We start from the raw sequence: 72,089 nt of genomic DNA, 5'->3' as shown, positions 1-72,089 counted from the left end.
CATTTTCTCATAGTGTTAGGAGTTGGGTGTAACAAGTGTTTTGCGCTGGCAGAGTAATACAATATACACATTGCAGGATGCGCATTGAGGAAAATATAATAAGGCAAAAGTAATACAAATATTCCTACAATTGTTGTACAACTTCATCTTACTTCTCACCATTATCACAGATCCACAAATGGGGAAAAATATAGTTACAGGAATATGACAAGTATACAGTAAAGCTAAACCTGTCACGCTCTGGACACTTAAAATCACTTTTTTACCTCTCCGGTGCCTGAACAGGTTAGTGCTGAGGTCTGCTCACACTGTGCATCACTCCCAGATAGCACATAGGTCCGCTCACACTGTGCATCACTCCCAGATAGCACATAGGTCCGCTCACACTGTGCATCACTCCCAGATAGCACATAGGTCCGCTCACACTGTGCATCACTCCCAGATAGCACATAGGTCCGCTCACACTGTGCATCACTCCCAGATAGCACATAGGTCCGCTCACACTGTGCATCACTCCCAGATAGCACATAGGTCCGCTCACACTGTGCATCACTCCCAGATAGCACATAGGTCCGCTCACACTGTGCATCACTCCCAGATAGCACATAGGTCCGCTCACGCTGTGCATCACTCCCAGATAGCACAGAGGTCCGCTCACACTGTGCATCACTCCCAGATAGCACATAGGTCCGCTCACGCTGTGCATCACTCCCAGATAGCATAGAGGTCCACTCAAGCTGTGCATCACTCCCAGATAGCACAGAGGTCCACTCACGCTGTGCATCACTCCCAGATAGCACATAGGTCCGCTCACACTGTGCATCACTCCCAGATAGCACATAGGTCCGCTCACGCTGTGCATCACTCCCAGATAGCACAGAGGTCCGCTCACACTGTGCATCACTCCCAGATAGCACATAGGTCCGCTCACGCTGTGCATCACTCCCAGATAGCATAGAGGTCCACTCAAGCTGTGCATCACTCCCAGATAGCACAGAGGTCCACTCACGCTGTGCATCACTCCCAGATAGCACATAGGTCCGCTCACGCTGTGCATCACTCCCAGATAGCACAGAGGTCTGCTCACGCTGTGCATCACTCCCAGATAGCACAGAGGTCCACTCACGCTGTGTATCACTCCCAGATAGCACAGAGGTCCGCTCACACCGTGCATCACTCCCAGATAGCACATAGGCCGCTCACGCTGTGCATCACTCCCAGATAGCATAGAGGTCCACTCACGCTGTGCATCACTCCCAGATAGCACAGAGGTCCACTCACGCTGTGCATCACTCCCAGATAGCATAGAGGTCCACTCACGCTGTGCATCACTCCCAGATAGCACAGAGGTCAGCTCACGCTGTGCATCACTCCCAGATAGCACATAGGTCCCCTCACGCTGTGCATCACTCCCAGATAGCACATAGGTCTGCTCACACTGTGCATCACTCCCAGATAGCATAGAGGTCCACTCACGCTGTGCATCACTCCCAGATAGCACAGAGGTCTGCTGACACTGTGCATCACTCCCAGATAGCACATAGGTCTGCTCACGCTGTGCATCACTCCCAGATAGCACATAGGTCCGCTCACGCTGTGCATCACTCCCAGATAGCACATAGGTCCGCTCACGCTGTGCATCACTCCCAGATAGCACAGAGGTCCGCTTACGCTGTGCATCACTCCCAGATAGCACAGAGGTCCGCTCACGCTGTGCATCACTCCCAGATAGCACAGAGGTCCGCTCACGCTGTGCATCACTCCCAGATAGCACAGAGGTCCGCTCACGCTGTGCATCACTCCCAAATAGCACAGAGGTCCACTCACACTGTGCATCACTCCCAGATAGCACAGAGGTCCGCTCACGCTGTGCATCACTCCCAGATAGCACAGAGGTCCGCTCACGCTGTGCATCACTCCCAGATAGCACAGAGGTCCGCTCACGCTGTGCATCACTCCCAGATAGCACAGAGGTCCGCTCACGCTGTGCATCACTCCCAGATAGCACAGAGGTCCGCTCACGCTGTGCATCACTCCCAGATAGCACAGAGGTCCGCTCACGCTGTGCATCACCCAGATAGCACAGAGGTCCGCTCATGCTGTGCATCACTCCCAGATAGCACAGAGGTCCACTCACGCTGTGCATCACTCCCAGATAGTACAGAGGTCTGCTCACACTGTGCATCACTCCCAGATAGCACAGAGGTCCCCTCACGCTGCCCATCGCTCCCAGCTGGTGCTGAGGCCTCTGTGCTGCTCCTGCCCCGTCACTCGGTGTCCTGTTACTGAACATGGAGATGGCTCTCCACAGTCCCTTACTCACAGCGTGTCTTCCTAGCATGATGGCACACAGGCTGCACGCCGGAGTTCACTCCAAGGCCACAGTATGGGCGCAGCCATGTTGGACTCTGTCACCTGACACTCTTCCTCCACTCAGAGCACTGCTCCCAGACCAGCTGATCACAGCACCCAATCCCTGGGGATCTTCCCCTATAAATTCCATTTCCTGACGGGCTCCTGTTGCCAGTACAATGTCATTTGTACTGAAGTTACAGCTGTGTGCTGAGCTCCCAGGTACTCTAGGAGAAGTGAAAAGTGAAGAGTGAAAAGTGATAAGGTGCCAGCCAATCAGCTCCCAATTGCCATCTCACAGGCTGTGTTTGAAAAGGACAGTTAGGAGCTGATTGGCTGGCACCTTATCACTTTTCACTCTTAACTTTTCATTTCTCCTAACACTGCTTAGTAAATAGACCCCCCCAGTTTGTTATATCCAGTTCCCAAGCCTGGTTTAACCACTGAGAGCCGTATTCAATTTGAGGCGAAAAGTCCGTCCCCGCAATACTTTTTCGCAGATGACGTCATTTTCGCCTGTTTTGCTTTTACTCCGTGTTCAATTTGAAAGTCTTTCTGCCTAGGCGGAAAGTCAATGCAATGTACTAGGTGAAAAAATTTCAGCAGGTGGAAAAAAGTGCAGAATTGGGATTTTGGGGTGCAACATTGTGTGAACCCCCTGCAGCCTTCAAACAGTCCCCCAAAGGTAAACTTTGTCCAAAAAAAACCTTAAGGACACCCCAAAAAATGACTTTGAAAACGGGGAGAAAAAAAAATGTTGGGGTACAAAGTTAAAAACTAGCGAACTTGACTATGGGGGGGTTCCCAAGTATGCCCCAAGTGTTTTTTTGATTGCAGGTGCTTGCTGCCGGTAGATTTTTCATGATTTTTTCAACTTCACTTTAGCAACATTTAAATATGCTGACCCCAATTTTCAAGTACCCCAAATTTGCTGGGATAAGTTATTTTCAGGAAAAAATACTCCTAAATACTATTCTGCACCACGTATTGAAAAACGCTATTTAGCTGCTATTGAGGCCGTTTAAAAACATCAAATACCTCCAGCAAGCCAAATCGGGGGGTACCATAGCTAACCCCCATGTCAGAGCATCTTTTGGGGGGTGTCAGACTGATTTCCCCAAATCTGACAGCACTTTCCGCCTGTTCAAGTTTCGCCGGGTCCCGTGTACTGTGCTGTAGTACAGTGTGTATTAGTGTGCGCTGTGGTGTAGTACAGTGTGTATTAGTGTGTACTGTGCTGTAGTACAGTGTGTATTAGTGTGAACTGTGCTGTAGTACAGTGTGCATTAGTGTGTACTGTGCTGTAGTACAGTGTGTATTAGTGTGTACTGTGGTGTAGTACAGTGTGTATTAGTGTGTACTGTGCTGTAGTACAGTGTGTATTAGTGTGTACTGTGCTGTAGTACAGTGTGTATTAGTGTGCACTGTGCTGTAGTACAGTGTGTATTAGTGTGTACTGTGCTGTAGTACAGTGTGTATTAGTGTGTACTGTGGTGTAGTACAGTGTGTAGTAGCGTGTACTGTGGTGTAGTACAGTGTGTATTAGTGTGTACTGTGGTGTAGTACAGTGTGTATTAGCGTGTACTGTGGTGTAGTACAGTGTGTATTAGTGTGTACTGTGGTGTAGTACAGTGTGTATTAGTGTGTACTGTGCTGTAGTACAGTGTGTATTAGTGTGTACTGTGCGGTAGTACAGTGTGTATTAGTGTGTACTGTGCTGTAGTACAGTGTGTATTAGTGTGTACTGTGCGGTAGTACAGTGTGTATTAGTGTGTACTGTGCGGTAGTACAGTGTGTATTAGTGTGTACTTCGGTGTAGTACAGTGTGTATTAGTGTGTACTGTGCTGTAGTACAGTGTGTATTAGTGTGTACTGTGTACTGTAGTACAGTGTGTATTAGTGTGCACTGTGCTGTAGTACAGTGTGTATTAGTGTGTACTGTGGTGTAGTACAGTGTGTATTAGTGTGTACTGTGCTGTAGTACAGTGTGTATTAGTGTGTACTGGGCTGTAGTACAGTGTGTATTAGTGTGTACTGTGGTGTAGTACAGTGTGTATTAGTGTGTACTGTGTACTGTAGTACAGTGTGTATTAGTGTGCACTGTGCTGTAGTACAGTGTGTATTAGTGTGTACTGTGGTGTAGTACAGTGTGTATTAGTGTGTACTGTGCTGTAGTACAGTGTGTATTAGTGTGTACTGTGCTGTAGTACAGTGTGTATTAGTGTGAACTGTGCTGTAGTACAGTGTGTATTAGTGTGTACTGTGCTGTAGTACAGTGTGTATTAGTGTGTACTGTGCTGTAGTACAGTGTGTATTAGTGTGTACTGTGGTGTAGTACAGTGTGTATTAGTGTGTGCTGTGCTGTAGTACAGTGTGTATTAGTGTGTACTGTGCTGTAGTACAGTGTGTATTAGTGTGTACTGTGGTGTAGTACAGTGTGTATTAGTGTGTGCTGTGGTGTAGTACAGTATGTATTAGCGTGTACTGTGCGGAAGTACAGTGTGTTTTAGCGTGTACTGTGCTGTAGTACAGTGTGTATTAGCGTGTACTGTGCTGTAGTACAGTGTGTTTTAGCGTGTACTGTGCTGTAGTACAGTCTGTATTAGTGTGTACTGTGCTGTAGTACAGTGTGTATTAGTGTGTACTGTGCTGTAGTACAGTGTGTATTAGTGTGTACTGTAGTACAGTGTGTATTAGTGTGTACTGTAGTACAGTGTGTATTAGTGTGTACTGTAGTACAGTGTGTATTAGTGTGTACTGTAGTACAGTCTGTATTAGTGTGTACTGTAGTACAGTGTGTATTAGTGTGTACTGTAGTACAGTGTGTATTAGTGTGTACTGTAGTACAGTGTGTATTAGTGTGTACTGTAGTACAGTCTGTATTAGTGTGTACTGTGCTGTAGTACAGTCTGTATTAGTGTGTACTGTGCTGTAGTACAGTGTGTATTAGTGTGTACTGTGGTGTAGTACAGTCTGTATTAGTGTGTACTGTGCTGTAGTACAGTGTGTATTAGCGTGTACTGTGCTGTAGTACAGTGTGTTTTAGCGTGTACTGTGCTGTAGTACAGTGTGTATTAGCGTGTACTGTGCTGTAGTACAGTCTGTATTAGTGTGTACTGTGCTGTAGTACAGTGTGTATTAGCGTGTTCTGTGCTGTAGTACAGTGTGTTTTAGCGTGTACTGTGCTGTAGTACAGTGTGTATTAGTGTGTACTGTAGTACAGTGTGTATTAGCGTGTACTGTGCTGTAGTACAGTCTGTATTAGCGTGTACTGTGCTGTAGTACAGTGTGTATTAGCGTGTACTGTGCTGTAGTACAGTGTGTATTAGTGTGTACTGTACTGTAGTACAGTGTGTATTAGTGTGTACTGTGGTGTAGTACAGTGTGTATTAGCGTGTACTGTGCTGTAGTACAGTGTGTATTAGCGTGTACTGTGCTGTAGTACAGTCTGTATTAGTGTGTACTGTGCTGTAGTACAGTGTGTATTAGTGTGTACTGTGGTGTAGTACAGTGTGTATTAGTGTGTACTGTGCTGTAGTACAGTCTGTATTAGTGTGTACTGTGCTGTAGTACAGTGTGTATTAGTGTGTACTGTGGTGTAGAACAGTGTGTATTAGTGTGTACTGTGGTGTAGAGCAGTCTGTATTAGTGTGTACTGTGGTGTAGTACAGTGTGTATTAGTGTGTACTGTGGTGTAGAACAGTGTGTATTAGTGTGTGCTGTGGTGTAGAACAGTGTGTATTAGTGTGTACAGTGTGTATTAGTGTGTACTGTGCTGTAGTACAGTGTGTATTAGTGTGTACTGTGGTGTAGTACAGTGTGTATTAGTGTGTACTGTGCTGTAGTACAGTGTGTATTAGAGTGTGCTGTGCTGTAGTACAGTGTGTATTAGTGTGTACTGTGGTCTAGTACAGTGTGTATTAGTGTGTACTGTGGTGTAGTACAGTGTGTATTAGTGTGTACTGTGGTGTAGTACAGTGTGTATTAGTGTGTACTGTGCTGTAGTACAGTGTGGATTAGAGTGTGCTGTGCTGTAGTACAGTGTGTATTAGTGTGTACTGTGGTGTAGTACAGTGTGTATTAGTGTGTACTGTGGTGTAGTACAGTGTGTATTAGCGTGTACTGTGGTGTAGTACAGTGTGTATTAACATGTACTGTGGTGTAGAACAGTCTGTATTAGTGTGTACTGTGGTGTAGTACAGTGTGTATTAGTGTGTACTGTGGTGTAGAACAGTGTGTATTAGTGTGTACTGTGGTGTAGAACAGTGTGTATTAGTGTGTACAGTGTGTATTAGTGTGTACTGTGGTGTAGTACAGTGTGTATTAGTGTGTACTGTGGTGTAGTACAGTGTGTATTAGTGTGTACTGTGCTGTAGTACAGTGTGTATTAGAGTGTGCTGTGCTGTAGTACAGTGTGTATTAGTGTGTATTGTGGTGTAGTACAGTGTGTATTAGTGTGTACTGTGGTGTAGTACAGTGTGTATTAGTGTGTACTGTGGTGTAGTACAGTGTGTATTAGTGTGTACTGTGCTGTAGTACAGTGTGTATTAAAGTGTGCTGTGCTGTAGTACAGTGTGTATTAGTGTGTACTGTGGTGTAGTACAGTGTGTATTAGTGTGTACTGTGGTGTAGTACAGTGTGTATTAGTGTGTACTGTGGTGTAGTACAGTGTGTATTAGTGTGTACTGTGCTGTAGTAAAGTGTGTATTAGAGTGTGCTGTGCTGTAGTACAGTGTGTATTAGCATGTGCTGTGGTGTAGTACAGTATGTATTAGTGAGTACTGTGCTGTGGTGTAGTAGTGTGTATTAGCGTGTACTGTGGTATAGTACAGTGTGTATTAGTGTGTGCTGTGCTGTAGTACAGTGTGTTTTAACGTGTACTGTGCTGTAGTACAGTGTGTATTAGCGTGTACTGTGCTGTAGTACAGTGTGTATTAGTGTGTACTGTGCTGTAGTACAGTGTGTGTGTATTAGCGTGTGCTGTGCTGTAGTACAGTGTGTATTAGTGTGTACTGTGCTGTAGTACAGTGTGTATTAGTGTGTGCTGTGCTGTACTACAGTGTGTATTAGTGTGTACTGTGCTGTAGTACAGTGTGTATTAGTGTGTACTGTGCTGTAGTACAGTGTGTATTAGTGTGTATTGTACTGTAGTACAGTGTGTATTAGTGTGTACTGTAGTACAGTGTGTATTAGCGTGTACTGTGGTGTAGTACAGTGTGTATTAGTGTGTACTGTGTTGTAGTACAGTGTGTATTAGTGTGTACTGTGCTGTAGTACAGTCTGTATTAGTGTGTACTGTAGTACAGTGTGTATTAGTGTGTACGGTGCTGTAGTACAGTGTGTATTAGTGTGTACTGTGCTGTAGTACAGTGTGTATTAGTGTGTACTGTGCTGTAGTACAGTGTGTATTAGTGTGTACTGTGCTGTAGTACAGTGTGTATTAGTGTGTACTGGGCTGTAGTACAGTGTGTATTAGTGTGTACTGTGCTGTAGTACTGTGTGTATTAGTGTGTACTGTGCTGTAGTACAGTGTGTATTAGTGTGCGCTGTGGTGTAGTACAGTCTGTATTAGTGTGTACTGTGCTGTAGTACAGTGTGTATTAGTGTGTACTGTGCTGTAGTACAGTGTGTTTTAGTGTGTACTGTGCTGTAGTACAGTGTGTATTAGTGTGTACTGGGCTGTAGTACAGTGTGTATTAGTGTGTACTGTGCTGTAGTACTGTGTGTATTAGTGTGTACTGTGCTGTAGTACAGTGTGTATTAGTGTGTACTGTGCTGTAGTACAGTGTGTATTAGTGTGTACTGTGCTGTAGTACAGTGTGTATTAGTGTGCACTGTGCTGTAGTACAGTGTGTATTAGTGTGCGCTGTGCTGTAGTACAGTGTGTATTAGTGTGTGCTGTGCAGTAGTACAGTGTGTATTAGTGTGTACTGTGCTGTAGTACAGTGTGTATTAGTGTGTACTGTAGTACAGTGTGTATTAGTGTGTACTGTGCTGTAGTACAGTGTGTATTAGTGTGTACTGTGCTGTAGTACAGTGTGGATTAGTGTGTACTGTAGTACAGTGTGTATTAGTGTGTACTGTGCTGTAGTACAGTGTGGATTAGTGTGTACTGTAGTACAGTGTGTATTAGTGTGTACTGTGCTGTAGTACAGTGTGTATTAGTGTGTACTGTGCTGTAGTACAGTGTGTATTAGTGTGTACTGTGCTGTAGTACAGTGTGTATTAGTGTGTACTGTGCTGTAGTACAGTGTGTATTAGTGTGTACTGTGCTGTAGTACAGTGTGCATTAGTGTGTACTGTGCTGTAGTACAGTGTGTATTAGTGTGTACTATGCTGTAGTACACTGTGTATTAGTGTGTACTGTGCTGTAGTACTGTGTGTATTAGTGTGTACTGTGCTGTAGTACAGTGTGGATTAGTGTGTACTGTAGTACAGTGTGTATTAGTGTGTACTGTGCTGTAGTACAGTGTGGATTAGTGTGTACTGTAGTACAGTGTGTATTAGTGTGTACTGTGCTGTAGTACAGTGTGTATTAGTGTGTACTGTGCTGTAGTACAGTGTGTATTAGTGTGTACTGTGCTGTAGTACAGTGTGTAGTAGTGTGTACTGTGCTGTAGTACAGTGTGCATTAGTGTGTACTGTGCTGTAGTACAGTGTGTATTAGTGTGTACTGTGCTGTAGTACAGTGTGTATTAGTGTGTACTGTACTGTAGTACAGTGTGTATTAGTGTGTACTGTGCTGTAGTACAGTGTGTATTAGCGTGTACTGTGCTGTAGTACAGTGTGTATTAGTGTGTACTGTGCTGTAGTACAGTGTGTGTGTATTAGCGTGTGCTGTGCTGTAGTACAGTGTGTATTAGTGTGTACTGTGCTGTAGTACAGTGTGTATTAGTGTGTGCTGTGCTGTACTACAGTGTGTATTAGTGTGTACTGTGCTGTAGTACAGTGTGTATTAGTGTGTACTGTGCTGTAGTACAGTGTGTATTAGTGTGTATTGTACTGTAGTACAGTGTGTATTAGTGTGTACTGTAGTACAGTGTGTATTAGCGTGTACTGTGGTGAAGTACAGTGTGTATTAGTGTGTACTGTGTTGTAGTACAGTGTGTATTAGTGTGTACTGTGCTGTAGTACAGTCTGTATTAGTGTGTACTGTAGTACAGTGTGTATTAGTGTGTACGGTGCTGTAGTACAGTGTGTATTAGTGTGTACTGTGCTGTAGTACAGTGTGTATTAGTGTGTACTGTGCTGTAGTACAGTGTGTATTAGTGTGTACTGTGCTGTAGTACAGTGTGTATTAGTGTGTACTGGGCTGTAGTACAGTGTGTATTAGTGTGTACTGTGCTGTAGTACTGTGTGTATTAGTGTGTACTGTGCTGTAGTACAGTGTGTATTAGTGTGCGCTGTGGTGTAGTACAGTCTGTATTAGTGTGTACTGTGCTGTAGTACAGTGTGTATTAGTGTGTACTGTGCTGTAGTACAGTGTGTATTAGTGTGTACTGTGCTGTAGTACAGTGTGTTTTAGTGTGTACTGTGCTGTAGTACAGTATGTATTAGTGTGTACTGGGCTGTAGTACAGTGTGTATTAGTGTGTACTGTGCTGTAGTACTGTGTGTATTAGTGTGTACTGTGCTGTAGTACAGTGTGTATTAGTGTGTACTGTGCTGTAGTACAGTGTGTATTAGTGTGTACTGTGCTGTAGTACAGTGTGTATTAGTGTGCACTGTGCTGTAGTACAGTGTGTATTAGTGTGCGCTGTGCTGTAGTACAGTGTGTATTAGTGTGTGCTGTGCAGTAGTACAGTGTGTATTAGTGTGTACTGTGCTGTAGTACAGTGTGTATAAGTGTGTACTGTAGTACAGTGTGTATTAGTGTGTACTGTGCTGTAGTACAGTGTGTATTAGTGTGTACTGTGCTGTAGTACAGTGTGGATTAGTGTGTACTGTAGTACAGTGTGTATTAGTGTGTACTGTGCTGTAGTACAGTGTGGATTAGTGTGTACTGTAGTACAGTGTGTATTAGTGTGTACTGTGCTGTAGTACAGTGTGTATTAGTGTGTACTGTGCTGTAGTACAGTGTGTATTAGTGTGTACTGTGCTGTAGTACAGTGTGTATTAGTGTGTACTGTGCTGTAGTACAGTGTGTATTAGTGTGTACTGTGCTGTAGTACAGTGTGCATTAGTGTGTACTGTGCTGTAGTACAGTGTGTATTAGTGTGTACTATGCTGTAGTACACTGTGTATTAGTGTGTACTGTGCTGTAGTACTGTGTGTATTAGTGTGTACTGTGCTGTAGTACAGTGTGTGTGTATTAGCGTGTGCTGTGCTGTAGTACAGTGTGTATTAGTGTGTACTGTGCTGTAGTACAGTGTGTATTAGTGTGTGCTGTGCTGTACTACAGTGTGTATTAGTGTGTACTGTGCTGTAGTACAGTGTGTATTAGTGTGTACTGTGCTGTAGTACAGTGTGTATTAGTGTGTATTGTACTGTAGTACAGTGTGTATTAGTGTGTACTGTAGTACAGTGTGTATTAGCGTGTACTGTGGTGTAGTACAGTGTGTATTAGTGTGTACTGTGTTGTAGTACAGTGTGTATTAGTGTGTACTGTGCTGTAGTACAGTCTGTATTAGTGTGTACTGTAGTACAGTGTGTATTAGTGTGTACGGTGCTGTAGTACAGTGTGTATTAGTGTGTACTGTGCTGTAGTACAGTGTGTATTAGTGTGTACTGTGCTGTAGTACAGTGTGTATTAGTGTGTACTGTGCTGTAGTACAGTGTGTATTAGTGTGTACTGGGCTGTAGTACAGTGTGTATTAGTGTGTACTGTGCTGTAGTACTGTGTGTATTAGTGTGTACTGTGCTGTAGTACAGTGTGTATTAGTGTGCGCTGTGGTGTAGTACAGTCTGTATTAGTGTGTACTGTGCTGTAGTACAGTGTGTATTAGTGTGTACTGTGCTGTAGTACAGTGTGTATTAGTGTGTACTGTGCTGTAGTACAGTGTGTTTTAGTGTGTACTGTGCTGTAGTACAGTGTGTATTAGTGTGTACTGGGCTGCAGTACAGTGTGTATTAGTGTGTACTGTGCTGTAGTACAGTGTGTATAAGTGTGTACTGTAGTACAGTGTGTATTAGTGTGTACTGTGCTGTAGTACAGTGTGTATTAGTGTGTACTGTGCTGTAGTACAGTGTGGATTAGTGTGTACTGTAGTACAGTGTGTATTAGTGTGTACTGTGCTGTAGTACAGTGTGGATTAGTGTGTACTGTAGTACAGTGTGTATTAGTGTGTACTGTGCTGTAGTACAGTGTGTATAAGTGTGTACTGTAGTACAGTGTGTATTAGTGTGTACTGTGCTGTAGTACAGTGTGTATTAGTGTGTACTGTGCTGTAGTACAGTGTGGATTAGTGTGTACTGTAGTACAGTGTGTATTAGTGTGTACTGTGCTGTAGTACAGTGTGGATTAGTGTGTACTGTAGTACAGTGTGTATTAGTGTGTACTGTGCTGTAGTACAGTGTGTATTAGTGTGTACTGTGCTGTAGTACAGTGTGTATTAGTGTGTACTGTGCTGTAGTACAGTGTGTATTAGTGTGTACTGTGCTGTAGTACAGTGTGTATTAGTGTGTACTGTGCTGTAGTACAGTGTGCATTAGTGTGTACTGTGCTGTAGTACAGTGTGTATTAGTGTGTACTATGCTGTAGTACACTGTGTATTAGTGTGTACTGTGCTGTAGTACTGTGTGTATTAGTGTGTACTGTGCTGTAGTACAGTGTGTGTGTATTAGCGTGTGCTGTGCTGTAGTACAGTGTGTATTAGTGTGTACTGTGCTGTAGTACAGTGTGTATTAGTGTGTGCTGTGCTGTACTACAGTGTGTATTAGTGTGTACTGTGCTGTAGTACAGTGTGTATTAGTGTGTACTGTGCTGTAGTACAGTGTGTATTAGTGTGTATTGTACTGTAGTACAGTGTGTATTAGTGTGTACTGTAGTACAGTGTGTATTAGCGTGTACTGTGGTGTAGTACAGTGTGTATTAGTGTGTACTGTGTTGTAGTACAGTGTGTATTAGTGTGTACTGTGCTGTAGTACAGTGTGTATAAGTGTGTACTGTAGTACAGTGTGTATTAGTGTGTACTGTGCTGTAGTACAGTGTGTATTAGTGTGTACTGTGCTGTAGTACAGTGTGGATTAGTGTGTACTGTAGTACAGTGTGTATTAGTGTGTACTGTGCTGTAGTACAGTGTGGATTAGTGTGTACTGTAGTACAGTGTGTATTAGTGTGTACTGTGCTGTAGTACAGTGTGTATTAGTGTGTACTGTGCTGTAGTACAGTGTGTATTAGTGTGTACTGTGCTGTAGTACAGTGTGTATTAGTGTGTACTGTGCTGTAGTACAGTGTGTATTAGTGTGTACTGTGCTGTAGTACAGTGTGCATTAGTGTGTACTGTGCTGTAGTACAGTGTGTATTAGTGTGTACTATGCTGTAGTACACTGTGTATTAGTGTGTACTGTGCTGTAGTACTGTGTGTATTAGTGTGTACTGTGCTGTAGTACAGTGTGTGTGTATTAGCGTGTGCTGTGCTGTAGTACAGTGTGTATTAGTGTGTACTGTGCTGTAGTACAGTGTGTATTAGTGTGTGCTGTGCTGTACTACAGTGTGTATTAGTGTGTACTGTGCTGTAGTACAGTGTGTATTAGTGTGTACTGTGCTGTAGTACAGTGTGTATTAGTGTGTATTGTACTGTAGTACAGTGTGTATTAGTGTGTACTGTAGTACAGTGTGTATTAGCGTGTACTGTGGTGTAGTACAGTGTGTATTAGTGTGTACTGTGTTGTAGTACAGTGTGTATTAGTGTGTACTGTGCTGTAGTACAGTCTGTATTAGTGTGTACTGTAGTACAGTGTGTATTAGTGTGTACGGTGCTGTAGTACAGTGTGTATTAGTGTGTACTGTGCTGTAGTACAGTGTGTATTAGTGTGTACTGTGCTGTAGTACAGTGTGTATTAGTGTGTACTGTGCTGTAGTACAGTGTGTATTAGTGTGTACTGGGCTGTAGTACAGTGTGTATTAGTGTGTACTGTGCTGTAGTACTGTGTGTATTAGTGTGTACTGTGCTGTAGTACAGTGTGTATTAGTGTGCGCTGTGGTGTAGTACAGTCTGTATTAGTGTGTACTGTGCTGTAGTACAGTGTGTATTAGTGTGTACTGTGCTGTAGTACAGTGTGTATTAGTGTGTACTGTGCTGTAGTACAGTGTGTTTTAGTGTGTACTGTGCTGTAGTACAGTGTGTATTAGTGTGTACTGGGCTGCAGTACAGTGTGTATTAGTGTGTACTGTGCTGTAGTACTGTGTGTATTAGTGTGTACTGTGCTGTAGTACAGTGTGTATTAGTGTGTACTGTGCTGTAGTACAGTGTGTATTAGTGTGTACTGTGCTGTAGTACAGTGTGTATTAGTGTGCACTGTGCTGTAGTACAGTGTGTATTAGTGTGCGCTGTGCTGTAGTACAGTGTGTATTAGTGTGTGCTGTGCAGTAGTACAGTGTGTATTAGTGTGTACTGTGCTGTAGTACAGTGTGTATTAGTGTGTACTGTAGTACAGTGTGTATTAGTGTGTACTGTGCTGTAGTACAGTGTGTATTAGTGTGTACTGTGCTGTAGTACAGTGTGGATTAGTGTGTACTGTAGTACAGTGTGTATTAGTGTGTACTGTGCTGTAGTACAGTGTGGATTAGTGTGTACTGTGCTGTAGTACAGTGTGTGTGTATTAGCGTGTGCTGTGCTGTAGTACAGTGTGTATTAGTGTGTACTGTGCTGTAGTACAGTGTGTATTAGTGTGTGCTGTGCTGTACTACAGTGTGTATTAGTGTGTACTGTGCTGTAGTACAGTGTGTATTAGTGTGTACTGTGCTGTAGTACAGTGTGTATTAGTGTGTATTGTACTGTAGTACAGTGTGTATTAGTGTGTACTGTAGTACAGTGTGTATTAGCGTGTACTGTGGTGTAGTACAGTGTGTATTAGTGTGTACTGTGTTGTAGTACAGTGTGTATTAGTGTGTACTGTGCTGTAGTACAGTCTGTATTAGTGTGTACTGTAGTACAGTGTGTATTAGTGTGTACGGTGCTGTAGTACAGTGTGTATTAGTGTGTACTGTGCTGTAGTACAGTGTGTATTAGTGTGTACTGTGCTGTAGTACAGTGTGTATTAGTGTGTACTGTGCTGTAGTACAGTGTGTATTAGTGTGTACTGGGCTGTAGTACAGTGTGTATTAGTGTGTACTGTGCTGTAGTACTGTGTGTATTAGTGTGTACTGTGCTGTAGTACAGTGTGTATTAGTGTGCGCTGTGGTGTAGTACAGTCTGTATTAGTGTGTACTGTGCTGTAGTACAGTGTGTATTAGTGTGTACTGTGCTGTAGTACAGTGTGTATTAGTGTGTACTGTGCTGTAGTACAGTGTGTTTTAGTGTGTACTGTGCTGTAGTACAGTGTGTATTAGTGTGTACTGGGCTGTAGTACAGTGTGTATTAGTGTGTACTGTGCTGTAGTACTGTGTGTATTAGTGTGTACTGTGCTGTAGTACAGTGTGTATTAGTGTGTACTGTGCTGTAGTACAGTGTGTATTAGTGTGTACTGTGCTGTAGTACAGTGTGTATTAGTGTGCACTGTGCTGTAGTACAGTGTGTATTAGTGTGCGCTGTGCTGTAGTACAGTGTGTATTAGTGTGTGCTGTGCAGTAGTACAGTGTGTATTAGTGTGTACTGTGCTGTAGTACAGTGTGTATTAGTGTGTACTGTAGTACAGTGTGTATTAGTGTGTACTGTGCTGTAGTACAGTGTGTATTAGTGTGTACTGTGCTGTAGTACAGTGTGGATTAGTGTGTACTGTAGTACAGTGTGTATTAGTGTGTACTGTGCTGTAGTACAGTGTGGATTAGTGTGTACTGTAGTACAGTGTGTATTAGTGTGTACTGTGCTGTAGTACAGTGTGTATTAGTGTGTACTGTGCTGTAGTACAGTGTGTATTAGTGTGTACTGTGCTGTAGTACAGTGTGTATTAGTGTGTACTGTGCTGTAGTACAGTGTGTATTAGTGTGTACTGTGCTGTAGTACAGTGTGCATTAGTGTGTACTGTGCTGTAGTACAGTGTGTATTAGTGTGTACTATGCTGTAGTACACTGTGTATTAGTGTGTACTGTGCTGTAGTACTGTGTGTATTAGTGTGTACTGTGCTGTAGTACAGTGTGGATTAGTGTGTACTGTAGTACAGTGTGTATTAGTGTGTACTGTGCTGTAGTACAGTGTGGATTAGTGTGTACTGTAGTATAGTGTGTATTAGTGTGTACTGTGCTGTAGTACAGTGTGTATTAGTGTGTACTGTGCTGTAGTACAGTGTGTATTAGTGTGTACTGTGCTGTAGTACAGTGTGTAGTAGTGTGTACTGTGCTGTAGTACAGTGTGCATTAGTGTGTACTGTGCTGTAGTACAGTGTGTATTAGTGTGTACTGTGCTGTAGTACAGTGTGTATTAGTGTGTACTGTACTGTAGTACAGTGTGTATTAGTGTGTACTGTGCTGTAGTACAGTGTGCATTAGTGTGTACTGTGGTGTAGTACAGTGTGTATTAGTGTGTACTGTAGTACAGTGTGTATTAGTGTGTACTGTGCTGTAGTACAGTGTGTATTAGTGTGTACTGTACTGTAGTACAGTGTGGATTAGTGTGTACTGTGCTGTAGTACAGTGTGTATTAGTGTGTGCTGTGCTGTAGTACAGTGTGTATTAGTGTGTACTGTGCTGTAGTACAGTGTGTATTAGTGTGTACTGTGTACTGTAGTACAGTGTGTATTAGTGTGTACTGTGCTGTAGTACAGTGTGTATTAGTGTGTACTGTGGTGTAGTACAGTGTGTATTAGTGTGTACTGTGTACTGTAGTACAGTGTGTATTAGTGTGCACTGTTCTGTAGTACAGTGTGCATTAGTGTGTACTGTGGTGTAGTACAGTGTGTATTAGTGTGTACTGTGGTGTAGTACAGTGTGTATTAGTGTGTACTGTGCTGTAGTACAGTCTGTATTAGTGTGTACTGTGCTGTAGTACAGTGTGTATTAGTGTGTACTGTGCTGTAGTACAGTGTGTATTAGTGTGTACTGTGGTGTAGTACAGTGTGTATTAGCGTGTACTGTGGTGTAGTACAGTGTGTATTAGTGTGTACTGTGGTGTAGTACAGTGTGTATTAGTGTGTACTGTGCTGTAGTACAGTGTGTATTAGTGTGTACTGTGCGGTAGTACAGTGTGTATTAGTGTGTACTGTGCTGTAGTACAGTGTGTATTAGTGTGTACTGTGCGGTAGTACAGTGTGTATTAGTGTGTACTGTGCGGTAGTACAGTGTGTATTAGTGTGTACTTCGGTGTAGTACAGTGTGTATTAGTGTGTACTGTGCTGTAGTACAGTGTGTATTAGTGTGTACTGTGTACTGTAGTACAGTGTGTATTAGTGTGCACTGTGCTGTAGTACAGTGTGTATTAGTGTGTACTGTGGTGTAGTACAGTGTGTATTAGTGTGTACTGTGCTGTAGTACAGTGTGTATTAGTGTGTACTGGGCTGTAGTACAGTGTGTATTAGTGTGTACTGTGGTGTAGTACAGTGTGTATTAGTGTGTACTGTGTACTGTAGTACAGTGTGTATTAGTGTGCACTGTGCTGTAGTACAGTGTGTATTAGTGTGTACTGTGGTGTAGTACAGTGTGTATTAGTGTGTACTGTGCTGTAGTACAGTGTGTATTAGTGTGTACTGTGCTGTAGTACAGTGTGTATTAGTGTGAACTGTGCTGTAGTACAGTGTGTATTAGTGTGTACTGTGCTGTAGTACAGTGTGTATTAGTGTGTACTGTGCTGTAGTACAGTGTGTATTAGTGTGTACTGTGGTGTAGTACAGTGTGTATTAGTGTGTGCTGTGCTGTAGTACAGTGTGTATTAGTGTGTACTGTGCTGTAGTACAGTGTGTATTAGTGTGTACTGTGGTGTAGTACAGTGTGTATTAGTGTGTGCTGTGGTGTAGTACAGTATGTATTAGTGTGTACTGTGCGGAAGTACAGTGTGTTTTAGCGTGTACTGTGCTGTAGTACAGTGTGTATTAGCGTGTACTGTGCTGTAGTACAGTGTGTTTTAGCGTGTACTGTGCTGTAGTACAGTCTGTATTAGTGTGTACTGTGCTGTAGTACAGTGTGTATTAGTGTGTACTGTGCTGTAGTACAGTGTGTATTAGTGTGTACTGTAGTACAGTGTGTATTAGTGTGTACTGTAGTACAGTGTGTATTAGTGTGTACTGTAGTACAGTGTGTATTAGTGTGTACTGTAGTACAGTCTGTATTAGTGTGTACTGTAGTACAGTGTGTATTAGTGTGTACTGTAGTACAGTGTGTATTAGTGTGTACTGTAGTACAGTGTGTATTAGTGTGTACTGTAGTACAGTCTGTATTAGTGTGTACTGTGCTGTAGTACAGTCTGTATTAGTGTGTACTGTGCTGTAGTACAGTGTGTATTAGTGTGTACTGTGGTGTAGTACAGTCTGTATTAGTGTGTACTGTGCTGTAGTACAGTGTGTATTAGCGTGTACTGTGCTGTAGTACAGTGTGTTTTAGCGTGTACTGTGCTGTAGTACAGTGTGTATTAGCGTGTACTGTGCTGTAGTACAGTCTGTATTAGTGTGTACTGTGCTGTAGTACAGTGTGTATTAGCGTGTTCTGTGCTGTAGTACAGTGTGTTTTAGCGTGTACTGTGCTGTAGTACAGTGTGTATTAGTGTGTACTGTAGTACAGTGTGTATTAGCGTGTACTGTGCTGTAGTACAGTCTGTATTAGCGTGTACTGTGCTGTAGTACAGTGTGTATTAGCGTGTACTGTGCTGTAGTACAGTGTGTATTAGTGTGTACTGTACTGTAGTACAGTGTGTATTAGTGTGTACTGTGGTGTAGTACAGTGTGTATTAGCGTGTACTGTGCTGTAGTACAGTGTGTATTAGCGTGTACTGTGCTGTAGTACAGTCTGTATTAGTGTGTACTGTGCTGTAGTACAGTGTGTATTAGTGTGTACTGTGGTGTAGTACAGTGTGTATTAGTGTGTACTGTGCTGTAGTACAGTCTGTATTAGTGTGTACTGTGCTGTAGTACAGTGTGTATTAGTGTGTACTGTGGTGTAGAACAGTGTGTATTAGTGTGTACTGTGGTGTAGAGCAGTCTGTATTAGTGTGTACTGTGGTGTAGTACAGTGTGTATTAGTGTGTACTGTGGTGTAGAACAGTGTGTATTAGTGTGTGCTGTGGTGTAGAACAGTGTGTATTAGTGTGTACAGTGTGTATTAGTGTGTACTGTGCTGTAGTACAGTGTGTATTAGTGTGTACTGTGGTGTAGTACAGTGTGTATTAGTGTGTACTGTGCTGTAGTACAGTGTGTATTAGAGTGTGCTGTGCTGTAGTACAGTGTGTATTAGTGTGTACTGTGGTCTAGTACAGTGTGTATTAGTGTGTACTGTGGTGTAGTACAGTGTGTATTAGTGTGTACTGTGGTGTAGTACAGTGTGTATTAGTGTGTACTGTGCTGTAGTACAGTGTGGATTAGAGTGTGCTGTGCTGTAGTACAGTGTGTATTAGTGTGTACTGTGGTGTAGTACAGTGTGTATTAGTGTGTACTGTGGTGTAGTACAGTGTGTATTAGCGTGTACTGTGGTGTAGTACAGTGTGTATTAACATGTACTGTGGTGTAGAACAGTCTGTATTAGTGTGTACTGTGGTGTAGTACAGTGTGTATTAGTGTGTACTGTGGTGTAGAACAGTGTGTATTAGTGTGTACTGTGGTGTAGAACAGTGTGTATTAGTGTGTACAGTGTGTATTAGTGTGTACTGTGGTGTAGTACAGTGTGTATTAGTGTGTACTGTGGTGTAGTACAGTGTGTATTAGTGTGTACTGTGCTGTAGTACAGTGTGTATTAGAGTGTGCTGTGCTGTAGTACAGTGTGTATTAGTGTGTATTGTGGTGTAGTACAGTGTGTATTAGTGTGTACTGTGGTGTAGTACAGTGTGTATTAGTGTGTACTGTGGTGTAGTACAGTGTGTATTAGTGTGTACTGTGCTGTAGTACAGTGTGTATTAAAGTGTGCTGTGCTGTAGTACAGTGTGTATTAGTGTGTACTGTGGTGTAGTACAGTGTGTATTAGTGTGTACTGTGGTGTAGTACAGTGTGTATTAGTGTGTACTGTGGTGTAGTACAGTGTGTATTAGTGTGTACTGTGCTGTAGTAAAGTGTGTATTAGAGTGTGCTGTGCTGTAGTACAGTGTGTATTAGCATGTGCTGTGGTGTAGTACAGTATGTATTAGTGAGTACTGTGCTGTGGTGTAGTAGTGTGTATTAGCGTGTACTGTGGTATAGTACAGTGTGTATTAGTGTGTGCTGTGCTGTAGTACAGTGTGTTTTAACGTGTACTGTGCTGTAGTACAGTGTGTATTAGCGTGTACTGTGCTGTAGTACAGTGTGTATTAGCGTGTACTGTGCTGTAGTACAGTGTGTTTTAGCGTGTACTGTGCTGTAGTACAGTGTGTTTTAGCGTGTACTGTGCTGTAGTACAGTGTGTATTAGTGTGTACTGTGCTGTAGTACAGTGTGTATTAGCGTGTACTGTGCTGTAGTACAGTGTGTATTAGCGTGTACTGTGCTGTAGTACAGTGTGTATTAGTGTGTACTGTAGTACAGTGTGTATTAGCATGTGCTGTGCTGTAGTACAGTGTGTATTAGTGTGTACTGGGCTGTAGTACAGTGTGTATTAGTGTGTATTGTGCTGTAGTACAGTGTGTATTAGTGTGTACAGTGTGTATTAGCGTGTACTGTGCTGTAGTACAGTGTGTATTAGCGTGTACAGTGGTGTAGTACAGTCTGTATTAGTGTGTACTGTGCTGTAGTACAGTGTGTATTAGTGTGTATTAGTGTGTACTGTGGTGTAGTACAGTGTGTATTAGTGTGTGCTGTGCTGTAGTACAGTGTGTATTAGCGTGTGCTGTGGTGTAGTACAGTATGTATTAGTGTGTACTGTGCGGTAGTACAGTGTGTATTAGTGTGTACTGGGCTGTAGTACAGTGTGTATTAGTGTGTATTGTGCTGTAGTACAGTGTGTATTAGTGTGTACAGTGTGTATTAGCGTGTACTGTGCTGTAGTACAGTGTGTATTAGTGTGTACTGTGCTGTAGTACAGTGTGTATTAGCGTGTACTGTGCTGTAGTACAGTGTGTATTAGTGTGTACTGTGCTGTAGTACAGTGTGTGTGTATTAGCGTGTGCTGTGCTGTAGTACAGTGTGTATTAGTGTGTACTGTGCTGTAGTACAGTGTGTATTAGTGTGTGCTGTGCTGTACTACAGTGTGTATTAGTGTGTACTGTGCTGTAGTACAGTGTGTATTAGTGTGTACTGTGCTGTAGTACAGTGTGTATTAGTGTGTATTGTACTGTAGTACAGTGTGTATTAGTGTGTACTGTAGTACAGTGTGTATTAGCGTGTACTGTGGTGTAGTACAGTGTGTATTAGTGTGTACTGTGTTGTAGTACAGTGTGTATTAGTGTGTACTGTGCTGTAGTACAGTCTGTATTAGTGTGTACTGTAGTACAGTGTGTATTAGTGTGTACGGTGCTGTAGTACAGTGTGTATTAGTGTGTACTGTGCTGTAGTACAGTGTGTATTAGTGTGTACTGTGCTGTAGTACAGTGTGTATTAGTGTGTACTGTGCTGTAGTACAGTGTGTATTAGTGTGTACTGGGCTGTAGTACAGTGTGTATTAGTGTGTACTGTGCTGTAGTACTGTGTGTATTAGTGTGTACTGTGCTGTAGTACAGTGTGTAGTAGTGTGTACTGTGCTGTAGTACAGTGTGCATTAGTGTGTACTGTGCTGTAGTACAGTGTGTATTAGTGTGTACTGTGCTGTAGTACAGTGTGTATTAGTGTGTACTGTACTGTAGTACAGTGTGTATTAGTGTGTACTGTGCTGTAGTACAGTGTGCATTAGTGTGTACTGTGGTGTAGTACAGTGTGTATTAGTGTGTACTGTAGTACAGTGTGTATTAGTGTGTACTGTGCTGTAGTACAGTGTGTATTAGTGTGTACTGTACTGTAGTACAGTGTGGATTAGTGTGTACTGTGCTGTAGTACAGTGTGTATTAGTGTGTGCTGTGCTGTAGTACAGTGTGTATTAGTGTGTACTGTGCTGTAGTACAGTGTGTATTAGTGTGTACTGTGTACTGTAGTACAGTGTGTATTAGTGTGTACTGTGCTGTAGTACAGTGTGTATTAGTGTGTACTGTGGTGTAGTACAGTGTGTATTAGTGTGTACTGTGTACTGTAGTACAGTGTGTATTAGTGTGCACTGTTCTGTAGTACAGTGTGCATTAGTGTGTACTGTGGTGTAGTACAGTGTGTATTAGTGTGTACTGTGGTGTAGTACAGTGTGTATTAGTGTGTACTGTGCTGTAGTACAGTCTGTATTAGTGTGTACTGTGCTGTAGTACAGTGTGTATTAGTGTGTACTGTGCTGTAGTACAGTGTGTATTAGTGTGCGCTGTGGTGTAGTACAGTGTGTATTAGTGTGTGCTGTGCTGTAGTACAGTGTGTATTAGTGTGTACTGTGCTGTAGTACAGTGTGTATTAGTGTGTACTGTGCTGTAGTACAGTCTGTATTAGTGTGTGCTGTGCTGTAGTACAGTCTGTATTAGCGTGTACTGTGCTGTAGTACAGTGTGTATTAGCGTGTACTGTGCTGTAGTACAGTGTGTATTAGCGTGTGCTGTGCTGTAGTACAGTGTGTATTAGTGTGTACTGTGCTGTAGTACAGTGTGTATTAGTGTGTACTGTGCTGTAGTACAGTGCGTATTAGTGTGTACTGTAGTACAGTGTGTATTAGCGTGTACTGTGGTGTAGTACAGTGTGTATTAGTGTGTACTGTGCTGTAGTACAGTGTGTATTAGTTTGTACTGTGCTGTAGTACAGTGTGTATTAGTGTGTACTGTGCTGTAGTACAGTGTGTATTGGTGTGTACTGTTGTACAGTGTGTATTAGTGTGTACTGTGCTGTAGTACAGTGTGTATTAGTGTGTACTGTACTGTAGTACAGTGTTTATTAGTGTGTACTGTGCTGTAGTACAGTGTGCATTAGTGTGTACTGTGCTGTAGTACAGTGTGTATTAGTGTGTACTGTGCTGTAGTACAGTGTGTATTAGTGTGTACTGTGCTGTAGTACAGTGTGTATTGGTGTGTACTGTAGTACAGTGTGTATTAGTGTGTACTGTGGTGTAGTACAGTGTGTATTAGCGTGTACTGTGCTGTAGTACAGTGTGTATTAGTGTGTACTGTGCTGTAGTACAGTGTGTATTAGTGTGTACTGTGCTGTAGTACAGTGTTTATTAGTGTGTACTGTGCTGTAGTACAGTGTGTATTAGTGTGTACTGTACTGTAGTACAGTGTTTATTAGTGTGTACTGTGCTGCAGTACAGTGTGTATTAGTGTGTACTGTGCTGTAGTACAGTGTGTATTAGCGTGTACTGTGCTGTAGTACAGTGTGTATTAGTGTGTACTGTACTGTAGTACAGTGTGTATTAGCGTGTACTGTGCTGTAGTACAGTGTGTATTAGTGTGTACTGTGCTGTAGTACAGTGTGTATTAGTGTGTACTGTAGTACAGTGTGTATTAGTGTGCACTGTGCTGTAGTACAGTGTGCATTAGTGTGTACTGTGGTGTAGTACAGTGTGTATTAGCGTGTACTGTGCTGTAGTACAGTGTGTATTAGCGTGTGCTGTGCTGTAGTACAGTGTGTATTAGTGTGTACTGTGGTGTAGTACAGTGTGCATTAGTGTGTACTGTGGGGTAGTACAGTGTGTATTAGTGTGTACTGTGTACTGTAGTACAGTGTGTATTAGTGTGTACTGTGCTGTAGTACAGTGTGCATTAGTGTGTACTGTGCTGTAGTACAGTGTGCATTAGTGTGTACTGTGGTGTAGTACAGTGTGTATTAGTGTGTACTGTGCTGTAGTACAGTGTGTATTAGTGTGTACTGTGCTGTATTACAGTCTGTATTAGTGTGTACTGTGCTGTAGTACAGTCTGTATTAGTGTGTACTGTGCTGTAGTACAGTGTGTATTAGTGTGTGCTGTGCTGTAGTACAGTGTGTATTAGTGTGTACTGTGCAGTAGTACAGTGTGTATTAGTGTGTACTGTGCTGTAGTACAGTGTGTATTAGTGTGTACTGTGCTGTAGTACAGTGTGTATTAGTGTGTACTGTACTGTAGTACAGTGTGTATTAGTGTGTACTGTGCTGTAGTACAGTGTGCATTAGTGTGTACTGTGGTGTAGTACAGTGTGTATTAGTGTGTACTGTAGTACAGTGTGTATTAGTGTGTACTGTGCTGTAGTACAGTGTGTATTAGTGTGTACTGTACTGTAGTACAGTGTGGATTAGTGTGTACTGTGCTGTAGTACAGTGTGTATTAGTGTGTGCTGTGCTGTAGTACAGTGTGTATTAGTGTGTACTGTGCTGTAGTACAGTGTGTATTAGTGTGTACTGTGTACTGTAGTACAGTGTGTATTAGTGTGTACTGTGCTGTAGTACAGTGTGTATTAGTGTGTACTGTGGTGTAGTACAGTGTGTATTAGTGTGTACTGTGTACTGTAGTACAGTGTGTATTAGTGTGCACTGTTCTGTAGTACAGTGTGCATTAGTGTGTACTGTGGTGTAGTACAGTGTGTATTAGTGTGTACTGTGGTGTAGTACAGTGTGTATTAGTGTGTACTGTGCTGTAGTACAGTCTGTATTAGTGTGTACTGTGCTGTAGTACAGTGTGTATTAGTGTGTACTGTGCTGTAGTACAGTGTGTATTAGTGTGCGCTGTGGTGTAGTACAGTGTGTATTAGTGTGTGCTGTGCTGTAGTACAGTGTGTATTAGTGTGTACTGTGCTGTAGTACAGTGTGTATTAGTGTGTACTGTGCTGTAGTACAGTCTGTATTAGTGTGTGCTGTGCTGTAGTACAGTCTGTATTAGCGTGTACTGTGCTGTAGTACAGTGTGTATTAGCGTGTACTGTGCTGTAGTACAGTGTGTATTAGCGTGTGCTGTGCTGTAGTACAGTGTGTATTAGTGTGTACTGTGCTGTAGTACAGTGTGTATTAGTGTGTACTGTGCTGTAGTACAGTGCGTATTAGTGTGTACTGTAGTACAGTGTGTATTAGCGTGTACTGTGGTGTAGTACAGTGTGTATTAGTGTGTACTGTGCTGTAGTACAGTGTGTATTAGTTTGTACTGTGCTGTAGTACAGTGTGTATTAGTGTGTACTGTGCTGTAGTACAGTGTGTATTGGTGTGTACTGTTGTACAGTGTGTATTAGTGTGTACTGTGCTGTAGTACAGTGTGTATTAGTGTGTACTGTACTGTAGTACAGTGTTTATTAGTGTGTACTGTGCTGTAGTACAGTGTGCATTAGTGTGTACTGTGCTGTAGTACAGTGTGTATTAGTGTGTACTGTGCTGTAGTACAGTGTGTATTAGTGTGTACTGTACTGTAGTACAGTGTTTATTAGTGTGTACTGTGCTGTAGTACAGTGTGTATTAGTGTGTACTGTGCTGTAGTACAGTGTGTATTGGTGTGTACTGTAGTACAGTGTGTATTAGTGTGTACTGTGGTGTAGTACAGTGTGTATTAGCGTGTACTGTGCTGTAGTACAGTGTGTATTAGTGTGTACTGTGCTGTAGTACAGTGTGTATTAGTGTGTACTGTGCTGTAGTACAGTGTTTATTAGTGTGTACTGTGCTGTAGTACAGTGTGTATTAGTGTGTACTGTACTGTAGTACAGTGTTTATTAGTGTGTACTGTGCTGCAGTACAGTGTGTATTAGTGTGTACTGTGCTGTAGTACAGTGTGTATTAGCGTGTACTGTGCTGTAGTACAGTGTGTATTAGTGTGTACTGTGCTGTAGTACAGTGTGTATTAGTGTGTACTGTGCTGTAGTACAGTGTGTATTAGTGTGTACTGTACTGTAGTACAGTGTGTATTAGCGTGTACTGTGCTGTAGTACAGTGTGTATTAGTGTGTACTGTGCTGTAGTACAGTGTGTATTAGTGTGTACTGTAGTACAGTGTGTATTAGTGTGTACTGTGCTGTAGTACAGTGTGTATTAGTGTGTACTGTACTGTAGTACAGTGTGGATTAGTGTGTACTGTGCTGTAGTACAGTGTGTATTAGTGTGTGCTGTGCTGTAGTACAGTGTGTATTAGTGTGTACTGTGCAGTAGTACAGTGTGTATTAGTGTGTACTGTGCTGTAGTACAGTGTGTATTAGTGTGTACTGTGCCGTAGTACAGTGTGTATTAGTGTGTACTGTGCTGTAGTACAGTGTGCATTAGTGTGTACTGTGGTGTAGTACAGTGTGTATTAGTGTGTACTGTAGTACAGTGTGTATTAGTGTGTACTGTGCTGTAGTACAGTGTGTATTAGTGTGTACTGTACTGTAGTACAGTGTGGATTAGTGTGTACTGTGCTGTAGTACAGTGTGTATTAGTGTGTGCTGTGCTGTAGTACAGTGTGTATTAGTGTGTACTGTGCTGTAGTACAGTGTGTATTAGTGTGTACTGTGTACTGTAGTACAGTGTGTATTAGTGTGTACTGTGCTGTAGTACAGTGTGTATTAGTGTGTACTGTGGTGTAGTACAGTGTGTATTAGTGTGTACTGTGTACTGTAGTACAGTGTGTATTAGTGTGTACTGTGCTGTAGTACAGTGTGCATTAGTGTGTACTGTGCTGTAGTACAGTGTGCATTAGTGTGTACTGTGCTGTAGTACAGTGTGTATTAGTGTGTACTGTGGTGTAGTACAGTGTGTATTAGTGTGTACTGTGTACTGTAGTACAGTGTGTATTAGTGTGTACTGTGCTGTAGTACAGTGTGTATTAGTGTGTACTGTGCTGTAGTACAGTGTGCATTAGTGTGTACTGTGGTGTAGTACAGTGTGTATTAGTGTGTACTGTGCTGTAGTACAGTGTGTATTAGTGTGTACTGTGCTGTAGTACAGTCTGTATTAGTGTGTACTGTGCTGTAGTACAGTCTGTATTAGTGTGTACTGTGCTGTAGTACAGTGTGTATTAGTGTGTGCTGTGCTGTAGTACAGTGTGTATTAGTGTGTGCTGTGCAGTAGTACAGTGTGTATTAGTGTGTACTGTGCTGTAGTACAGTGTGTATTAGTGTGTACTGTGCTGTAGTACAGTGTGTATTAGTGTGTACTGTACTGTAGTACAGTGTGTATTAGTGTGTACTGTGCTGTAGTACAGTGTGCATTAGTGTGTACTGTGGTGTAGTACAGTGTGTATTAGTGTGTACTGTAGTACAGTGTGTATTAGTGTGTACTGTGCTGTAGTACAGTGTGTATTAGTGTGTACTGTACTGTAGTACAGTGTGGATTAGTGTGTACTGTGCTGTAGTACAGTGTGTATTAGTGTGTGCTGTGCTGTAGTACAGTGTGTATTAGTGTGTACTGTGCTGTAGTACAGTGTGTATTAGTGTGTACTGTGTACTGTAGTACAGTGTATATTAGTGTGTACTGTGTACTGTAGTACAGTGTGTATTAGTGTGCACTGTGCTGTAGTACAGTGTGCATTAGTGTGTACTGTGGTGTAGTACAGTGTGTATTAGTGTGTACTGTGCTGTAGTACAGTGTGTATTAGCGTGTGCTGTGCTGTAGTACAGTGTGTATTAGTGTGTACTGTGGTGTAGTACATTGTGCATTAGTGTGTACTTTGGTGTAGTACAGTGTGTATTAGTGTGTACTGTGCTGTAGTACAGTCTGTATTAGTGTGTACTGTGCTGTAGTACAGTCTGTATTAGTGTGTACTGTGCTGTAGTACAGTCTGTATTAGTGTGTACTGTGCTGTAGTACAGTGTGCATTAGTGTGTACTGTGCTGTAGTACAGTGTGCATTAGTGTGTACTGTGGTGTAGTACAGTGTGCATTAGTGTGTACTGTGGTGTAGTACAGTGTGTATTAGTGTGTACTGTGCTGTAGTACAGTCTGTATTAGTGTGTACTGTGCTGTAGTACAGTCTGTATTAGTGTGTGCTGTGCTGTAGTACAGTCTGTATTAGTGTGTACTGTGCTGTAGTACAGTGTGTATTAGTGTGTACTGTGCTGTAGTACAGTGTGTATTAGCGTGTGCTGTGCTGTAGTACAGTGTGTATTAGTGTGTACTGTGCTGTAGTACAGTCTGTATTAGTGTGTGCTGTGCTGTAGTACAGTCTGTATTAGTGTGTGCTGTGCTGTAGTACAGTGTGTATTAGTGTGTACTGTGTACTGTAGTACAGTGTGTATTAGTGTGTACTGTGCTGTAGTACAGTGTGTATTAGTGTGTACTGTGCTGTAGTACAGTCTGTATTAGTGTGTACTGTGCTGTAGTACAGTCTGTATTAGTGTGTACTGTGCTGTAGTACAGTGTGCATTAGTGTGTATTGTGCTGTAGTACAGTGTGCATTAGTGTGTACTGTGGTGTAGTACAGTGTGTATTAGTGTGCGCTGTGGTGTAGTACAGTGTGTTTTAGTGTGTGCTGTGGTGTAGTACAGTGTGCATTAGTGTGTACTGTGGTGTAGTACAGTCTGTATTAGTGTGTACTGTGCTGTAGTACAGTCTGTATTAGCGTGTGCTGTGCTGTAGTACAGTGTGAATTAGTGTGCGCTGTGGTGTAGTACAGTGTGTATTAGTGTGTACTGTACTGTAGTACAGTGTGGATTAGTGTGTACTGTGCTGTAGTACAGTGTGTATTAGTGTGTGCTGTGCTGTAGTACAGTGTGTATTAGTGTGTACTGTGCTGTAGTACAGTGTGTATTAGTGTGTACTGTGTACTGTAGTACAGTGTGTATTAGTGTGTACTGTGCTGTAGTACAGTGTGTATTAGTGTGTACTGTGGTGTAGTACAGTGTGTATTAGTGTGTACTGTGTACTGTAGAACAGTGTGCATTAGTGTGTACTGTGCTGTAGTACAGTGTGCATTAGTGTGTACTGTGCTGTAGTACAGTGTGCATTAGTGTGTACTGTGCTGTAGTACAGTGTGTATTAGTGTGTACTGTGGTGTAGTACAGTGTGTATTAGTGTGTACTGTGTACTGTAGTACAGTGTGTATTAGTGTGTACTGTGCTGTAGTACAGTGTGTATTAGTGTGTACTGTGCTGTAGTACAGTGTGCATTAGTGTGTACTGTGGTGTAGTACAGTGTGTATTAGTGTGTACTGTGCTGTAGTACAGTGTGTATTAGTGTGTACTGTGCTGTATTACAGTCTGTATTAGTGTGTACTGTGCTGTAGTACAGTCTGTATTAGTGTGTACTGTGATGTAGTACAGTGTGTATTAGTGTGTGCTGTGCTGTAGTACAGTGTGTATTAGTGTGTGCTGTGCAGTAGTACAGTGTGTATTAGTGTGTACTGTGCTGTAGTACAGTGTGTATTAGTGTGTACTGTGCTGTAGTACAGTGTGTATTAGTGTGTACTGTACTGTAGTACAGTGTGTATTAGTGTGTACTGTGCTGTAGTACAGTGTGCATTAGTGTGTACTGTGGTGTAGTACAGTGTGTATTAGTGTGTACTGTAGTACAGTGTGTATTAGTGTGTACTGTGCTGTAGTACAGTGTGTATTAGTGTGTACTGTGCTGTAGTACAGTGTGGATTAGTGTGTACTGTGCTGTAGTACAGTGTGTATTAGTGTGTGCTGTGCTGTAGTACAGTGTGTATTAGTGTGTACTGTGCTGTAGTACAGTGTGTATTAGTGTGTACTGTGTACTGTAGTACAGTGTGTATTAGTGTGTACTGTGCTGTAGTACAGTGTGTATTAGTGTGTACTGTGCTGTAGTACAGTGTGTATTAGTGTGTACTGTGTACTGTAGTACAGTGTGTATTAGTGTGCACTGTGCTGTAGTACAGTGTGTATTAGTGTGTACTGTGCTGTAGTACAGTGTGTATTAGTGTGTACTGTGCTGTAGTACAGTGTGTATTAGTGTGTACTGTGCTGTAGTACAGTCTGTATTAGTGTGTACTGTGCTGTAGTACAGTGTGTATTAGTGTGTACTGTGCTGTAGTACAGTGTGTATTAGTGTGTACTGTGCTGTAGTACAGTGTGCATTAGTGTGTACTGTGGTGTAGTACAGTGTGTATTAGTGTGCGCTGTGGTGTAGTACAGTGTGTATTAGTGTGTACTGTGGTGTAGTACAGTGTGCATTAGTGTGTACTGTGGTGTAGTACAGTCTGTATTAGTGTGTACTGTGCTGTAGTACAGTCTGTATTAGCGTGTGCTGTGCTGTAGTACAGTGTGTATTAGTGTGCGCTGTGGTGTAGTACAGTCTGTATTAGTGTGTACTGTGCTGTAGTACAGTGTGTATTAGTGTGTACTGTGCTGTAGTACAGTGTGTATTAGTGTGTACTGTGCTGTAGTACAGTCTGTATTAGCGTGTGCTGTGCTGTAGTACAGTGTGTATTAGTGTGCACTGTGGTGTAGTACAGTGTGTATTAGTGTGTACTGTGCTGTAGTACAGTGTGTATTAGTGTGTACTGTGCTGTAGTACAGTGTGTATTAGTGTGTACTGTGCTGTAGTACAGTGTGTATTAGTGTGTACTGTGCTGTAGTACAGTGTGTATTAGTGTGTACTGTGCTGTAGTACAGTGTGTATTAGTGTGTACTGTGCTGTAGTACAGTGTGTATTAGTGTGTACTGTGCTGTAGTACAGTGTGTATTAGTGTGTACTGTGCTGTAGTACAGTGTGTATTAGTGTGTACTGTGCTGTAGTACAGTGTGTATTAGTGTGTACTGTGCTGTAGTACAGTGTGTATTAGTGTGTACTGTGCTGTAGTACAGTGTGTATTAGTGTGTACTGTGCTGTAGTACAGTGTGTATTAGTGTGTACTGTGCTGTAGTACAGTGTGTATTAGTGTGTACTGTGCTGTAGTACAGTGTGTATTAGTGTGTACTGTGCTGTAGTACAGTGTGTATTAGTGTGTACTGTGCTGTAGTACAGTGTGTATTAGTGTGTACTGTGCTGTAGTACAGTGTGTATTAGTGTGTACTGTGCTGTAGTACAGTGTGTATTAGTGTGTACTGTGGTGTAAATCCAGGTTGGATTTCCTTCTTACATAACTGCTACTTTGAAACATTGGGCAGTCTCGCACGGAACTCGCTGATGCTTGCAGTCCGCAGTTTATTACAATTGCTCCTATGACTTTAATATATAGGAATAAACAAAGTTGTCTTTTATTGTGCTTTAAACAAAATACTTGTACACACAGGCTATTTTCTAGGTTGTAGTTTATAAAGCAACTGGCTACAGTAGGAATCTTGTGGCTGCTTTTTCCAGATACTGTATAATGGAATCCGATACCTCATCTGCTGTAACTGGTGCAGTAATAGTATTAGTCCAACTAAAGGACACTTCACTCTGTATTAGAACCTGCAGGAAGTGCCCCTGCTAGAGAGAGCAGAACGTCTCACACACAGGACCTCATTCAGAGCCGGACGCAATCAGCCGTTCGCCCGCAGTAGGTACGACCATCCAAATGTCAAACCAAGAGCTCGCACGTGTGGTCGCTCGTAGCGAGTCTACCGTCCCATATTTCCCCAACCCCTCCTCTAGCTAACGAGCGTCCGAAATAGCGAGCGCACTACTCGTTTTTTGTTGTAGTGTTCGCTCGCACAAGTACGACCGGAAGTAGGCCTATCATTTGTCGATTGCCTTGTTTCTCGTTCGGCAAACATCCGTGAATCGATTGGTGCCAATCATTACCTTAATTTACTTAATTGTTGGTCGAATGTTTTAAATCTTGTTTCTTTTTTGAATGTCAATAAACTTTATTGTTTGTTTTGTGTTCATTTTGGTCCGTAGATTCCGTCCGCTTTTAACGGCAAACTTGTTTATCTTAAATCCAAAGGCAGTTTGTTTGTTTTTTTATTTGCTGTTATGTTGGTTTATAATTTAGAAATTGTTTTTTTTCCGGCTTCTTGCTAACGCTTCCAAATGCAGCAAGCCAATCCTAAGTCACAATATATTTTTATGGGTTGTTCACATGACTCACACATTAACCAATAGAATTGTTCATGTTATTTATGAAAGTACATTAGCCAATCAAAATTTAGGGGTCCCTGTAATAAAACTGACTTGTGTAAAAGAAAACCATTGCCATCATGAGAGCCAGTGCTTTTACACGACGTGAGCTGCTGGTGCTCACTGATATACTAGATCGCCGTATAACGGACAGGCTGCCCCCCGTCACCAACATGCTCAAGTGACGGGCGTAGGCGGAGGTACGGCGCAGGCTGCAGTCAATGGGGTTTCGGAGGACCATCGGCCAATTGGAGCGCCGGTGGTCTGATTTACGGCGCCGGTCCCCACACCTGCTTGCGCATCTTCGGATGAGGATCCGTCGGCGTAAGTGGATATTTGAATGTTTATATATCTATGTCAATCTGTTTTTAATTTTTGTCTTTGCTAATGTAAATTTGCATTAATGCGTGTGCATGTGTGCAGTATGCGTTTCTATTTGGCTAAATGAGACCTTGTTAATGTTGTTTATTTTAAAATTTTCTTTTCTTTTGGGTTAATGTTTTACATTTAAATTGTTTTTTGAAATACATATTTGCTAATATTCCAAACTATACATCATTTAGGTCAGGAGCGGATCCAGAGACGGACCCCTCTCCCCAACTCCCACCATGTCCTCCCCTGCCCACTCCTCCCAAATTTCTCCACCCTCCCCTGACCTGGACATCCCTATTTCCCCTCCCTCTCCTGCTCCCCAAATCCAAATAACCCCTCCCTCCCCTATCCTGCCCATCCACATTCCCACACCCTCCCCTGATGCACCCACTCTTGTTTCGACTCCCTCCCCTTTATCCCCACCAGAAATTACTCCACCTTATTCTTCAGTCCACTGACACACTTCATCGGAGGATGAGGATCTGGGCCAACCTGGCCCTGAAGCTGCAGGTATTTTGTTTTTCATGTGTGCAATTAATTTGTGAAAAGGTGCCCTATATGCATACACTGTGGTATCCCTGAATACAATCTAAGGCCAGTCCAAATTTGTACTTTTTTTTTTTTGGGTTACATCATCCTTTTTTTTTGTTTTGGGTGCTAATTAATGTAAAAATTCATCCCAAATTTTAACATTAAAATGTATTCATTATTTTAGGAGTTGTGTTTTTGGTGTTTTTTTTTTTTTTGGTTTGGAGAAATAATTTTTGGCCGATTTTCTTCATGTTTCATAACAAAATAAAATTTTCAATAACCACATATGCCAGAGCCAAATACAAGTTTCATTGTGCTTTTTTAAATTTGTTGTCTAAAATCAATATACAAATTGTGTAAGGATTATTTCAGATGCCAAAGTGATTGTTCAACCCACTATTCTCATGTTCATGTTTTTTTAAGTTGTTTTTTGTGCCAATTGGTAATTTAGGCAAGTTCATGTAACCAGTATATTTGTGTCCAAAAATTAGCATGGTATGTTAACTAATTTTCTTTGAAAATCATACTGTCTTTTGTTTTTTGTTTTTGGTAAAAAATAAAATTAAATTAAAACACAGATTTGTCTTTCAACAGACCCAAGGAGGTGGGATCATGAGATTTTGGGCCATATTTTACAGATGAGGGGCTATTTGGTGCAGCTGCTTGTTTATTTGTGCCATTAATATGTTTTTTGTTTTTTTTTGTTAATAAAATTTTTTTTTTTTCAAAAAATCTAATTTATTGACTCAAACATTAGCTCACAAGGTCAATCAATGCTTGTTTTTTTTTGTTTGTTTTTTGAATTTGCATATGAAAATGCAAACAATGTTCCAGACTAAATTTTTTTTTTTATAAAAAAAAAAATCTGAGTGGTTTTCCAGAAATTGAAGACATATTTTGTCAGTCCAAAAATTGGGTAAATTGACATTAACTCCATAATGTTTTGCTAGAATACTCTTATGTAGTTATTTAATTTCTAAAAAAATATAAATGCAACTCCCAAAATAGGAAAATAAAGAGGAAAAAAGGTTGGGAAAACTATGCAATCATGTTGTTAATTGTTAGGTTAAAAAGACAAAAATACCAAACCCCCCCAAAAAAAACACTTGGAAATTAATTTCAAAGGTACTGTCCATTTGTGAAAGGCTTTTGGTGTTTTTTCATGTAAAAAAAAAAACTAATAAAATTGAAATTTTTTTAATACACATTAGCTCACAAACCAAAAAATATAGACACAAATTGTTGTAAATCAAAATCAAGAACTGGTTGAAGATGTGCATGCCAACATGTTGTCCAACATCAGGTAAGAAACACATTTGTCCATGTGTAAAGTTAATTTGTGAGTCATTATTGTCACAGGCGATCAATTTCAGGAAGTAAGCAGGTTGTTTGGATTTTGAAAAAAAAAAAAAAAAGTTTACAGTTCAAAACATAGGATAGTTAACACACATAATTTACCTTATTCCCAATGTCAACAAATGAAAAAAAAAGAAAATCAAATACCTGAAAAAACGAGTAACTACGTCATCACGTATGGAACCCCCAGACACTCTCCTAGGACCAACCTCAGGGGGGCCATCCTCCGGCAAGGCATCCTCTGGCCGCATTACAACACCACTTCTTATGGCGATGTTATGGAAAATCCCACACAGGACCACAATTTTGGAAACCATAGCCGGCAATACATTAGGTCGCCACCAGAGCGGTGGAGGCATCTAAATCGGCCTTTTAAATGGCCGATACAGTGCTCCACCACCTGCCTGGTGGCAGTAAGTGCGGTATTAAATTGACTTTGTGGACCTGGTGTAGGGACCAAATAAAGAGTGAGCGGCCAGGGCGTGCAAGGGTAACCACTGTCTCCTGCAATTTTAAAAACAAAAAAGGGTAAAAAAACCATTTAACAAAAGGGAACATCAAGACATTAAGGGTCCCACTTACCCAGAAGCCACGCATCACCAGCTTGTAGGTTGTTTAATTTCTGCCAAAGCCCTGATTGCCGGATGACAAAAGAATCATGTGCACTTCCTGGGAACTTGGCATTCAGGGACAGGATCTGGAGGGAGGCATCACATACCACCATTACATTCATTGAATGAAAATGTTTACGGTTCCTAAATATAACCTCCAGCACTGCTGGAGGCTGAAGTGGTATGTGAGTGCCATCCACAACCCCTATGATGTGTGGGTAGCCTGCAATTTCGAAAAAATTTTGCTTCACCACACTAAGGGAACCCATATCCAATGGCATATTAATAAAATGCTGGAGGTGCTTAAATAACGCATCCATCACGCCCCTCAGGATCCGGGAAAAGGAGGACTGTGAAATTCCTGCCACTATTCCAACTGTGGTCTGGAAGGATCCTGAGGCACAAAAATGGAACACCGACATAAACTGTGTTAGTGGTGGTTATGCTGTTGGATTGGTAATTTGACTTTCAAGATCACTCTCTATTAATGAAAGAGTGTCTAGGATCATTTTTGGTGGTAGACGGTAACGCCTTAACACCTCATCATCAGGCATTCCAAAAAGGGTGACACATGTTTGAAATATCTGGGGCCTTGCACGCCTACGAGGCCTACACCTAGGAGGATGTCCAGGTTGGTCGGGGACTGTGACCATCGCCAATAAAATTCGGCCAACATCATTCTGAAATGTTAAGCAATGAAGTTAAGATTTAGATTGTTGCGAACGTTAAAAAATACTTATCTTTTCTGCATAAAAAGACGAATCTTACAGAGTTGGGCAGTGACATCTTGTAGTAAACCTACGAATTTGTTAGTTAGAAGAAAAGAACACTCAATATTTGACATTAAATTACAGACTAAGGCAAAATGAACCAGAATGCATGCACTACCCAGATGATGTTTATTTAAAAACACAACTTTTACAAAAAAGGGACTGTCCGCTTAACAGTGACCTTGGCTAACTATACGCCACATTTAACCTTAACGCCAAAACCACACACATAAGATCGCAAAATACTACGCCACATTTAACCTTAACACCAAAACCACACACATAAGATCGCAAAATACTATGCCACATTTAACCTTAACGCCAAAACCACACACATAAGATCGCAAAATACTACGCCACATTTAACCTTAACGCCAAAACCACACACATAAGATCGCAAAATACTATGCCACATTTAACCTTAACGCCAAAACCACACACATAAGATCGCAAAATACTACGCCACATTTAACCTTAACACCAAAACCACACACATAAGATCGCAAAATACTACGCCACATTTAACCTTAATGCCAAAACAACACACATAGATTGCAACATACTATGCCACAATTTTGGGGTTAAATTTGTAAACAAATCAAACATGGCAAATCTGTGAGGTTTTTAGGCACAACACTGCACAGCGTTACCACTAATGTTGAAAAATACAAGTTTATAAGGATAACAAAATACACTTACCACATAGATGTAGACACCCAAAGTTTTCAAATCCTAAAAAAACAAAGAACAATTTCAAACAACTAAATGAAAGAAAAGGAAACAAGTATTAACATTTTGTTAATTCTTAAAAAAAACATGTAAAATCGAAAGAAAGTATATTATTAATCCGCAACATTTACAATATATAACAAAATTTATAAAATAAAAAAAATTAAAAATCGTACCTAACCAAAGCCAAAAAAATTATTCACAATGAACACTCGAAACTCGACGCCTAAAACCACGACCACGACTCCAAATCCAACTCCAAATCCAACTCCAAATCCAACTCCAAAATCCGACTCCAAACTCTAAACAACCCACCCCGAAAACAGGCCAGAAAAAAGCCTTAAATAGCCTAAACTTTCCCGCACAAATCAATGACGCCCAATAGGTGCGCCCAAAGCATGATGCGGCCGCGTAATGCACACGCAACTATAAAAATGACACGAGCGCACTAAATTGGTCTGCTTTAATAATTTTCGAAAAATTGACCACTGAGGAGCAGCCAAACCCAATTCCTGAAGCACACAGTAAGTATCTCAAAAATTGAATGTCTCAAAACATTACAAAAATTGTATTGTTTTAAATTTTTAACATTTTTTAAAGGCATGGAGACAGATAATGAGGAGGTTGCGGGTCCCAGCAACCAGCCTCGTAAAAAAAAAAAAGACAACCACAATTCACAAGAAAGGAGATGGAGGTTTTGGTGCAAAAGTGCATGGATAACATGGCCCATGCACCAAGAAATATGGGTGCAACACAGAGGTGGAAACTGTGGGAGGACATAGCCAGCACTGTCAATGGGGTTGGTGACTTTGTCCGTTCAACCAAAGAGGTCAAACGCCGGTATGTAAATGCTCTCACCTAATTCCCAAAATGTGGAGGAACATTAAAAATCTAAAATTAATTTTTTTACCAACAGATGGAGTGACTTCAAATATCAGCTAAAGCAAAAGTTGGCTGATAGGGCTAGGCATGCAGGGGGGACAGGTGGCGGGCCAACCCCTGTGTCACTGGAGCTGACCGATTTGGAGGAGCTGGCACAGGGGTGTGTGCAGGAAGAGGAGGTGTTTGGTGTGTCCAACATGGACACAGACATGCCAGACTTTGCGGCTCCACATGTTCCCGCAGGTAATTTAGATAAAACTGTTTAAATTGTTTTTTTTTGTAAACTTAAAAATGTACTAATATTTGTATGATCTCTCTTTTACACACAGGCACAGAAGAGGACGAGTCTGCTCCAGAACTGAGGTTTGGCCGCAGTAGATCTGCTGGCTCTGCAGGAGAGGAAGCAGTATTTCCGGCTGGGGACCCTGTGGCGGACAGTCCAGGGCCTTCCCCCTCGCAGACAGTGGCCCTTCTCTCAGATCTCAATGAGAAAACGGATAAAAACACAGAGATTCTGATGAGGATGGAAGCCAATCTGCTACGGTTGGTGGACGCCCTGGAGGAAAACGCTACGGCCAATGTCAGAATAGCTAATGCCCTGGAGTAGCTCATCCGCCTGCGCATGTTGGAGCCGGCCTCCCTTCCTGCCAGAACATCAGGGCCCTCCACCTCTGGCGCAACATCAGCCATCCCTCCAACTGTGCCTAGCCCTATGCCTAGGCCAGAGGAAACACCAGCTACCTCTGGCCAGGCAAGGCGTACGACCAGACGGACAAAGTCATGCTCCCTCCAACATCAAGCCAAGCGGGGGAGAAGGCGTTGACAGCACTGGCTAATTCCCCCAAATTCCATCTCTGTGTTTGCCCCATATTTTTGCACCACAAACCTCCCTCTCCTTTCTTGTGAATTGTTTTTTTTTTTAACATTACTTTATTTTTGGGATCTAACAAAAAAAAAAAATTGGCTGAAAAAAAAGCTACATTTATAACAAAATGTGAACATTTAATTTTTGAAAAAAAAAATCTTAAAAAAAAAAATTGTGTGTCAAATTCATTAGCAAATGGCTAAAAGGGACTGGAACAAACATACTTAAATACATAACAAAGGTCGTATACTAAAAAAATGTTTAATTTAAAAAAACATAAGGCAACAGGTAAGTAAACAATAACACAAGCAAAGCAATTAGTAGCTGATTGTCTTTCTGTATTGTAACCAAAATGTTTAAAAATGTTAGAAATAGAAAAAAAAAGTTTTGGGCTTTTTAAAAACAAAATAAATCTGACAACAACATGCGTACGGAATCTAGCAAAAACATCAAGCATTTTTACCTTTGTTGAAACATTTATTTTGTGATTGCTGTGATTTCAAAACACAAACAAATAGGAACACAACATGCGTTCCAAATTTACCTAATAAATCATGGCCATTGCAAATCACCTTCTCGCAAGTGAACCAATTATTAGGTGACTGGTCTTGTGCCTTGTAAAGGAGAATAGCAAAACATTGATTCGCTAAGGGAGCTACGAAGAGACCATCGTCTTTGCGAGAGCCAATACCCTACCACAAGCTGAACGAGCAGTCATAATGGAAACTGGATCACACAGTGACGTATCCAAAAGACCGTCCAAATTGGATGTTCGCACAATATAATACATGTATGCCCAAAAAATGGCTGGACACGCCTGCGTTTTCTCATCTCCACCCCCGTTACCACCTATAAACGGAACATTCTGCCAATCAAATTACATAGGTCACTTCCTGTTCGCTGTGTATACGAGCGAACTAAAAATGACCGCAAAGATCCAGCCGCACATGCGCAATGATAACCGGATGCATGCGTGGTTTAAAACAATCGAGTGTGTACGAGCGAACGGCTGATTGCGTCCGGTTCTGAATCAGGCCCACAGTTTGTTATAGAACATTTAGCATTCTTTCAGAGTTGTAATATTGTTACATGTGTACAGGCATTGCATACAGTACACCCATTGTGCCTTTGGCAGGGCCGGAGCTAGGGGGGGCTGAGGGGTCATGTGCACCGGGCGCCATCCTCCAGCGGCAGCAGCCACATACTTCTATGTGCCGGAGGTCTGCAGATAGAGACCTCCGGCAGTGGTGCGCGCCGGACAGTGGTCAGTGAAAATCGGCGCAAGATCCCACCCTCCCTCCTCCCCTCGGAAGTTAGGGTAAGAGATCAGGGGGGGGAGGAGGGGGCGGAGAGGGACGGCAGTGCTGCACAGGGCGCACTGCCGTCTAGCTACGACGCTGCCTTTGGGAATGTATAGTGACAAACAAAACATCGTCATTCATGGATTTCCAGTCAAGTGTGCTCCTTGTACCACTCAGGTGGCATGACCTAGACTTTTGCCTTGATTACACAGCCTATAAAAGTCTCTGCCCATTACAGAGTTCAGTTGATCTGTCATCGGTCCTAGTTCCCTGATGTAACCTCTGCATGAACATAGACTTGTATTAAACCCTGCCTGCCCAGTGACCTCTGTTGGGACATAGAAAGCTTTCTGCCATGGCCGTCTGTGTAGGTTTTGCCCCAGGTTTCATCTATCTGCAGCTTAGCGTTCATGTCTGTTGTCTTGGTATGTTAGATATCGCTACTAGAAAGTCTCTGTAAATATGAGTATAACGCTGTGTGGGCATCTCAGTACAGGAGAGTCTGCTATGTCTATGGACATGGAGCTGTCATAGGGAACAATAACTAACTGCAGGTACAAGAAGAGAAAGTACAAGTGCACAACTCCAACATTACTAATTATATATAATACATTATGCAATAGAATTTTGCAATACATATCTATCTTACACTTTCTTACACTTCACCTTCTCTCATTAGAGTGATGCCCTGGGGCGGCTCAGCTGGGCCTGTTTGGGGGGTCCTGTGCTCTGGATTTCAACCCCAGTAGGTTAGGGACCTACCCTCAGAGGTTACCTGGGCGTGGTGGGTAGGCCCATAACCATGGCCATGATTATGCTAAAACCTCTATGTATTGCAAAATTCTATTGCATGATGTATTATATATAATTAGTAATGTTGGAGTTGTGCACTTGTACTTTCTCTTCTTGTGTTTGCAACAATAGTCTCCACAGGTAGCACCTCCCATTATATATATATTCAGGGTGTGCAGTCTAGGGCCCCCTTTTCTATAAACTTACTGTGGGTGTTTGCAGGGGGTCAGTAGGTCAGATGTTATGGTGCCTACAGTTAGAATAGCGATGTGCTCACGATCCGACCTGAGGCACGATTTCCCCTGAACTCTCCCCAGGCAGCTCCCCGGCAGTCGTGGTCACGATTTGGAGTAAAAAAATGTCCAATCTGACTTAAGATCTATCGTGCATCCAGTGCGTTGTGTCCCACATTGTCAAATCTGCCCCACAGCATGGCAGAACTGAAGATGCGAGGTACGACGAGCGGGGACGCGCATCGGCATCGTGATCGTGAGTAGAAACTCACGATTTGGCCATATTTTACATGATTTGTCGTCACGATTCATCGAAATCGGGCAAATCGTGTAAAAAATCGCCATGTGTATACCCACCTTTAGTCTACATATGGTACAGCTTAACCAGTTCTTAGATGTATTGTAATCTGGCAGTAGAGAAAGTAACATAAGACACAGGGATATCAGAGGTGTAACAGCAGTAGGGGGATGCAGTCAGGAAGCCGACGGTCGAAATGCCGACTGCCGGACTCGCGACTGTCTAATCACGGCAGGGGTCTAATGACAGTTGTCGACCTCCCGACGCCTGTCATTTTACCTACGCAGGGAGCCCGACGCCCAGCATACCAATCGAAGATAAGCCGGGTGGCGGGCGCGGACAGCCGTGAGTGGGGAGGGTTAGGTTTGGTGCTCCCAGGGGGGTACTTAGGGTAAGGAACCCCCCAGGAGGGTTATTGTTAGGCTAGGGGAAGAGGGGCTAGGGTTAGGCACCCTCGGGGGGAGGTTAGGGTTAGGCACCCCCCGGGAGACTTAGGTTCAGGCTGCGGGGAAGGGGGGGTTAGGGTTAGGCACAGGGGGGAAGGTAAGGTTAGTAATATAGAAAATACTTACCTGTCCGGATCTTCACTGCTGGCGTTTCAGCATCGGTATTCGAACCCGCGGTAGGCAATCTGTGTGGACTATTGCAGCCTGGAGCTTACGGTAGTGCTGGGTGTTGTAGTGTGCCAAGATGAGCTGTGCAAATTCACTGGCAGATAATAACCCTAAAGTCCCTCTGTGTATCAGTGGAGATATAAGGTAGTTGCAGTTATTGTTACTCCCTGTACTGGCTGGTATTCTGGTGAGAGCCTCTGGAGTCCGTCCTGTCCTCATAGAGTCTGATTTCCAGAGGCTCCTAACACATACTTGGACTCCACTGACGAGAGAAAGTTACAGTCCCCAATACGTCCTCATGCGTCTGACACCTCTTAGAGAGAGTAGAATAGAATCACCTGTAATCAGATAACGGTCTATAAGGCTGACGAAATACAGATGTGTCCTCATTTACCTATTGTGTTTCTGCCACATAGTGTATGAGGCGCTGCTCGTCATGGATGCTCTGAGAAAACACGCAAAGGGGCCTATTCATCAACCGATAAATGGTCCGGTAACCATGCAGAAACGCTAGTTTCCGCATTTTTAAGTTACCGGGCCATTCACCATTAGGGGTCCTATCAGACCCCCCCGGTATTCAGCAAACTCCGAAAACAAAGTTTTCGAAGTTTGCTTGCGAGAACAAGCGCTATCTTCAGATGGCGCTTGTTCTCGGATGCCCGATCGTTCCTATGGGAAGGAGTACAGAGGATACGAAAAGGGATGAGAGCAGATCCCTCTGCCGGCTCCTCACCAGCTTCCTGGTGGCTGTGCGCATGTGTTGCCGGGACGACGGGGAGCAGGTAAGTAGCGCAGCTACAGAAGTATCTGTGATACTTTCCACGGGGACAACTGCTTTTCGGAGCAGTTGTCCCCTCACTGGAGCAATGTTGAATTGCTACGGTGTCAGGCTTCCCCCTCTGCGAGTTTTAAACTTCATCATCGGAGGCCATACGGACTTCGTTGATGAATAGGCCCCATAGTGCGCTATGGCAAGCTATCGCATGGTGAGAAACAGCACAGTGTAATAGCAGTTTTCAAAAAACAGATGGCGTATTTTCAAAATTGCACCGAGTCTGTGTTGTTCATCTACGCAGCAGCTGCCATATCAGGAATGGCCAGGAGTCAGGACAGTATATTGTAGGTGTTGTACAATGGTAACAAATAACGACTCTCACCTGTCCCATGTATCTTATATATACTGCACCTGTGTGCACTTTGCATGTGTCTAATGGCGGAGCAGGAGGATAATGGCGGAGCAGGTGGATAATAGCGGAGCAGGTGGATAATGGCGGAGCAGGTGGATAATAACAGAGCAGGTGGATAATGGCGGAGCAGGAGGATAATGGCGGAGCAGGTGGATAATAGCGGAGCAGGCGGATAATGACAGAGCAGGAGGATAATGGCGGAGCAGGTGGATAATGGCGGATAATGGCGGAGCAGGAGGTTAATAGCGGAGCAGGCGGATAATGGCGGAACAGGTGGATAATGGCGGAGCAGGAGGATAATAGCGGAGCAGGAGGATAATGGCGGAGCAGGGGGATAATAGCAGAGCAGGTGGATAATGGCGGAGCAGGAGGATAAAGGCGGAGCAGGTGGATAATAGCGGAGCAGGTGGATAATGGCAGAGCAGGAGAATAATGGCGGAGCAGGCGGATAATGGCAGAGCAGGTGGATAATAGCGGAGCAGGAGGATAATAGCGGAGAAGGTGGATAATGGCAGAGCAGGTGGATAATAGCGGAGCAGGAGGATAATAGCGGAGCAGGCGGATAATGGCAGAGCAGGAGAATAATGGCGGAGCAGGCGGATAATGGCGGAGCAGGTGGATAATGGCGGAGTAGGAGGATAATGGCGGAGGAGGCGGATAATGGCAGAGCAGGTGGATAATAGCGGAGCAGGAGGATAATGGCGGAGCAGGTGGATAATAGCGGAGCTGGTGGATAATGGCGGTGCAGGCGGATAATGACAGCTTTTGTGATCATTTCGCTTCTGTGTACATTGCAGGGTCGGGTATTTTCAGAGCCCCTCCCCCTGCGTGTGATTTTTATTACATTCTGGCAAAAGTGTTTGCGAATAGCAGCGATAATAAATTCTAATTATTGGGTCTGTATAGCCAATATTTAGTAAATATACCTCTGAGAGCTTAAATACAACACATGGTATCAGTGGCGGATCTTACCTAGGGGATACGAGGCTGCAGCCCCCCCTGTAACATCCGCCACTTCAGTGAGCCAGTGTAGTCTGTGGCTGTCACTGCACTGGCTACACTGTGACTGGAAGTGGCTTCCCATTGGCTGCGAGGCTGTCAATGCACTGGCTCCACTGTGACTGGAGGGGGCTTCCCATTGGCTACGAGACTGTGACTGCACTGGCTCCACTGTGACTGGAGGTGGCTTCCCATTGGCTGCCTGACTGTGACTGCACTGGCTACACTGTGACTGGAGGTGGCTTCCCATTGGAAACGCCACCTGCCAGTCACGCTGAAGACAGGCAGCCAGGAAGAAGTGTCTCCCCCAGGGACTGATAGTCCGGGCTGCGATCAGCCTTACAGGGCTTCTCTGGGCTGCAACCAATGCAGCCTCGAGAAGCTGGTGTTATGCGCCACCGCCGCTCATGCGCATGCACCGGGCCCGGCGCCTGCCAGATTCATTGAGCAGGTGCCGGAACCCAGGCCAGAAACAGCGGCAGCCCCCCTGAGGTAAGAGGGCAGGAGCAGCTGCTGTATGGTATACCGTAGTATAAGTACCAATGTTATTATCACACCACAGATTTGTTAACATAACTGGGGCGGGTGATGGATTAACAACAGGGCAGGAGGGGCAGTCAGCCCACAGCCCCCCCCACACATACATACAGGGACCCCATAGCTACATCATCAGTGTGGGGGTCACTGTGGTATATGAGAATTGAGAAGAATGTGTGGCATAATGTGAACTGGGGGCACTACAGTGTGTTTAACACATTTGTGGTGCCGGCATAGGCGAGCGCGCAGGGGTCACACCCCAATGTCAGCACCCCCCAGTGCTAGCCTACACATATCGCTCAGAGTGAGTCCCATCTCCGCCATCCCTGGCCTATATCATATATACAGCACATGTTTTGGGGCACCAAGTGTTACCTTATAGCTCTCTCCCTATTCTGTATGAAATTGAGTTCCTAGAATAATAGCAACAAATTATAATAAGTGATGTGAAATGTCTCATTGTTTTCCATTGCCAGATCGGCTTGTTTTGGTCACGCAGAGTTTCTCAGCCTTTAATGTGGTTATGCCAATACGTAACTGCTTCATCCCACCACTTCCTTTCTCGTAAAGCCAAAACACAGAGCGCAGAGCAGCCTTTAGGTTTGTGTCTATGAATCTGAGGTTATAAATGCCGACGTTTGTGTGACCTGAGACATCGTATCAAAGCCTCAGTGGCCTCAGACATTTCCTGGTGGCTCTTGTTCAACTTGTCTAATGCAAACAGGCTGAACAAGCTGACAGAGGCTCCCCACTTCCTAAAGAGCCCTTATGTGGCATGAAGAGCCGATAGGTTATTATATAGTGACACAAATATAAAGCTGACTTTCAGTAAGTAGGCAGAACTCTGGATTATACCTTTGGAGCACAATGTGGACACGTGTGTTGGTTGGAGTCACCTGGTTCTGTGTCAGTGTGTTGGAAGGTAGGTGCAATTGGCAGGTGGGCTCACAGCCGACATTGGCAGAGATTTATTTTACTGTTTTGATTTTTTGTAGTTTGTCCGTAGTTTAATGACTTGACAATAACATTGTAATATTAGAAGCCATATTAATGGAACAAGTAATTTTAACGGGTTGGGTACGGGATGCCTAAGCTCGGCACCCCTGCGATCAGAATCCAGACGCCAGCATCCCCACAGGCTTAGGATACCGACAGCTGTTCCTAAACCTACCCCCCCTGTGCCTAAACCTAACCCTTCCCCTAGTGCCTAACCATAACTCTCCCCCTAGTGCCTAACCCTAACTCTCCCCCTAATGCCTAAACCTAAGTCTTCCCCTAGTGCCTAACCCTAACCCTCTCCCCCTAGTGCCTAACCCTAACTCTCCCCCTAGTGCCTAACCCTAACCCTCTCCCCCTAGTGCCTAGCCCTAACTCTCCCCATAGTGCCTAACCCTGACTCTCCCCATAGTGCCTAACCCTAACTCTCCCCCTAATACCTAACCCTAACCCTCCCCATAGTGCCTAACCCTACCTCTCCCCATAGTGCCTAACCCTGACTCTCCCCATAGTGCCTAACCCCAACTCTCCCTCCTAGTGCCTAACCCTGACTCTCCCCATAGTGCCTAATCCTCCCTCCTAGTGCCTAACCCTAACCCTCCCCATAGTGCCTAACCCTAACTCTCCCCCTAGTGCCTAACCCTAACACTCCTCATAGTGCCTAACCATAACTCTCCCCCTAGTGCCTAACCCTAACTCTCCCCCTAATGCCTAACCCTAAGTCTTCCCCTAGTGCCTAACCCTAACCCTCTCCCCCTAGTGCCTAACCCTAACTCTCCCCCTAGTGCCTAACCCTAACCCTCTCCCCCTAGTGCCTAGCCCTAACTCTCCCCATAGTGCCTAACCCTGACTCTCCCCATAGTGCCTAACCCTAACTCTCCCCCTAATACCTAACCCTAACTCTCCCCATAGTGCCTAACCCTACCTCTCCCCATAGTGCCTAACCCTGACTCTCCCCATAGTGCCTAACCCCAACTCTCCCCATAGTGCCTAACCCTGACTCTCCCCATAATGCCTAACCCTAACTCTCTCCATAATGCCTAACCCTAACACTCCTCATAGTACCTAACCCTAATCCCTTACCCCACTACTTAACATCGGGATGCCGGCACCAGGATTCTGTACGCAGGAAATTAAACTACTTTCCATTTTGACACCTGGCCATGTGTAACAAGTATAAGCAATTAGTATTGAACAATTAGTTTTATCACTTATATAAGATTTCCCCATTAGGTGCCATTGGTGACTACCAATGATAATCGTATCTGAAAATGAGGGGACACGCCTTTGCCATGAGTTATTCCTCCATAGAAGCCACCACAAGCTTAGTTTTCAGTGACCCCAGATGCATCAGAACAGTTATCACAATCCCCCCCCCCACCCCAGCCCCAACTCTATTAATTTCCCAGAGACAGTGTGATGGGAATAGGAATAAACCACATGAAACCTATCCGTGTACAAATACTTATTTTCTTAATAAATCTTAAGAGCTGAGATTTAAACAGTGTCCTCGCCGTATGCTACAGTGTGACGTAGTTTAGCTCCGGGTGACAATGACATAGGCTGATGTTTCTGCTTGGCAGGTGCCCAGGTGATGCAGCCGGAGGTGGTGGCATCCAGCAGACATGGAGAGGCCACCCTAGTGTGTGGCTACAAGGTGAGGGGAAAAGTGGAGGAGATACATTTCAGTCTTCTGAGGAAAACCCGGAACCGCATGGCAGAGATTTGTTCATTCTCCTACTCAGCTAATTATGAGCCAGCTACAAGTGGTGATGCCATCCAATGCTTAGGTGTGCCAGGTCCGCACAATGTCACCTTTCACATCTCTGGGCTACAAGCAGAGGACACAGGGCTGTACGTCTGTAAGATGGAGATCATGTACCCTCCTCCCTATCGGACCACCGAAGGTGATGCAACCTTTATCTATGTCAGTGGTAAGTTCTGTCTCCTATCAAAAGGTGTGTGCGCGGCGCTCTGTAGGACTTGTGTGAGGACGGGGGCACCTAAGTACCCCAGGTGTCCAGTGGGAATCAGTATGATTTACCGCCGGACCCCTGCCCGGCAGTTGGAATCCTGACAGCAGAAAGCCGGAAGATGAGAAAATCCCGATCGTCGAAGGTAAGTATATACTAACCTAATTCAAACCCCCTAACCCTCCTTTAGGGTGCCTAACCCTAACCTTCCCCCCCCAGTGCCTAACCCTAATCCCCCCCTCTAAGTGCCTAAACCTAACCCCCCCTTCCCCACCGCCTAACCCTAAGTCCCCCTCCCCCTAGCCTAACCCTAACCTCCTGGGGTGGTGCCTAACCCTAAGTCCCCCACGGGAGCCCTAAACCTAACCCCCCCCACGCGGTTGTCCGCAACGGCGCCCGGCATCCCTTCGATAGGGGATGCCGGGCGCTGGTCTCCCGGCATCGGTAAAATGACAGGCGTCTAGATTTATACGCCTGTCATTTAATCCTCGCCGGGATAAAGCAGTCGGGAAGCCGCTGTCGGGATTACGTCCGCTGGCTTCCCGACTACATACCGTCCACTCTCGGTTAGTAGTGACATACTGTATAAAAGAGAGGTTTTGTACACAGCGCTGAGCCTGTGTACAGTGTATTGTGTGTCAGTATAGTGTTCTCGGATGCTGAGGGCTGTGTGTGAGATGTGGGGTGTAAATACCACAGGATACCGTGTTAATATTTATTTATTTACTTTTATGTACAGTACATTAAAGGGTTTATGTATCAAGCAGTGAAAAGCGTCGAGAACATAGCAACCAATCGTCTCCTACCTATTATTTATAGACTGGACTTGATAAATGCTACTTCAAAGCTGATAGGTTGCTATGGGCAACATCTCCACTGGTCACTTCTTCACGTGATCACTCCTTGATACATAGACCCCTTATTTACAGTGTTATCACTGCCAGAAACTCTGATTTTAATATAACATTTGTAATTTTCATCAAGATCATCACCTACACTATTTTATAAATCAGGGTTTAGATCTATTTATAAGAAATACTGACATTGTTTTCTATTATAGAGCCAGTTGTCCTCAAACAATAATATATTTTTGGTACCTCTAACCAATTTGATGCTTTGAATCTATAAATGTATCTACAATAATACATCAGTTATGGGCTATGCGCGTTCATGAGATTGCTTTCTTCAGACTGCAGAGCACAAAGCTGTTAGCTCCCTACTCTGAGGTCCAGGAGCGAACTCTCTACTTAGACAGCCCAGGGGTGAGCTCCGTACCCTTACAGGCCCAGCGGAGAGCTTCCTACACTGATAGCCCTGGAACAAGCTCCCTGCTGTGATGGTCCATGAGCGAGCTTCCTAGTCTGATGCCCACAAGTGAGCTTCCTAGTCTGACGGCCAAGGAGTGACCTCCATACTCTGACAGCTCAGGGGAGAGCAACACACCCTGTTGGCCAAGGAGTGAACTCCCTAGTCTGATGACCCAGGAGTGAGCTCCATACTCTGACAGCTCAGGGGAGAGCTCCCTACTCTGGTGGTCCATGAGTGAGCTCCCTAGTCTGATGCCCACAAGCGAGCTCCCTAGCCTGATGGCCCAGGAGCGAGCTCCCTACTGTGACAGCCCAGTGGAGGGCACCATACCCTGTTGGCCAAGGACTGAGGGCCTGATTCAGAGCCGCTCGTAAGCGATGGTCGCACATCTGCGCATGCGTATGGGTCGCATGCGTACCAGTCATTGCGGTCGGAAATCGTGTGCTCGCAAAATAGCGAGTGCCTGCTAATTTGAGTGACAGAATGAGGTGTTTGTGGGTGGTAACAGGGGAAGGTGCTTGAAAACGGGGGCTGGAGATCCGAACGCAGGCGTGCCCAACGGTCAAAACGGGCGTTTAATGGGTGTGCATAATTAACAAAGCAGCGTCATCGACCACGTCACTTGGTTGTCTTTTAGCCTGAACTGCTCGCATGATTGCGGTAGGAAAATGCTACCACAAGAATAGCGAGCAGTTCATACGCCTTTCGATGTACTCGATTAATCAAATAAATAGCGGAGATGACGTATGATGCGAGTGGCCAAGGGGCGTCTTTATAAAATAGCGAGCGCATGTTTCGGATGCTTGCTCAGACATAGAGGCGTCAACAGACCGCAACGAGCGAGCGCTCAATTTAAATAGCCAGCCCCTTTTTCTGAACGAGCGAGCGCAAATAGCGTCCGGCTCTGAATGAGATCCTGAGCACCCTAGTGTGACAGCCCAGTGGTGAGGTCATAACTACCGTATGTCAAAATTGCAGACTTCCAGGCTATTTTATTTATACCTCACAGTTCTCCTGCATGAAGCTTGTCCATAGGAGACGTAGTAAAGCAAAAATATTACTATCACAGCACTTGGTGACAGGTCTGCCTATAGCTAACATTGTATATGTATATCTATTGTTTTGCAGCACAGATGGAGGTGGCAGATCATTGAGGCTTGTATTCTTATTGTCCTCATGTTACTACCACCTGAGATCTGAACTAAGGTCCATTGTTCTGTAACAATATAACTGATGTAACTCTGCGGCACGTATGACAAAACCCCGCCTGATAGACGTATGTCACTTTGCTGATTTTACAGATCTCACCTCCCAGTGCGCACAAGCTATGGAGCCAGCTGAGAGAAAGTCGTCGTACGAGTGGGTGTTACTCGCCATCTTTCTGGTGATGTTACTCTACAGCTTATTTGTTACATGTGTTCTGCTCTTTAAGGTAAGTTATTTAAGACTTTCATAACATCCAAAAAATACTTTATTTAATAAGTTTCTTTGGGGCCACTGGCGTATCTACGCTGCACACGGACCCCCCACACCGTACACTTTGCACCCGTATACTGTAATGACACTGAGTACCACATTGATGCTGTAGCAGTAGCAGAAATCACGGGGATAATGGCTCGGGAGCCGGTAGAGAAGTCACCAGTTATCTGGACGGGCGCCATGTTTCCGGAGACCTGAGCATGCGCCGTAGACTCTGGCACAAAGCTAGAGGATACTGCGCTGCCAAAGAGGAAGGGGTTGTATGGGATGGACATCGGAAGCCCGGCATCAAATGGTGGCTGGGCTTCCACCATCAACACTTTTGATGCGATGATAACTAGCCATCGCATCAAAAGAATTATGTGAAAAAAACATTGCGGTTTCGCGCATGTGTAAAAGTTACCTGCGGCCATTTTTTAATTTAAACAGCTGGATGGCCATCGCTTTCACACCATAAGAAGCCGGCTGCCTTTGGAAAGCCGTCATTGAATGGTGAAAACACGACCATCGCAAGAAAACATTGATGGTGTTAAACCATCGAACATCGATGTCCATCCCTAATTTGCACACGGGCACACACCTCTCTTAAACCACCCCTGTTTGGAATAGTTTGGAATATTCCAAGTAGTTACTACTATACTGTACAGCTCAGTGATTTGCTTATTCATTAAATCTAACATTAATGCCTAAGGAAATAATGCTTCTAGGTAAATAGACATTCCATTTACACTATTGACTCCATATAAAATGTTCCTAATTAATGCATTAAGCCCAGAACAATAAATGTATATAACTGAATGTTATTAGTATTTATATACGGAGAAAGGAGGTAAAATCGCTCCCCAGTCTGCGATGACGTTCCACAGCAAGTGTATAAATATGATACTATGGCTATGGGCCCATTTAACAACAATACATAACTACATAAATACACTTGCTAAAGAGGTTCTGTCATCCTTTTACTGTTTAACAAACAGCGGTAATCTAAGATTGTCACAGTATCACTCTCACCATCTTCAGATGACGGAGCAATGCGGTCCCCATCGGCAGCAGCAGCCGTTCCAGCTTCAGCAAAGCCTTTTAGGCACTGCCGGGTCCTTGCCGGGTTAAACAGTCACACGCATTCATTAGTATCACTGCGATACTAAACAAAACATGCCGCTGATATTTACGTTTGTTAATAAATGGGGCCCTTTATTCCCTCTCCATGAATAAAAGTATCATTATACACATTTTTTATTATTCCCAGCTCCAGATAGAACATATATGCAATTATACATGTACCGTGTACAGGGCGGTACAGTGAGAACATGTACAGTGTGCGTGTACTGTGTGCAGGGCGGTACAGTGAGAACATGTACAGTGTGCATGTACTGTGTACAGGGCGGTACAGTGAGAACATATACAGTGTGCATGTACTGTGTGCAGGGCGGTACAGTGAGAACATGTACAGTGTGCATGTACTGTGTACAGGGCGGTACAGTGAGAACATGTACAGTGTGCATGTACTGTGTACAGGGCGGTACAGTGAGAACATGTACAGTGTGCATGTACTGTGTGCAGGGTGGTACAGTGAGAACATGTACAGTGTGCATGTACTGTGTACAGGGCGGTACAGTGAGAAAATGTACAGTGTGCATGTACTGTGTACAGGGCGGTACAGTGAGAACATGTACAGTGTGCAGGGCGGTACAGTGAGAAAATATACAGTGTGCATGTACTGTGTGCAGGGCGGTACAGTGAGAACATGTACAGTGTGCATGTACAGTGTGCATGTACTGTGTACAGGGCGGTACAGTGAGAACATGTACAGTGTGCATGTACTGTGTACAGGGCGGTACAGTGAGAACATGTACAGTGTGCATGTACTGTGTGCAGGGTGGTACAGTGAGAACATGTACAGTGTGCATGTACTGTGTACAGGGCGGTACAGTGAGAAAATGTACAGTGTGCATGTACTGTGTACAGGGCGGTACAGTGAGAACATGTACAGTGTGCACGGCGGTACAGTGAGAAAATATACAGTGTGCATGTACTGTGCACAGGGCGGTACAGCGAGAAAATGTACAGTGTGCATGTACAGTGTGCAGGGCGGTACAGTGAGAAAATATACAGTGTGCATGTACTGTGCACAGGGCGGTACAGCGAGAAAGTGTACAGTGTGCATGTACTGTGTGCAGGGCGGTACAGTGAGAACATGTACAGTGTGCAGGGCAGTACAGTGAGAAAATGTACAGTGTGCATGTACTGTGTGCAAGGCGGTACAGTGAGAAAATGTACAGTGTGCATGTACTGTGTGCAGGGTGGTACAGTGAGAACATATACAGTGTGCATGTACTGTGTACAGGGCGGTACAGTGAGAACATGTACAGTGTGCAGGGCGGTACAGTGAGAAAATATACAATGTGCATGTACTGTGCACAGGGCGGTACAGCGAGAAAATGTACAGTGTGCATGTACAGTGTGCAGGGCGGTACAGTGAGAAAATATACAGTGTGCATGTACTGTGCACAGGGCGGTACAGCGAGAAAGTGTACAGTGTGCATGTACTGTGTGCAGGGTGGTACAGTGAGAACATGTACAGTGTGCAGGGCGGTACAGTGAGAAAATGTACAGTGTGCATGTACTGTGTGCAGGGCGGTACAGTGAGAACATGTACAGTGTGCATGTACTGTGTACAGGGCGGTACAGTGAGAACATGTACTGTATACAGGGCAGTACAGTGAGAACATATGGTGCAGACCTTATAGTGACCCATTGATCAATATGACAGTTTCGGAGATGCCGCGTTCACCTTTCAGTGGATTTAATGAAGTGTAATGTGCTACATGCTGCTATCGACCACAAAATACCATAAGACACGTCCAACTTAAACATTTACTCATCCACTTCCATATATATTTGTGTTTGCATGTGGCAGTAATAATTATCAGCCTTTCGGTCTCATTTATCAACGAGTTTTATCACTCACAACGAATGATAACTGGCACTGCGTATTATAAATGGTCTCCAGCCAATCAGCTCCCAGCTGTCACTGTGTATGATAAATGGTGCTCCAGCCAATCAGCTCCCAGCTGTCACTGTGTATGATAAATGGTGCTCCAGCCAATCAGCTCCCAGTGATAGCTGGGAGCTGATTGGCTGGAGCACCATTATCATACACAGTGACAGCTGGGAGCTGATTGGCTGGAGCACTATTATCATACACAGTGATAGCTGGGAGCTGATTGGCTGGAGCACCATTATCATACACAGTGACAGCTGGGAGCTGATTGGCTGGAGCACTATTATCATACACAGTGACAGCTGGGAGCTGATTGGCTGGAGCACTATTATCATACATAGTGACAGTTGGGATCTGATTAGCTGGAGCACTATTATCACACACAGTGATAGCTGGGAGCTGATTGGCTGGAGCACTATTATCATACACAGTGATAGCTGGGAGCTGATTGGCTGGAGCACCATTATCATACACAGTGACAGCTGGGAGCTGATTGGCTGGAGCACTATTATCATACACAGTGATAGCTGGGAGCTGATTGGCTGGAGCACCATTATCATACACAGTGACAGCTGGGAGCTGATTGGCTGGAGCACTATTATCATACACAGTGACAGCTGGGAGCTGATTGGCTGGAGCACTATTATCATACATAGTGACAGCTGGGAGCTGATTGGCTGGAGCACTATTAACATACACAGTGACAGCTGGGAGCTGATTGGCTGGAGACCATTTATCATACACAGTGACAGCTGGGAGCTGATTGGCTGGAGACCATTTATCATACACAGTGACAGTTATCACTCGTTGTGAGTGATAAACTGGTTGATAAATGAGACCCTCTATCAGGAAGAAATGTGCAGTATTAATCCAGAAAGGACACTAATGTTACATAAGCATCATTGGGAATGACATCCGTGGGACAGCTGTGGGACGGTCTATGTGGGACAGCCGTGGGACGGTCTATGTGGGACGGTCTATGTGGGACGGTCTATGTGGCATAGAACGTTCGGTGCCTCACGTGACACCTTTCTAAAAAAATTTTTCTTCTATATTAATATTTTACAGCAAAGGAAAAAGCGATGGGAGACTGGATGTTATGAGCAGATCCTGCCATCCAACTACAAGAGTTATTATCCTTATTACATCCCAATCTGATCCATAATATCAGCGTCACTGCGCAGAAGCCCCTCCGTCTTGCTGAAGATCTTCATATTAGCCCTCTGACCCTGGAGGACCCAGCTGAGCACATTCGTCTAACACAGAAGGTTATCAGCAGCCCTGAAATATAGCCCAGAGCACCCCCCCTCCATATTAGTGCCCTCTATAATATATATTATGCAGGTGTATAAGTAGCTTCACACCCCAATGTACCCGTCACTGTCCATCTGTACAGATTTGTGCCTGATGGCGATATGTACAGTACATTACGCTAATGCAGACGCAACTGCCATGTGCTACGTAGCTGCTGAGCGAACATGCACCAATGCTGTAGCCACCTAGGTATGAGATGAGACCCCCACCAGCGGATTCGCAGATCCAAGCGAGTGCGGACAAACACGCAGCCAAGGACGCAGATCCTTCCATAATCGACCATCTGAGTAACCTTATGGGGGGGAGCTGAGAGGCTGGCGCCATATTGTCTGCATATGGGATCACAGATGTAGGCAAATACACGCCCCGAAAACGTTCACGACACGCCCACGTTTTTGCCGCCATTCTGTTACTTCCCACAAAATGGCCTCTGTCTGTCAATTACTTGCAAATAAATCCTCACTACAACCGTAGTCAAGTCTGATCGCAATTCAATCGCTGCACGTGCGCATTGCGGCTGAGACACATGCGCAGTCGACCAATAGTCGCTCAGCTGCGTAAATATTGGCATTGCGTACATATCTGAATCAGGCCCTCTATCTGGTGATCCCATCGTCAGCTTTTAATGGTGAACAGTCATCGCCATGGGCAGTTTATCGGATGCGCTGTCCGCCATGACTTAAATGATAAGTAAACATGTTACTTAATCCCTTAATAAAATACTGTAGGGCTCATATTCTGATTGGTTGAAATCTATATCTTGTGCCCGCCTTTTCCCATCAGCCATTTCTGTGCTTGCATGGAAATTACAGATTATTTCCATTATCTCAGATAAGGTACCAGCCAATCAGCTCCTAACTGTCATTTTTCAAACACAGCCTGTGACATGGCAGTTAGGAGCTGATTGGCTGGTACCTGATCTCTGTTCACTATAACTCCATCCAAGGCTTAGTACATAGACCCCCTCATTGAGCTTTTTTGCCCTGCACTTGGCAATAGAACGATTCATATTCTGTTCCAGGTGACACCAGAAATTTCAAAGCAAATGACTTTGCAGAGCTTAGTCCTGGACGCTCGTTATATTATACATTAGATAGATATTTACAGCGACATTATGCTCTGAGTGTCGTAGCATCTTCTATTCTCCTGTTTTCCTATAACAATCCATCAACAACAATCAGAAGACATTGGCCAACATTAGCCCGCAGCATATATTACAGAGGGCGACCATTTTATTCTATCTGCGTTATCGCGCTCTTTGTAGTCAGAGTAATATTGCTATTGGGGTATAAACACATAACAGAAAGGCGGACTTTCCCCTAATTTACCTATCAGCACTCAGTATCGCTCTTTCTCTGGTATGACATCAGCAGTTGTTATGGCCGCTGGGGGTCGCCTTAAGTAACAGCCTCTCACATACTCACACACCTGTCTCCAGCTTGTGGGGTACCTGGAGGGGCGTATTCTCATCACAGCCCAAATTATAGCAGTCACTTTAAGGTGCATGTATAATAATTATCAGGACTTAGGACCTCATTCAGAGTCGGTCGAAGCGGCCACACGGTCGTACGAGAAAAGGGGCCGGATATGTAAATGATTCCCTCGCAAGTTGCGTCCCTAAGTTCGGATCGGTAGCTGGCCGACCAAGGGGAGGAAGCGGTCGGAAGACAAAAAAATATGCCCCCTTCTCGTATGCATTGCACATAATCTCCGGGCATATAAGGATTAATCGAGACCATCGAGAACCATCGGAACTGGTCGTAGAGTTTAAGGTTGACCATACCCTCTCTTAAGCGCTACGATCATGTCAGTGTAAAAACCTCCCATGTCACATGTGCCATGACGCTACTTTGTTAATTATGCACTCCCATAATCCGTATGCACTCCCATAATCCGTATGCACTCCCATAAACCGTATGCACTCCCATAAAACGTCGTTCGCATAATTAGGCACGCCTGTGTTCGGATCTCCACTCCCCGTTTTCAAGCACCTTCCCCTGTTACCACCCACAAACGCCTCATTCTGTCACTCAAACTACCGACCTGGCTGTGTTCAAGGAGAGAGAAATTTCTGATCATAGCGGCTAGTTTGCGCACGCACATTGCGAACTTTACGCATGCACAGTATAGCGAACATTGGTGGCGTACGACCGTGCGGCTGCTTCGACCGACTCTGAATGAGGTCCTTAGTCCCGGTAATTATAATTTCTTATTACTTCTTATTGCGGCAATAAGGCATTAAATCACCAGAATTTATGAAAATAATGACATCCAGGGCCTCCGATGGGCGTGCGCGCCTGTGATGTGTAATAAGTAAAGTGATCGCTTCGCAAAGTTTAGCAATTTAGCAGCTTTTGCAATCGAAAATGAAAACCGCGCGGTGTTAGCGATATCTCCAATATCTGCTGCGATCACATGTACATCCAGGGGATCCTTAGCGTGTTTTCAAGGAGATTTTTCACAAATTTTGTTTGATTAATATGCCCCTAAATGTGGATGGTCTGGGCCCCTAACAACCCCCAGTTAATGCCCCATATTCTCCTTTTATAATCTACTGCCGGTAACCACTGCGAGACTGTGACAGGTGCGCTGCAATGTGCGTGGTGGGAAACGCCATATTGTAAGCTCTACTTATCGGTGCTACCGACCAAAAATGATAAAATTAAACAGAGGATGGAATGTGAGGACTTAGCAATAGGGAACAATAAACATTTACAGTCCTTACTATATATTATAAGCTGTCAATCAATATAAATGATTCATGTGATTGCAATATACTATCATTGTATGTATACAGTATATCTATTGGGTAACCAGTGGCTACTGTTACAGCCCTTTAGTTATTTAGTAGGGGTAATGTCTTATGTATCCAATGTGTGACATCATCATTCTCCACATGACATAAGCGTGTTCTGTGCATCTTTGCTGACGTGTATTGCATCCTACTCTATGTTTTCTGTGAAAATGCAATGACAATACACAAGTTTATTTGTTCTAAACAATATATGGTGCAGATAGTTATCGCTCATGTGTAAAGTATATTATTAAAGCTATTAAAGTATAATTTTCTAGAGTGTAAATGTTATTTATAAGTAAAACTAGGCTGGTGATAAAACAGCTTTTTTCCTACATGCCTCTGTGTAGCCACACAATACTCTTATACTCCCACTGTCACACAAGGTAATACTCACACTGTCACACAATGTAATACTCTAATACTCACACAAGGTAATACTCTAATACTCCCACTGTCACACAAGGTAATACTCTAATACTCCCACTGTCACACAAGGTAATACTCTAATACTCCCACTGTCACACAACATAATACTCGCACAAAATAATACTCTAATACTCACACAATGTAATACTCTAATACTCACATAAGGTAATACTCTAATACTCACACTGTCACACAATGTAAAACTCTAATACTCACACAAGGTAATACTCTAATACTCACACTGTCACACAATGTAATACTCTAATACTCACACAAGGTAATACTCTAATACTCCCACTGTCACACAAGGTAATACTCTAATACTCCCACTGTCACACAATGTAATACTCTAATACTCACACAAGGTAATACTCTAATACTCCCACTGTCACACAAGGTAATACTCTAATACTCCCACTGTCACACAAGGTAATACTCTAATACTCCCACTGTCACACAACATAATACTCTAATACTCACACAAGGTAATACTCTAATACTCCCACTGTCACACAAGGTAATACTCTAATACTCCCACTGTCACACAAGGTAATACTCTAATACTCCCACTGTCACACAACATAATACTCGCACAAAATAATACTCTAATACTCCCACTGTCACACAATGTAATACTCTAATACTCACACAAGGTAATGCTCTAATACTCACACTGTCACACAATGTAATACTCTAATACTCACACAAGGTAATACTCTAATACACTGTCACACAATGTAATACTCTAATACTCACACAAGGTAATACTTTAATACTCACACTGTCACACAATGTAATACTCTAATACTCACACAAGGTAATACTCTAATACTCACACAATGTAATACTCTAATACTAACATAAGGTAATACTCTAATACTCACACTGTCACACAATGTAATACTCTAATACTCACACAAGGTAATACTCTAATACTCACACTGTCATACAATGTAATACTCTAATACTCACACAAGGTAATACTCTAATACTCACACAATGTAATACTCTAATACTCACACAAGGTAATACTCTAATACTCACACAATGTAATACTAATACTCACATAAGGTAATACTCTAATACTCACACTGTCACACAATGTAATACTCTAATACTCACACAAGGTAATACTCTAATACTCACACAATGTAATACTCTAATACTCACACAAGGTAATACTCTAATACTCACACTGTCACACAATGTGATACTCTAATACTCACACAAGGTAATACTCTAATACTCACACTGTCACACAATGTAATACTCTAACAATCACACAAGGTAATACTCAAATACTCACACTGTCACACAAGGAAATACTCAATATTCACACAAGGTAATACTCTAATACTCACACTGTCACACAAGGTACTACTCAAATACTCCCACTGTCACACAATGTAATACTCTAATACTCACACTAGGTAATACTCAAATACTCCCACTGTCACACAATCTAATACTCTAATACTCACACAAGGTAATACTCTAATACTCACACTGTCACACAATGTAATACTCTAATACTCACCAAGGTAATACTCTAATACTCACACTGTCACACAACGTAATACTCTAATACTCACACAAGGTAATACTCTAAAACTCACACTGTCACACAATGTAATACTCTAATACTCACACAAGGTAATACTCTAATACTCACACAAGGTAATACTCTAATACTCACACTGTCACACAACGTAATACTCTAATACTCACACAAGGTAATACTCTAATACTCACACTGTCACACAAGGTAATACTTTAATACTCACACAAGGTAATAATCTAATACTCACACTGTCACACAGGGTAATATTCTAATACTCACACTGCCACACAATGTAATACTTTAATACTCACACTGTCACACAATGTAATACTCTAATACTCACATTGTCACACAAAGTAATACTCTAATAAGCACACTCCCACACAATGTAATACTTTAATACTCACACTGTCACACAATGTAATACTCTAATACTCACACAAGGTAATACTCTAATACTCACTCTCACACAACGTAATATTCTAATGCTCACACTGTCACACAAGGTAATACTCTAATAATCACACTGTCACACAACGTAAGAGAGGATCTGGGGATACACATCACACAGTACAATTCCTGGGCCGGAAGCATCTGGTTCTTTGCTAAAAATCCAGATTCAAATGGTTCACATCAGTCAAATGTTCCATAACCAGAGTTTAAAATGTTTCTATTTTTATCCCATACTAATATTATCAGCAGCATGTCCCTGGGGCTGGGGTACCTGTGCATATTTACACAACATCCATGTACCCCCCCTCCCCTGCTGCTGATCATGGCGATGAGCAATATCCTTTCTGCACAATGTACCCTTTATTTCCTGGGGAGCCTTTTGTGGTGGAGGAATGGCGGTCAGAGTCTCCCTGCAGGTTCAGCAAAGGGATGGACATCGGAAACCGATGGTTACTAACTATTGATGTTTTTGTTCCAATGGTAGTGTTTTTACCTTTTGATAGTGGTCAGATGTTTTCCACCATCGTAGGGAAATCATTTGATAGTGTTCTGATTTTTTTAAAAGTTCCTGATAGCTATGCTTCCCCTGGCTCCGTCCTGGCTACTGTATCTTCATCAGGGCATCTTCATGGGTTTGTTGGAGGCTGTCTCTCGCCCACTGACTACCTCAGATGTGACCCTGCTCAGTCCCTGACTCCCTCCCCTCTCTAGACTGCTGCTATGCACCAGGGCATGTTGCTAGCTCTGACTGTCTCTCACTGCCTCTCTCTTGCTGTTTCAGCACCATGGACAGCTACTAGACAGCAGCTTGGTGCACGATTTTTTTCTGTGACTTTGCTCCACTAAAATAGTCACTGCTCGGCTCCCTTTTGTCACAGATGAATGGTTCATACACCTAAACCTTACTCAACTAATGCTGTATAGAAAAGTTAAAACCCAATTAAAATCCATTCAGTGGTTCAAGAGATTAGTCCGAAGAAATAAGAGGACCCATAAACAGGGGACTTTTTTATTTATATAGAAACAGAGATATAGAAATACTAAGCTGTAGACAAACCATCTGGAGCATATATTTCAGATATCTCTTTTACCAGGTCCAACCACTAGAAAAGGTATCTCTAGGGAGTCTACAGCTTGCTGGTTGGCCTCTTTCTTTAGTTCTGGTGTCAATTAAACACCCTCAGCCATCAGCCATCACTTTACTTAGGCCCATAGGCTGCAATACAAACACCAACTTAATTAGCATTAGCCAACGGGGTAAAGCAGCTTGGCAAATCTCACATTACAGCAAATTACACACTATATAGATAAAAGTGATGGGAGACTGACTGCAAATAGATCACTGAGATTTTATTGACGTTAGTACTCTGTAGGTCACCACGTGCAGTGATTACTGCAGACACTCTTCTTGGCAAACCAACTGTGACGCTGGAGAAGGTCGTGTCGGCATAGAACACACCCGTCACTCCAGTTGGAATGGGACTTAAATACTGGTGGCTCAAGAGCCACTGGTTCAAATCCCGACAGTGACAGGCCGACAGGTGAAGATCCCGATGCCCGGTGGTAAGTATGCTAACCCACCCATCTCCCCCCCTAACCCTTCCAGTGGCGGTTCTAGGGGCAGGCTAACATTGGCATCGCCCGGAGCGCCAGCCCCTAGAGGGCGCCACAGAGTCCCCTGGAGAGAAAAAAAAATATCCACAAAAAACAAAAAAACCCAGCGCCAGTTCCCCCCCCCCTGCTAGCCACCGCAGGGAGGCTCCATTTGCCAGGCACCCGCTGATATTTGTTATCAGCAGGCAACCGGCTCCCTCCCTGCAGTGGCAACCGAAAACTGGAGCTCACTCCTGAGCTCCGGCTTCCGGCGGAGAGCACTATGGGAGGTACGTCATGACGTCCCTCCCATAGATCCGAGGGGCTGGAGCTCACTCCAATCTGTACTCTGAGCAGGCCAGCCCATCCTGGTTACCGGATTTTCTGTATACCAGTCCATCGTCACCCTGGAAACATGACAGGTGGGATTGTCGTCCTGATAAAAACATTTATTGTTTCTGTAAAATGCATGTGTGGTACCCCAGAATAGTAATGTAAGGGTAACATGGAGCCCACACCAAGATGTCTCTCATCTCATCAGTGACTGCTCTGCTGAGGGCAGAGGAAATTGGAGATATCCACATCCGACAGGATCTGTCAGTGTCAGGAGTGACCGGCTGAGGGGAAGTGGCTGACAGAAGTACAGATATGGCTGTGGGAGCTCTCCAGAGGGATCAGGTACTAAAATACAATGACTCCAGGGAGGTGGGTGAATATATTACATATAGACCTTATTATCCATCCTGCTGTATAGAACCAGCAGCCCTACTGACAGGGATACTTTAAGTTCTACAAGCATCATACAGAAGTTCACACCCAGGCAAAGGACTTACGGGACTGAGGAGAGGGGAGCGTTGTCAAGACCATCGCGACCATCGGCCTTGCGATGAAGACCCTGCGGTAGGGTCTCGCTGCTGCAAGCCCTGGAGTGATTTTGGCTCCATCAGAGCCAAAATCACTCCCACTGACATCACTAGTGATGTCAGTGGGGCCGGCTTCAGATGGTAGATGTTCCCATGGGAACGCCTCCGTCTGGCAGGCACGCCCCCGGCACGCCCACCAAAGGGGGCGTGCTGTCAATCAACATCGACAGCACGCCCCCTTTGGTGCGAGACCCAGAGCGATGGAGAGCCCGTCGCTCGCCGGGTCTCACACATGCGCACAACGGAGCTCCCTCCGTCGTGCGCATGCGCAGTGGGGGAACATCGACCCGCTTGCGAGCGTACTGCCGCTCACGAGCGGGTCTGAATGACCCCCAGAGAGAGTTGAGGGGACCCAGGCAAAGGACTTACGGGACTGAGGAGAGGGGAGCGTTGTCAATGGATAGAGAGAGATGAGGGGACCCAGGCAAAGGACTTACGGGACTGAGGAAAGGGGAGCATTGTCAATGGATAGAGAGAGATGAGGGAACCCAGGCAAAGGACTTACGGGACTGAGGAGAGGGGAGCGTTGTCAATGGCTAGAGAGAGATGAGGGGACCCAGGCAAAGGACTTACAGGACTGAGGAGAGGGGAGCGTTGTCAATGGATAGAGAGAGATGAGGGGACCCAGGCAAAGGACTTACGGGACTGAGGAGAGGGGAGCGTTGTCAATGGCTAGAGAGAGATGAGGGGACCCAGGCAAAGGACTTACAGGACTGAGGAGAGGGGAGCGTTGTCAATGGATAGAGAGAGATGAGGGGACCCAGGCAAAGGACTTACGGGACTGTGGAGAGGGGAGCGTTATCAATGGATAGAGAGAGATGAGGGGACCCAGGCAAAGGACTTACAGGACTGAGGAGAGGGGAGTGTTGTCAATGGATAGAGAGAGATGAGGGGACCCAGGCAAAGGACTTAAGACATGAGGCTGGAGGAGGGGAGATCAGGGGAGACACGAGGCTGGGGGAGGGGAGATCAGGGGAGACACGAGGCTGGGGGAGGGGAGATCAGGGGAGACACGAGGCTGGAGGAGGGGAGATCAGGGGAGACACGAGGCTGGAGGAGGGGAGATCAGGGGAGACCGAGGCTGGAGGAGGGGAGATCAGGGGAGACACGAGGCTGGAGGAGGGGAGATCAGGGGAGACACGAGGCTGGAGGAGGGGAGATCAGGGGAGACAAGAGGCTGGAGGAGGGGAGATCAGGGGAGACACGAGGCGGGAGGAGGGGAGATCAGGGGAGACACGAGGCGGGAGGAGGGGAGATCAGGGGAGACACGAGGCTGGAGGAGGGGAGATCAGGGGAGACACGAGGCTGAAGGAGGGGAGATCAGGGGAGTCGGGTACATTTGTGCTTTATCAGTGTACAGGTGGCATCGGTGGCATGGACCAATCAGATCGCCCCCATTCATTCACGTGACCTGTCACTAGTGTTGGGCTCCCTATGACACTAGGAGTATACTTAATATAACCATCCCTTACATTCTCCACATTTGAAGTTCATGCTATACGCCTCTTCCAACCAGTACACCTCAGAGTAGCTGTCATCTACCATCCCCCTGGCCCTCCCTCTAAGTTCCTTGACAACTTTGCTTCCTGGCTCACTCACTTTCTCTCCTCAGACCTTCCCTCTATAATCCTCGGTAACTTCAATATTCCTATTGATATCCCCACAGAATCTGCTGCCTCCAAACTACTCACCCTTACTTCCTCATTTGGACTCTCCCAATGGACCTCCTCACCCTCCCATGTGAGTGGGCATTTGCTTGATCTGGTATTCACTCACCGTGATATTTCTGCTTACTCCAATTCCCCATTTCCCCTCTCTGACCATCACCTCCTCTCTTTTAACCTATCCCTCTCTCCTTCCCCTCCACTACCTCCGAAAGCCACCATCACTAAGCGTAACATTGAAACCATCGACACTGCTTTCTTTTCTTCCCTACTTGACTTACTTCTCTCTCTCTCCTGCGCTGAACAAGCTGCTTCCCTATACAATGCCTCCCTTACTTCTGCTCTTGACTCTGTTGCTCCAGCGATCACTACTCACCCTCGCAAATTCACACCTCAACCCTGGCATTCCAAATGCACCAGATACCTGCAAAAATGTTCACGAACCGCCGAGCGACAGTGGAGAAGATCACGCTCTCAGGCAGATTTTCTCCATTTAAAATTCATGCTGTCATCCTACAGTGCTGCCCTTTCCCTCTCTAAACAGTCCTATTTCAATAATCTCATCTCCTCCCTGTCCTCAAATCCCCAGCGTCTCTTTTCCACCTTCAACTCCCTCCTCTGTCCACCCCCTCCTCGTCTCCCCTCCTTGCTCTCTGCCACTGACTTTGCTACCTATTTCACATCTAAAATTGATTCCATACATCAGGAAATCATATCCAACCAGTCCCCCAGCTCTCCACCTCCTCCTTTCCCGGATCACCCCTCCCCATCCATTTTACAGACTCTGACATCCTTCTCCCCTGTGACTGGAGAGGAAGTTAAGGCCCTTATCCAGCCCTCCCCCCCTTCCACCTCTCCCCTCGACCCTATCCCCTCCCACCTCCTCCGCTACCTCTCTCCTTCTGCCTGCTCCCATCTTGCCCACCTCCTTAATCTCTCCCTCTCATCTGGTACTGTTCCTTCTGCATTCAAGCATGCCCGTGTTTCCCCCATTCTTAAAAAACGTAACCTTGATCCTAACATTCTCTCTAACTACCGTCCAATCTCTCTCCTCCCTTTTGCCTCCAAACTCCTTGAGCGTATTATTTACAACCGCCTCACCACATTACTTTCCTCCCACTCCCTCCTTGACCCTTTTCAGTCTGGCTTCCGTACTCTCCACTCCACTGAAACTGCCCTCACAAAAGTCAGCAACGACCTCCTTGCTGCCAAATCCAAGGGCCACTACTCACTGCTCATTCTCCTTGATCTCTCTGCTGCTTTTGACACTGTGGACCACCCTCTACTGCTGCATATACTTCACTCCCTTGGTCTACGTGACACTGCTCTCTCCTGGCTGTCCTCCTACCTCTTTCACCGTTCCTTCTCTGTTTCCTCTCATGGCGACTCCTCCCCCCCACAGCCTCTTACAGTAGGTGTTCCCCAAGGTTCTGTTCTTGGACCTCTCCTATTCTCTCTCTATACGTCTTCTCTAGGTAAACTCATCAGCTCTTTTGACCTCCATTATCATCTCTATGCTGATGATACTCAGATCTACCTTTCCTCACCTGATCTTTCCCCCTCTATACTGACTCGTATCTCCAACTGTCTCTCTGCTATCTCTTCCTGGATGTCCCAGCGATTTCTCAAACTTAATATGTCTAAGACTGAGCTGATAGTCTTCCCACCCTCCCACATATCATTATGTCCCACTATTTCTTTATTAATAGATGGCATTACTATCTCATCTAGCCCCAAAGTGCGTTGTCTTGGAGTCATCCTGGACTCTTCCCTCTCCTTTAAACCACACATTCAGAACCTCTCACAGTCCTGTCGTTTCCATCTCAAGAATATTTCCAAGATCAGACCCTTTCTCACCCAGGATGCCACCAAAACCCTCATACATTCACTGGTCATGTCCAGACTGGACTACTGTAGCCTTCTCCTAACTGGCCTCCCCAAATCCCATCTCTCTCCTCTCCAGTCTGTGCTCAATGCTGCTGCTCGGCTCATCTTCCTCTCCAAATGCTCCACAACTGCCTCCCCTCTTTTGCAAGCCCTCCACTGGCTCCCATTCCCTTTCAGAACCCAATTCAAGGCTCTTACACTCACTTACAAAGCCCTCACCCATTCCTCTCCCATTTACATCTCTGATCTCATCTCCCTTCACTCTTCTGTCCGCCCTCTTCGTTCACTTAATACACGCCGCCTTTCATGCCAATTGATTACTTCCTCCCACTCCCACCTCCAAGACTTTGCCCATGCTGCTCCTCACCTTTGGAAGTCCCTCCCTCTCCCTATCAGACTCTGCACCTCTCTACCATCTTTCAAACGAGCTCTTAAAACCCACTACTTCATTAAAGCCTTCCAGCTCTCATCCTAACTTGCTGCTACATCTTCCTTTCTCCCGGCCCACCCCATTCTGTGTCACTCCTGTTTGTCTTCCCCTCCCTTAAAGAATGTAAGCTCTTTCGAGCAGGGCCCTCTACCCTCTTGTGCTTCTCCCTACTGTAATTTAATTTATCTCTTACTAGCCACTAGGGCAACTAACACTTGGCTGCTTATGCGGGCGTTAATGTCACTAATATAGCAATGTTTATCCATGTCCTGTATTGTATTGTAAGTCAATGGTTACTTTTTTGTCTATGTACTTTGTAAGGCGCTGCGGAACACTTGTGGCGCCATATAAATAAATGATAATAATAATAATATACTTACTAAAGTGAGAGTTTTTAGAAGTGGAGATGTTGCCCATAGCAACCACTCAGATACTACTTAACATTTATCTAGCACCTTCTAGAAGATAATAGCTAGAATCTGAGTGGTTGCTATGGGCAACATCTCCACTTCTAAAAACTCTCACTTTAGTAATTATACCCCTAGTATTGCGCTGTTAGTAAGTACATGGGATGCCTACATGGCCCGATGGCATAGTACTTGCCGACATTCAGCTCCCTCCGGGAGGGAACTGAATGTGTGTATACAGCAGGGGGTGTGGCCTGGTGATGATGATGTATTGTGGGCAGGACTGCGTGATTGCATCATTGTGGGCCCGCCCCCTTATCTCAATGCTGAGCTTAATGGGCTGGGGGTGGGGCCGCGTGGGGGGGGCAGGGTGATGCGGGGGGTTGCAGGGGGGTGACGGCGGTCAGGAGATTCACCTACTTTTCCAGGGGGCAGGGAACACCAGACGATATTCAGGAGACTTCCGGCCATCCCTTTCTGGTGGAATTATGTGAGTAATAAATGTTAGAATGAGGGGTCCTGGGGAGTTTTTATTTATTAAAAGACTTTTCCTACAGAGTCTGTGTCCTGTCTTTTTTTGTAATATATTCTTTACAGGTGTAATACGTTTCCAGAATGCACACGGCCCTTACACGTGGGCTAGCTGGGACCAGTAGTGTTTACAAACAATTACTAACCCCACAGCAAGCGCTACTGGTGTTTAGGAAATGGCCCCAGTACTGTCAGCACAGGGCTGCTCGTCTCTAGGAGGGGGGAGTGATTTTTCCTTAGGGATTCTAGCTCTGTGCTGCCTGGCATAGGTCTGGTTGGCATTATGGTGAGATACGCCGCACTGCGTGTCTCCTTGCTATAATGCCACCAGACCTGGCTGGTAATGGCCACACCTACTGGTGGTAAATATGTCAGGGGACCCCACACGCTTTGCTCCACCTGAGTCTTCCAATACTAGCCTAGGCGGTGGCGCCAATGCTGATGTTACTTTTGGGTGCGTCCCTGAGATTTCTTTTTTTTTCATTTATTTTTTTCACAACATTCAAGCAGAAAAGCGCCAAAATTCTGTCGCTTTGTGGCTCCAGAACGCAATGCACAATGCCGGCATATGAAGATTCAGCCTTCGAATAAAAAGTTATTAAATCGCATAACTTGGAGGCCAAAGTTGCCGGAGTCTCACCAAGATTTTCAGCGGCTTTAAAATCGGAAAGATGTTGCAACCTATGACATATTCCCCCTTTATCTGCCGCCTTTACTGGATGTCAATGTTTCTTTATTATTCAGGAAAGTACTTTGATAATGAAATGTAAATGACCTGACTAAACAAAGGAAATGTGGAATTGATCTATGAACTGTGCCATGATTGCGCATTTCATGTAATTATTTAGCACATGGAAAAGCTGCTTCTGACCACGACTTATGACTATGTAGGAAGATGTAATTGCCTGAAAACACGATCGTCCTCTGCGACAGGAATAAGCAATGTCACCGTTTATACAGAAATCAATTCTTGACATGGTGTAATCTGCTCAGGAAAAGCAACGATGGCGGTTTCCACTGGGATCTGCAGAACATCAGAGGGTCGCACAGACTGTGATTACAGGGCATTACAAAAAGCAGAATGTGAGAGAGAATGTCCGTGCTCTGCAGACACCTGGGCCAACCTGCGCTCAATGAAATGCGTTGTGCGGACTCTGTGTTCAGTACATTAGTTTTGGGAACCATCGGACAAGATAATTGCAGCCGCGCGTTTAGTCGGTTTAACAACAGGGACCTCTTATCTGATAAAATGACTTTATTTGGAAAACTTGTGGATGTCAGCATGGGAAACGTTTATCTGGGTTGGATGAGCTTATTGCTATTTTACATTGTTACATTTGTGCTGCCACAGTCGTCTTCTCGCATTGTATGTAACACACTCAAGTACAGGCATACTTATTAATTATTGGGTTATAGACTCGATCATTCTAATTTCTTATGGCTGCTTATCACTGAAATAAGAAATTAAAGATCACCTGAATGTACAGAAGTGGCCTGATACACCTAACTTCTATACGCTATATGGCGCAAGACATCCGACGCGACTGAGACCCTATTTTAACTTTAACTACACAGGAATTGTTTTTAGAAACTGTACATACAGAGGGGCCTATTCATCAACACTAAAATAACGTTTTTAAGGAAATTTTCCTTAAATAACGTTATTTTGGTATTCATGTAGCCACTTAGCACAGGAGAGATCACAGATATCTCTTTGCGAAGTTCCCCTGCGTTAATTTCCACATTCCCCATACATTAGTACATTAGTATTAGTACATTAGTATAGGTACATTAGTACATTAGTATGAGGACATTAGTACATTAGTATTAGTACATTAGTACATTAGTATGGGGATGTGGAAATTGTGGTATTCATCAAATTCCGAGAATTATCAATTTTCGGAATTTGATGCAGTTACTATTCGCCACTGTGAGGTGGCGAATAGCAGGTGAAACTTACCTGTATCAGCATGTGCAGGTCCCCCGACGAGTCCCTCCGGCGCTCTGCTCCGTCGTCAGGCTCCGTCCTGCTGGTCTGTCATGTGGTTTCCCAGCAGAGCACAAGAAAGTTTAGACAGAAAAAAAAAAGTTTTTTTTTTTTTTCTAATCTGTCATGTGGTCTGCTGGGAAACCACATGACGGAGCCGGAGGAGTGTCAAGGGGCAGAGGAGACCATGGACCACTTCTTCTATGAGTGTCCCTTTAATATAAAGGTTTACAAAACAGTTTCAAAAGCTTTACGTATCCCGTGTCTTTCGGGGCTGAGTTACCCTGAATGGGCTTATGGGGCATTCAAGGGATATGGAAGGTTTGATTTATGTACTTTTTTTTTAGTTAGGTTAGCAGTTCGGTTCTGCATGTGGAGCGTATGGTGTCAGATAGGCATTAGGGGCAAAGTCCTCCCTGTGAGGTGGTGGTGGGGGATATTTTTCACGAGGTGAAATGGATGATGGGTATTGACAAGGGAAGGATGGACGCCGTCAGTTGGTCCCGGTTGTGATGCCATCTGAAGCCCCCTTGAGTGGGTGGTGGAAATCCCTTTCTTGTCAATCCTTAAGGCTTCTGTTCTGTCACTTGAAGGAGGTTTGAGTAAATTATAGAGAAATACATCTAGATGGCAGTACTTAGGTTTCCGCTGCTCAAGGGTTAGGTTAGGTTAAGAATGTGTTGGGGGCGCCGGGTGGGGGGTGTCGGGTGTGGTGGGTTCCATTCATTGATTATGGGTTATAGTGTGTGGGTAGGTTAAGAGGTGATGTGTGATTATCCGCAAAGCAACTGTATCATTGTGCAACAATATACTGTGTATATGTATTATATGTATTATTATTATCCTTTATTTATATGGCACCACAAGTGTTCCGCAGTGCCTTACATAGTACATAGAACTAATATGTATAATAGTATTATATGTTTTATTATATTAATGTCATATTGTTGCAATCTTCTGTTTTAATAAACAAGACTAGCAGCCTAGGAGATCACTGCAGCTCTTCCCAGCACCGTAGTTCTGGTGTGGTGCATAGTGTGGCACATGGTGTGGTGTATGGTATGGTGTATGGTGTGGCGCATGGTGTGGTGCATAGTGTGGCGCATGGTGTGGTGTATGGTGTGGCGCATAGTGTGGTGCATGGTGTGGTGCATGGTGTGGTGTATGGTGTGGTGTATGGTGTGGCATATGGTGTGGTGCATGGTGTGGTGCCTCCCTAATCCCGAAGCCGCAGGGAGGCACCATTTGCCAGATGCCCGCTGTAACCAGCGGGCACCCGGTTCACTCCCCGCTGAGGCAGTCGGAGACTGGACTGGAGCGCTCCAGGCTCAGGCTCACGCAGTACACTATGGGAGAGACGTTGACGTCTCTCCCATGGTGCAGAGCAGCAGCCGAGCGACGTGGACGGCAGCGGGAGCGGTAAGTAATAGCTCTTTTTTTTTTTTTTTTTTTTTTTTTTAGTGCAAGCGGCTATTGTACTGGTGACATTACTGGGGGGGAGCATTACTACTGGGGGCATTACTGGGGGGGAGCATTACTACTGGGGGCATTACTCAGGGGTGGGGAGCATTACTACTGGGGGCATTACTCAGGGGTGGGGAGCATTACTACTGGTGGCATTACTGGGGAGGGAGCATTACTACTGGGGGCATTACTCAGGGGTGGGGAGCTTACTACTGGGGGCATTACTTAGGGGTGGGGAGCATTACTACTGGGGGCATTACTCAGGGGTGGGGAGCATTACTACTGGGGGCATTACTCAGGGGTGGGGAGCATTACTACTGGGGGCATTACTCAGGGGTGGGGAGCATTACTACTGGGGGCATTACTCAGGGGTGGGGAGCATTACTACTGGGGGCATTACTCGGGGGGGGAGCATTACTACTGGGGGCATTACTCAGGGGTGGGGAGCATTACTACTGGGGGCATTACTCGGGGGGGAGCATTACTACTGGGGGCATTACTCAGGGGGAGCATTACTACTGGGGGCATTACTCAGGGGTGGGTAGCATTACTACTGGGGACATTACTCAGGGGTGGGGAGCATTACTTCTGGGGGCATTACTCGGGGGGGGGAGCATTACTACTGGGGGCATTACTCGGGGGAGGGCATTACTACAGGGGGCATTACTCGAGGGGGAGCATTACTACTGGGGGCATTGTTCGGGGGGGAGCATTACTACTGGGGGCATTAAAACAGACAAATCTCAGGTGCACAACTCCAAATTATTAATAATATATATAAATACAATAAAATTTTGCAATCAATAGAGGTTTTTAGCATAATCATGGCCAAGCTTATGGGCCTACCCACCATATCCGGGTAACCTCTTTTGGGTAGGTCCCTAACATACTAGGGTTCAAATCCAGAACGCAGGACCCCCCAAAACTGGCCCAGCCAAGCCGCCCCGGGGCACCACCATAATAAGAAAAATGCAGTGTAAAGAGATAGTTAGGAGCAGCTGCATATAAAGAATGAAAATAAAAAAGTGAAGTACATATATATTAAACACACACAGTGAAGTGTTAAAATGTGTTATAAAGGAAAATGTGTTATACTGCAGTGCCCTGAGACAGATCAACCAACGCAATCCAGGGGGACCCAGACCCCAAAAATGAACCAAAGTTGCACTACAGTATATAACTTGTAGGACTTACCTAGAATTGTGCCTAATACAGTGTGCATATACATTACCATACTCCATGCTTTTACACCAATAAGGAAGGGTGCCAGTCCAGAAGGAGGGCGTCTCCTTTCCCTCAGATGTGCAATAAAACACATTAAATAGAGTATATGGGATGGCTATGATTATGCTAAAAACCTCTATTGATTGCACAATTTTATTGCATTTATATATATTACTAATAATTTGGAGTTGTGCACCTGAGATTTGTCTGTTTCTGTGCCTGCAATTAGTCTCATCAGGTAGCACCTCCCATCATATATATAGTCAGGTTGTGCAGTCCAGAAATCTTTCCCATATACTCCACACCATGCAACACACCATGCAACACACCGTACACCACACCATGCACCACACCATACACCACACCATACTCCACACCATGCAACACACCATGCAACACACCGTACACCACACCATGCACCACACCATGCAACACACCATGCAACACACCATGCGCCACACCATGCGCCACACCATGGACCACACCATGCACCACACCATACACCACACCATGCACCACACCATGCACCACACCATGCACCACACCATACACTACACCATGCGCCACACCATGCACCACACCATGCGCCACACCATGCACCACACCATACACCACACCATGTACCACACCATGCATCACACCATGCACCACACCATGCGCCACACCATGCACTACACAATGGACCACGCCATACACCACACCATGCACCACACCATACACCACACCATGCACCACACCATGCACCACACCATGCACCACACCATACACTACACCATGCACCACACTATGTACCACACCATACCATGCACCACACTATGTACCACACCATACACCACACCATGCACCACACCATACACCACACCATACACCACACCATACACCCCACCATGCAACACACCATACACCACACCATGGACCCCACCATACACCACACCATGCAACACACCATGGACCACACCATACACCACACCATGCAACACACCATGGACCACACCATACACCACACCATGGACCACACCATACACCACACCATACACCACACCATGGACCACACCATACTCCACACCATGCAACACACCATGCAACACACCGTACACCACACCATGCACCACACC

The 72,089-nt window shown here is 44.3% G+C and overlaps 1 protein-coding gene across 1 annotated transcript; it reads left to right on the top strand.

Annotated features, from left to right (window-relative positions):
- Nucleotides 1-44,420: 44,420 nt before the first annotated feature.
- Nucleotides 44,421-53,471, top strand: CTLA4 (cytotoxic T-lymphocyte associated protein 4). Its single transcript, XM_088454457.1, has 4 exons — nt 44,421-44,475; nt 46,133-46,483; nt 49,132-49,262; nt 53,382-53,471. The coding sequence occupies exons 1-4, from the start codon at nt 44,421-44,423 to the stop codon at nt 53,469-53,471; spliced, it is 627 nt and encodes a 208-aa protein (XP_088310583.1).
- The last annotated feature ends 18,618 nt before the right edge of the window (nt 53,472-72,089 follow it).

The sequence above is a fragment of the Taudactylus pleione genome, unplaced genomic scaffold, assembly GCF_031769625.1.
Source record: "Taudactylus pleione unplaced genomic scaffold, aTauple2 ptg000617l, whole genome shotgun sequence".
Taxonomy (NCBI): domain Eukaryota; kingdom Metazoa; phylum Chordata; class Amphibia; order Anura; family Myobatrachidae; genus Taudactylus; species Taudactylus pleione.
This window is presented reverse-complemented; position numbering and strand designations above follow the sequence as displayed.

Coding starts and splice junctions, on each gene's coding strand:
- CTLA4 (XM_088454457.1), top strand. CDS start 44,421: ATGTGGACACGTGTGTTGGTTGGAGTCACCTGGTTCTGTGTCAGTGTG. Junction 44,476..46,132: donor CTGTGTCAGTGTGTTGGAAG/GTAGGTGCAATT, acceptor TCTGCTTGGCAG/GTGCCCAGGTGATGCAGCCG. Junction 46,484..49,131: donor AACCTTTATCTATGTCAGTG/GTAAGTTCTGTC, acceptor CTGATTTTACAG/ATCTCACCTCCCAGTGCGCA.